Below are 72,089 nucleotides of genomic sequence, written 5' to 3' on the forward strand. Positions count from 1 at the left end.
AGTCAGTTTTCATTTAATTAGGCCCTAAACCAACCTTAGGCTTTAAAATTCTAACATCATTAGGGAACAAGAGCCCGAGTTGTAAAGGGTATTAAATGCAGTGTCTATAGTGACTGAGAGAGATTTGAGAAGGGAGATTGATTAGGGTTTGAGAATAGTTAGGATATACATAGTTAGGGTAGTTAGTAATTTTAATGTATACAGGTTAAGTTCAAGTTTGGGGCAAGTATGCATAATACTCACAACCGACCCAAACCCGCTATGGGTTAGTTTATTAAAATCCAAAATTGTCCCTAATGTTTCATGGGTTGGGTAACACCAGTCCCATTAGGGTCGGGTTGGGTTGTGTCGGGTCGGGTCGGGTAAAAATTGCCATTATTAATTCTAACTAGTATGAGTAGGCTATGACCAAGGAAGAAGGCTGATGTTTTTTATTCCATGACAATAACTTACAATTTCGATATCGAATTCGGACGTTGCAGGTTTTATGAATGTTGTGATTCGTTTAGAGTATTTAGGTGTTTGGGATTTTGGTTTGGTAAAGTAATAAATGTATTTTGTTTTAGAAAAAAAAAACATTTTAATTGATTATTTGTAAAATTAGTTATTTTTTAAATTTTGTTTAAAACTCATAATTTGTAGGTTTCTTTGTAGGTTTTTTTACAGTTATTTTGTGTGGTATGAGCCATATCGATAAAATAAAAATTGATAATGATTTCAAAGTGTTTTCCTTTTTTTTTTTTTTAAAGCATACAGAAACTCAACTAAACACAATTAAATTTTGATAAATAGATGTGTTTTTAGCCAATTTCTCTTTGTTTAATCATGTTTTTTTTAATGTTAATACCTACAAACGATTTCCTTAATTTTATCAAGATAATGAATTGAGTTTTTGAGATTGAGATCTCCATATTTTGTTGTAAGAATAGAGTGGTTGAGGAAGTATTTGATAGGTTTTTTAAATTTATATAATTTTGGGATATAAAAGTATTTTATACTTTAAATTTTTATTTATATATTTCAAAATCATTTAATCAGTTTAAAAAATAAATTTTACTTTTAACAGTAAATATTATAATATGTTATAGTCTAATAGTGTTATACAATATTTTTTTTATATATATAAAATATGAATTAAAAAAATCGAGTTTCAAAGTATTCAATAATATTTTAGGCAAATATAAATATTATATAACAAAATAAGAATTATATAAGTCTTAATATATATAAAAATGATTTCAAATGAAATTATAAAATATCAACGGATCGGGCAGGACATCATCTAGCGTTTTTAATTGCAGGTTATCCTGAAAGTCGGTTAGAAATTACATAAGGTATTTCAAACAAGTATTTTTCTAATCCTTCACCATCTAACGTGAATGTAAAAATTGTATTTTAAACAATTGTTGAAGTTGTAGACAAAGAATGATAAATGAATGATTTAATTATGTAAATTATTAATTTGAATAATGGCTAATTATAAGTAGGACTAGATGCATGATAAAGTGATTATACTATTTTCTTTTTCTTTTTTCTTAATTTTAGAGATTTAAGTATTTAATAATGTAATTTTTTTAGATCTCAAACTCAAAAACTTGACCTGAACTCGAGTTTGAACTTGATATTAAGCTTGAATTTAGCTTGACTAATTAATCAAGCTAAGCCAAGCCAAGCCAAGCTCAAGCTTTTTGGCTTTCTCACGAGCTCGATCTTAAGCTCAAACACTATTTTTAGACTTGTCACAAGCTTAAGCCAAGCTCAAGCTTTTAATTTTTCGCCAAACTTGAACATGCACTACTTGACAAAGCTCGGCTTGTTTGCAGCCCTAGTAGAAGTTGGTAAACAGATTCAAGGGAAAGTTGTACTCACACAGAATGCAGACGTGTATCATGTGAGTCATTCACAACCATAGAGACGTAACAATTCACTCTAATTCCTATGTTGGTATCCTACCAAATAACAAACTGTCCCTTAACTCAGAGGGACAGAAGACCAGCTAACAAAGGTCAAATGCATGCATGCATTCGTATTTCAAGGAGCCCCACAGTGGTGCACAAAATATAATTGTACTAGAATGACATGCACTTCAGTTTTTCTGCCTACTTAATAAAAGAATGGCCATCACTTTGCAATCAAGAAACCAGCCTTTACAGTATCTTGGGTGAGCGTTTAGACTGCACCCTTTGAATATAATCTAGCACTATCATAGTGAACCAGTAATAAACAAAAAACTACCCCCTGTGAGCCCCATATCGGCATGGAACTTCTTCCCCTTCTATAAGCCTCTCCACAGCATCGGAAGGAAGGCCAACCATCTCTAATGTCTTCTCCCAGACTTGGAATGAAGTCTCAAGGTTGTGTGCTTCTTCCGAAGGATTTGTTGGGCGGCAATCTTGAGAGAGGTAAGCACAAACAGGCCACTCATCTGCTTTCAACAACTCACAGTACTCTGGAACCTGAGGATCTGTGGCTGCGAAAAGAGCACTCCTTGAACCTGCAACAGAAGTGATTCATGACAGGCTTAGTTTGAATTCTCCTTTTCTTTTTTTCCCTCTCTATCTCTCTCCAAAAGTACCAAATTTCTTTTAAGATTTGTATGCAGTCCATGCAGATTGTTGGACAGCAATGGCAAACCAACAAACCTTTGGTTGTTACAATGATATATCATGTGCTTGTGGGAACTATAAACAAAATACCATGTTCTGTGATTGCTGCTACCTAATTTATTAGAGTACGATGTGCTGCCATCCACTTTGGAAGAGATCTCAAGCATTTGGCGGCTGGTTTTTGTTAGCAAACTCTTCGGATTCAGACTTGAACCTTCAAGTAGTGATCGTAAATTGGTTTAGGGATAGTTTGGGTGCATTTAAATTTATTATTTCTTTCTTGTCTTGGTGGTACAAAGATTATTCTGGCTAATTGGAAATCCCCTATGTTGCAACAGTGGGATTTCTTTATATGGTTGATGGTGGTGGATGGGTATTTACAACTTAAGTGAGGTGGAAAACCCCTTAAAGGTATAATCTATGGAAGGTTACTATGGAATATGTGTAGCATATATTGCAAACTACCCTATCAAAAACAAAGCCTTAGTCCCAAAACTGTAGGGCCAGCTATGGATCCTCAACAGTCATTCAGGACTGTTCAAATGTATTGCAAACTGCCCTATCATGAACGATAATTGATAAAAGTTATTTCTAGTTATTAACCCTAATAAAAATAACTTTTATTAACCCTAATTAGCATGTATTTGGAAAGAAAAGGTTGAGGGCATTTATTTAGCATATATTTTTTAATTAGCATGTTGATAAGGGCATTTTTGTAATCATGTTATTAACCCTAATAAAAATATATGCTAAATAAATGCCCTCAACCTTTTCTTTCTTTATCTGTCTCTCTATTCTTCTCTTCCTCATTATTCTCACTCAAGCCTAAACCTTTATATCTTGCTACTCAACAATAAAAGATTTTATGGAAAAATATGGGATGTCCTGGATAATGTCCAGTCTGCATGACAATTAGTTGATAAATGGAGCTACAAAGTTTGTTCCTATAAGGGTGTTCATTGTGAACTCTTCTACTGCACTGGTCTATTTGGAAACAGAGATTACACAAGATGTGATATACAAAACAAGGTAAGCTTGAGTCCCAAACTTTTTGATATTCAATCTCACTATTATTTATTTGCATTCAAATGAATGCGAAAAGAGACTAAAAAAATGTTAAACCAGCCAAGTGGCTTTTGTTACACATGCAAGGTGCAATTTAAAGCTCACTCCACTGCCAATGAGCTGTTAGCTCAAATGACACTTTCTCCTTCCATAACAATATATAGAGGGTGAAATTGTAGATTCAAAATACTAATCGAAACATTTATTAAAACCAAAAAAAAAAAAGGCACGCTCCACCATCAAGTATTCCTGAACATTTACGCAATTAGATATACGGAACCAACTTAAATCCACCATGCATGCCTCTTCCCATGTGTGGCTATGTGAGAAATATTAAGGTCATCACTGGCACCTGTCCATATGTCTAAGTGACACAGGGAATGTGATGGGTTGTTTGTGTATGGTTTAGAAACAATGAAAGGACTGAGTTGCTTAGAACACATTGATAGGTGAATAAGTACCTCAGCAAGAACACATATTTCCAGATAGCACACAAAGGCTAACGATCATTAAATTTCCAAAACTGATTTACAAAGAGCTTACATTCTCCTACTTATACTAGTTGTTTGGCATTGGCAGCCTCTAGATGGTTGAGAAGTGTCTAAATCCTATCAGCTAATGCTTAAGAAATTGTCTAACTAACTAACTAATTAAAGGCTCTAAAAGCTGATTTAAAAAAGTAAAACAAGGAGGAGTTTGGTTATTTGGCTTTTATAAAGAAGAATTTGTTGACTGAATTAATGGGTTTAGCTATTGGGTCTATCAAATGAGGATCAAAATCGTTGTATTAAAATCAAAGGAGACATAGAATAGGTGGCTTCTCTAGAGGGGATTTTCTCGAGACAAAAGTCTCGTGCCTTGTATGTGAAGGAGGAAAACAAAAATACTCGTTTCTTTCATAGGTTAGCAAACTCTCATAGAAATGCTAACCAAATTAAGAGGATCGAGGTGGATGGTGTTCTTTATGAGGATGAGTTTGATGTGCACTCTCAGTTAGTTCATTTCTATTAGGGGTTGTATGAGAAAACTGAGGTGAGACGCCTTGCTATGGATGGGTTAGAATTTGCATGTATTGAGGAGGATGAGAGGTTGTCCTTAGAGAGAGAGTTCACGAAGGAGGAAGTCATCTAGGTCCTGAGGGAGATGGAGGGTGGCAAAGACCCTGGTCCTGATGGTTTCACCATGACTTTTTTTCACAAATGTTGGAGTGTTGTGGAAAAGGATGTCATGGATTTTTTTGAACACTTTCATCAACACTCAATGTTTGAACAGTCTATGAATGCTTCTTTTCTCACTTTAATTCTTAAGAAGTGTAATGCGGTTAATATTATATGTTTTCTCCCTATCAGTTTGGTGGGTAGTGTATACAAGCTGTTGTCCAAGGTGTTGGCTAACAAATTGAGGGCAGTGTTGGATAATCTCATCTCTAAGTCTCAATATTCCTTTGTTGGCAGATCGCAAATTCTGGATTCAGTGCTCATTGCAAATGAATGCCTGGATAGTAAGTTGAAGAGCCGGTTACAAGGTGTGGTCTGCAAGCTTGACATTGAAAAAGCATATGACTATGTGAATTAGGATGCCTTGTTTTATCTGTTGGGTTGGATGGGTTTTGGGGTGAATTGGAGGAGGTGGGTTAAGGTTTGCGTCACTTCTATCCGTTTTTCAGTCCTAGTAAATGGATCCCCCGAAGGTTTTTTTCGAAGCTCTCATGGTTTGAGACAAGACAACCCCTCTTTTGTTTCTTCTGATAATGGAGGTTTTGAGCAAAATTTTGAGGAAGACAGAATGGTAATCTTATTCAAGTTTTTCATGTGGAAGCAGTGAATTCTATTGGTGTGCGTATTTCCTATTTGTTGTTTGCTGATGACACTATCTTATTTTGTGATGCTTCTAGGGAACAACTACTTTCCATAAGATTGACTTTGTCTTGTTTTCAAGCTTTTATGGGGTTGAAGGTTAATGTTGGGAAAAGTGAGATTAACTTATTGGGGAGGTGAATAATTTAGATGTCTTGGCTAATATTCTTCATTGTAGAGTGTGCAGTTTGTCTATGAAATATTTGGGGATGTTGTTGGGAAATTCGTTTAAGACATCTTCTATTTGGAATCTTATTTTGGAGAAGAAATTATCAAGGTGGAAGCATCTCTCTTTATCTAAGGTTGGTAGGCTTGTGTTACCGAAGAGTACTCTCACTAGTCTCCCAACGTGGTTTTTTTTTTTTTTAATTTTAATCTCTTTTTACTATCCTTAAAGCTGTGGCTGCTAGATTGTAAAGTATTCAGAGGAATTTCTTTAGGGGTCTTCAGAGGGGTGTTTCAAATACCCATTAATGGCTTGGGAAAAGGTGTGTTTACCCCATTGAATTGGGCGGTTTGGGGATAAGAAGTGTTGTGTCTTTTAATTAAGCTTTATGAGGAAAATGGTTGTAGAGGTATGGTCATGAAGTTACCCATCTTTGGCAGAGAGTTATTTCCACAAAATATGGTGAGGGTCAAGGGGGGGTGGAGTACTAAAGTATGCAGGAGGGCTCATGGATGTGGTCTTTGGCGAAGTATTCATGAAGAGTGGGAGAGCTTTTCTAAACATTTGTCTTTTGTAGTGGGTGAAGGTACTCATGTTCGTTTTTGACATGATAGGTGAATTGGTGATAATACCATTAAATTTCTCTATCTTGAGCTCTACATGTGTTTAGCTGATAAGGACGCTTGTATTTCTGAGGTTTTGTGGCTTCTGGAGGGGGGTATTGTTAGAGTTTGGGATTTAAGGTTTTATAGAGAATTTCAAGACTGGGAGCTAGCTGCATCTTATTCTCTTCTTGAGTTTATCCAATCTTGTATTCCTCGGGATGTAAGGAGTGATGCTCTTTGTACGCGTCTCAAGGGAGATGGTAAGTTTGACACCCGGTCTTTCTACCATGTGATTCAGGATGCCCAGAATTCTCTGTTTCCTTGGAAGGGTGTTTGGAAACCGAAGGTTCCTAAGTGAGTGGCTTTCTTTTGGTGGACAGCTGCTCATGGTTGGATTCCTTGGATAATCTCATGCTTAGGGGTCACTCTTTGACAAATTGGTGTTGTATGTGTCGATGTGATAGGGAGTCGGTGGAACACCTCCTTTTTTTTGATAAGTAATAAATTATATTGATATAAAAAAGAAACACCCTAGTACACAAAGAGTGAACAAGGGTTAAGAAATCAAATACAAAATTGCAAGAGTCTAGGAAATCAATAAAAGAAGGGAATGATTGTTTTTGCAAAGCAAACAACCAATCCATTAAAGTTCTAAAAAAGAGTAGCTTGAGGTTCGGAATAGATCTCTCAATATTTTCAAAACATCTACTATTTCTCTCCCTCCAAAGACACCACATTAAGCAATGAGGAATGATGGACCAAATATAACCCTTTCGATGACGACCAAAGCTGCCTTGCCAACACCCTAACAGCCCCAAAACAGTGTGCGGCATAACCCTAGTTACTCCAAATAGACCCAAAACCATAGACCATAGATCCATAGCAAAAGGACAATGAAGGAATAGATGGTCAACCGACTCACCATTTCTCTTACACATGTAGCACCAATCCAAAATCCACACATTCATTTTTCATAAATTATCAATCGTCAAGCATGAACTAAGGCAGTAGCCCAAACAAAGAAAGCTACTCTAGAGGGAATCTTCTGCTTCCAAATACTTTTCCAAGGAAAACCATAGAAAGTGTTGCCAACTAAAATTCTATAATAATCACTAACCATTAAACCCTTATCTATGCTAGGAATCCAACTTTATCCTCACCTAGCCCCCTTATAGGAGAACCATATATGGTTTCCATGAAGTCTAATATAGCCTCTAGATCCCGAGCATGCACACCCCTAAAGAATCTCACATCCCAAAAGAGGACACCATTGGAGGACTTCATAAGCTCAGCCACACTGGCATCCTTATTCCTGCAAAATCTGAACAAGTCAGGATATCTAACAGCAAGAGATGTCTCTCCACACCACTGGTCTTGCCAAAACTTCACTCTAGACCCATCACCAATATCATACAGAGAATGGCATAAGAACACCATAAGGGCCATTCACAGATTTGGTACACCAACCCTCCCACACACATCCATATTTCATCTCTATCACTTGTCTCCAAAGGGCATCTTTCTCAATCCTAAATCTCCATAGCTACTTCCCAAGTAAAGCTTCATTGAAAAGTCTTATCTTCCTTATCCCTAAGCCACCCGAAGAAATAAGAGCACAAACAGTAGCCCATTTAACCAAATAAATTTTAGGATTGTCTCCAAAACTGCCCCATAAGAAATTCCGCTGGAGCCCCTCAATTCGGTTAGCCACACTAGCAGGTATAGGAAATAAATATAGAAAATAAGTGGGTAAATTAGATAGGGTGCTTTTGATTAGGGTGACTCTACCTCCCTTGGATAAATATAAGCGTTTCCAACCCGCCAATCTCCTCTCCATTTTCTCTAGGATTGGATTTCATATAGTCTTATCCTTTAATTTAGCACCCAAAGGAAGACCCAAATATTTCATTGGAAGAGAACCCTGCATGCAGCCAAGAACAACCAGCAAAAGGTCAATATTATGGACTACCCCAACCGGAACCAATTCTGACTTGCCTAGGTTTATCTTTAGACCAGACACCGCCTCAAACCAGATAAGAATCATACGAAGAATCAAAATATGTTCTAAATCAGCCTCACAAAAAATTAGCGTGTCATCCACAAAAAGGAGATGAGACACCGCCAAGGATCTTCCCTCCAAGTTACCCACACTAAAACCTAACATGCGTTCTTCATGAACTGCTTTATCCAACATTCTTCCAAGAGCTTCCATCACCAAAACAAATAACAATGGAGACAATGGATCACCTTGCCTCAAACCTCTAGTGCTACCAAAGAATCCACAAGGAGAGCCATTAATCAAGATGGAGAAACGGGCTGTAGATAGACAAAAGAAGATCCGTCGTCTCCATTTGGCAGAGAACCCACTTCTTTCTAACATCTATAGCAGAAAACTCCAGTTTACATGGTCAAAAGTCTTCTCAACATCCAGCTTACAAATCAGCCCCGGCACCCCAGACTTCAATCTACTCTCAAGACATCCATTCGCAATAAGAGCAGGGTCAAGGATCTACTTGTCCCTCACAAAAGCATTTTGAGATGCTGAGATTATATCCCCCATCACCGTGCGGAGTCGATTAATGGGCCGAAAATCCCTAATAATAAAAGTTGCTACATGTTTTAAAGGAATGAGAATAATAAAAGTTGTGTTTAAACTTTTCTCAAACTGACCATTAGCAAAAAAATGATGAAATACGGCCATAAGATTAGGTTTAACAATCCCCTAGCAATCCTCCTTCATTGTCCTGTTACACATACCTTATGGACTTTTGGCGGGATTGTTATTTTACTGGCATCAATGGCTTGGGAATCAAACTTCAAATATTTGGAATATGATTCCAGGTTGTTTAATGTGTTTGATGTGGATTGCTTGGTTGGAACGAAATTGTCGTTCCTTTGAGGACATTGAGAAGACAATGGAAGAGTTAAAGGTTTTCTGTCAGTGCAATCTTTTTGAGTGGTCTCATTGTTGGGATTTTATTGATTGTTCCTCCCTTTCTAAGTTAAATTTTTTTTTTTGATAGGTAAGAAACATTTATATTCAAAAAACTGCTAAATGCAAAAAAGCACTAGCACAACAAAAGTACAAAAAGGAAGGAAATGCTAAGACATAACAAGAGCACTAAGTTAATGTTTTCTCTTAGACTAGTTTCTTGATTTCCCTCTTTTTTGTTGTTTGTTTTATCCTTTTCTTGTTGTTCATCATCATAAATAACTTGTATTTTTCCTTACTATTTTCTTCAATAATATTTCTCTGAATATCTATATATATAAAAAAAATGTAGCATTAAGACAAAATTAGGATACAAACAAAAAACAATATATTCCAACATAACAAATTAGGATTGACTAGGACATGACAATGAATAATTACATATTATTATTAGATTATGTGACAAACATCAAAAGTTTATTGTGTCTAAGACAAAAGTAAGTGACACAAAATAATTGGTAATCCAGGAAAGATGAAGATTTGAAATCAATCTCTCCCTATACTTGCTAGTAGTTAAAATTTTCCTATAGTGCTCCTTGCTAATATGATACAAGAGAATTCAATTGCAAATCAACTTCCATGTATCTAAGAGAAAAGTTTGTAACTCAAAATAATTGGAAGTCAAGAAAAAATGATGATTTGAAATCAATCTCTCCCTATTCTTGCTAGTAGTGAGAATTGTCTAATAGTGCTCCTCACTAAGATTATACAAATGAATTCAGCTGTAAATCAACTGAACTGGATTCTATGAAATGGATTAATTTAAAGTTTATCATGATTTAGTGGTTAGACAATAGACCACTATTACATTATGCAGTGGCAAGCATGCTGTAGCTGCTAGTGTTATCATTATAAGGGGACGCTGGTTGATGATACCTAGGACATTTGGTGGACGTTCTGGCAGGGTGTAGAGAGAGGTTTGGTTGTCGTGAGATTGATTTGGGGTGCAATTCTGCCTCTTATTCTGTTACAATCTTCATGCTCTAAGCAGCATCCACTATGATTCTTTCTTGGATTGTACTGCTGTTTTAAACTTTTGACCACAGAGCATAAACTGATTCAGACATTGAAGATTGATTTGTTACTACTTAGCAAATTTTTCTATTCAAGATTTATTTTACGGGGCCATGGGTGAAGTTCAATTGAAGTGAAAGTTGTATGGTTTTAAAGATCTATTTATGTGTCCTAAGGTTAAATTTTTTTTTTTAATTTTGATTTTTATTTAACAAATTAGGGTCAATTTCGTAGTTAGGGGCAAAACTATAATTTTTGTAATCCCCAATTATTATGAGTATTTTGGTAGTTTGGTTGAGTCTAGAATTTCTAGAAGATCACAAGTATCATAGGCTTTATTTTCTTCGAGTTCAAGTTAATTTTTTTATTAGGTTTGGAGTTTATTTGTCAAACTAACAGAACAGTACCTTTTTTTTTTAATGAGTAATGCAATTCTTATTTATTTCAAAATATAGGGTCACCCAAGTATACAAGGAGTATACAACTGGGGAACAAACAATCATTCAAGCAAATTATATGATCCCTATCCAATCAAAAACAGAACATAAAGGCTGGCTATGCAAGGCTGACATCCAATCCAACAATGTTCTAAAGAAAAAAATTTTGAGCTCAGGCATAGTTCTCTGTGTCCTCAAAATTCTGATTGTTTGTCTCTCTAAACCACATCAAACAATGTGATCCATAAATGACCATTCCAATGATGACCAAAAAGGCCTGGCCAAAAAACTAACAACTCAACAACAGTCTTGGGCATCACCCAACAAACTCCAAATAAACACCAATCTAAAAGCCAAACATTCGTTTTTCATAAATTGTCAAGATTTTCCCCAAAGATGCAGTCCAAATAAAGAAAGCAACTGTAGAGGAAATCTCTGTGCTCTTCCAAGGGAATGATAACAATTGCTGCCAGTAGAACCTTGTAGCAGCCGCTAACTGTATGTGCCTTGTTCTTATCTTGTTTACATAACAGTTTATCCTCCCCCTACCTTTTACTGATGCACCATAAATCTTATCCATGCACCATAAATCATTTGTAAATTGCATGAGATCTACCACACTTGCCTCATGGAAAATCCTGAAAAACTTAAGAAAGCATATAGCTAGAGAATTATCCCCGCACCATCGATTCAAACAAAACGTCACTCTAGAACCATCCCCTATCTCAAACTCAAGATAGATCGACAAAGTAGGCCAACCCCGTCTAATATACTTCCACAAACTCACCCCATAAGAACCAAACACTGAATTAGTGCACCAACGCCCCCCCACCCCACCCCACCCCACTCCAATTGCAACCATACTTCACTTCAATCACTCATCTCCATAGTGCAACCATCTCAAGCCCAAACTTCCACAGCCACTTCCCTAATAATGCTTCATTAAAGCGCCTCAAACTCCTAATAGCCAGACCACCAGAGGAAAGAAGATCACAAACCTTAGCTCAATCCATCAGTTGAAAGTTGGGCACATCCCCCAACCCATCCCATAAGAAATTTCACTAAAGTTGTTCAATCCAATTAGCCACATCAACAGGAAAAGGGAATAAAGAGAGAAAATGTTAGGTACTTGGTGGTTCCTAAGGGGGATGGATGGGAATTGTATGTGAATTGACTTTATTTGAGATAGTCACCCTCCTTAGAGAAATATTAAGAGAGAGGAAATGCACTAAGCAAGAAATTGGTTTATTCTTCAATATTTAATGTTGAATTACAATCATGTATTTATAGGAGAATAGCTCTAATTTCAATGGCCCACATGGCCCAAAATAATTGGCTAGTTAATTCAGCATGTGCACTATAAATTAAGTCATGTGTTAAATGAGCTACATGTGCTCAAATACTAATTAACTCGTCATAATCTCAACTAACTAGCAAAAGGGATTACAAAAATTATTTCAAGATTCATATCTATACCCAAATGTGAGGTTCCTAACATTTCCCTCCCTTCAAAACACCTTGACCATAATATATTGTCATTGGCATCTTCATGAGGGGAGGCCGTCCACTAAACCAATATTCCAATGACATTTTGACCAATCTAGATTTTCTCTTTGATTCAACGGATACAATGTGTTAATACTTAGTCAAGAGATTCTTCTAAGTTGACAAATCAAGCTTTTTGCATACATTGAGTTGGGAAGTTTTGTCAAGTTCTAGATTAGCACTAACATTCTCTACCTTCAATTAAATTTTAATAAATGGATCAAGATCACCTGTTTACTATGCCTTTCCCTATATGTTGTGGTATCAATAGGCCTAGAAAGTCCAAGCCATCCCAAACATTAAAGTGTACACTAGCTTCATTGATGAGATCATAAACCTACTGATATTGGGAACTCTGTTAGAATTATGATTAAGTGATTAAATTCACCATTTCCTAACAACTTAAGCTTTTGGGACAATCAGTAATATAACATGGTATCAGAGCAGGAGATCCTGAGTTCGATCCTTGACTTTACTTTACGTCCCATTTATAATATTAAATTCCCACTTGTTGGGCCCCCACTTATTTAAGGCAAATTTAGGCCCACAAGTGAGGGGGAGTGTTAGAATTATGGTTAAGTGATTAAATTCATCATTTCCTAACAGCTTAAGCTTTTAGGACAATCGGTAATATAACAAAGTCAATTGGATGAAAACTGTGTTGTAACTTTTGAAATTCAACATTAATGCATGAGAATAACTAATGTAATATCTTGGCTTGGGCAGGAAAACAAGAAATGGGCTCCCAATATACACCACAAGCCTTTGTAGTTGCTGATCAATTTGATCAGCTGAAAGCTTTTAAGCTGAAACTTCCCTGTAGGGCCTCAGTGGTGCTTGTTGACATGAAAGCACCCAATCATAGGGCTGGTTAACAACCCTAGGATCCCAATTCCCACCCAAGTCCTTAAAAAAATAATGATCAGCCTGACTATGGAACCCAGTATTTATCCTACAGCTGTCACCAAGAACTCGTTCTCTTTCACTTAGGACACTATCTGTTGACATGGAGGCTTGGAGTGGAGAGACATAGTGTCAGTGTCCATGAGTGTGGCCAAGAAGCCTTGGAACATAAATTTGGGATTGCCATCAAGAAGTGGCCAAGTTTGAAACTGATCTTGTAGGGCGCCATGATATCCGCCCAATTCGTGGATAAGCCCCAAGCCAAAGAGGTAATGGAAACCATGAGGTGTGGTGGAGAGTCAAGAGCAAAGAATTCATAGACCTCGAGAAGTCACCAAAAAGGATCTCCACCTCTGAATTTTGTCAACTCCATGGAATTTTGATGCGATGCAATGGATTCAGTCATCTCAAGACCGATGGCTCTGATACCACCTCTTAGGAACTCAATGGTTCATATAGGGGATGGGCGGTAAGTGTATGGAAATGGATAGGAGTTGTATGTGAATTGACTTAATTTGAGACAATTACCCTCCATAGAGAAATATTAAGAGAGAAAGGAAATGCACTAGGCAAAGAATTGGTTTATTCTCCAATATCTAATATTGGATTACAATTATGTATTCATAGGAGACTTGCTCTAATCTCATTAGCTCACATGACTCAAGATAATTGGCTATTTAAATCAACATGTGCTCTATGAATTAATTTGTGTTAAATGAGCTACATGTGTTCAAATCCTAGCTAATTCTTCCTAATCTCAACTAACTAACTAATAAATTACAACAATTATTTCAAGACTCATATCTATACCCAAATGTGGGGTTCCTAACAGAAAATAGGTAGGCAAGTGGGAGGATTCTTTTTTTGTTCAATAAGATTTTTATTACTAATCAAAATATATATCTATATATATATATATATATATATATATATGGTGCGTCTACCTCCCTTAGACAAGTAGATATATTTCTAGTCTGCCAATCTCTTTTCCACCTTCTCCATAATTAGATTCCATATCGACTTCTCCTTGAATTTTGCACCTAAAGGAAGGCCGAAATATCTCATTGGAAGTGAACCCAGCTTACAGCCTAAAACGTCCACCAATAGCTCAATACTATAAACCTGTCCTACATGTACCAATTCAGACTTGCCCAGATTTATTTTAAATCCAGACACCGCCTCAAACCAGAGAAGCACCAAACAAATAATCAAAAGCTGATCAAGATCAGTGTCAGAGAAAATCAGAGTATCGTCAACAAATAGCAGATGAAACACCATCAATGAATTCCCCCTCCAAATTACTCACCCTAAAACCTGACATACACTCTTCATCTACAAAAAAGAGTCTGGGAAAGAAAGAGCTTTGTATAGATCTGCGCTCAATGTACTCAAAAGGAGTTGGCATTGATTAATAAATAATTGAATGCTTTGAGCATTGAGGAATGTTGGCCTTTCTATGTTTTCCCCATTTCTTGTCTTTTCTTTTTCTCTGTCCTTATGGTAATTTTTAAACAGCCGCTAAATGCATATGTTTCTCTTTTCCCTTCTTCCTTACAACCCTAAATCAAGCCCTTCCGCTTTCCTATCAAAGCCCTAAATCCACCACAACCACAAATAAAGAAATTCTCCAATTTGTTCTATGTCATAAACCTTATTTGTATTTGTTATTATCAGTTTCAATAAAAATTCTTCTGACTCACCAAAAATTCATGATAAAGTTGTAAAAGTGGCAATAATTAAACTTCACTTTTTACATAGAATTGTTCCCCACTTCTTGCTAGAAAATAAAGAAACTCTTTTCATCCAACACATCAAAAAAAATTTATGCCATGTCTAAGGTTGCCCCCTAGGCCCTAGGTGTCTGTAAAGACTTCGTATCCATTTGGCTTCAGCTTATTTGGCTTTTTGCTAGTTGATTTTTGTTGAAAGTGGGCTAAAGTATACTATTTTGAAAATTTGTACATAAAAAAAAAGAAAAATTAAAAAAAGAAAAGAAAAGAAGAAGCTAAAAGCTATCAAAAAAACTCGTGGTAAATGGATAATTGGATTTGATACTTAAATGTATCCAAGTTGCAAAAAAAGCAATTACATCCCCTTCAAAAACTTCTATGCTTCTTATAAATTATCAAGGACGACCTCATACGTTCGTTTGTAGATGAGTTAAATAGAGCCCCTAGGATATGATGAGGAGAAGAAACATAAAGGGAAGATGATATGCAGAATGAGTTCACATAAATTATGTCATTACCCCCAAGTCTGACTACATTATTTACAAGAAAGGCATTGTAAGATATTAATGTCTCAATAATATTAAAATGAAAGTGCTTAAGGATGTCTCAATTAACCCATACAACTGAGAAGGTAAAACAGATGTACTAGGATTTGGAGCACTTACCTTCTTGAGCATTAAACATAAAATAGGGTACCAGATGATAAGCAGCTTGAACAATTTTGGGAAGATCCCTTGCCTGTTATTAAATAGTGAAAAGCATAAGAAAAATGAATGGATGTAACTCAGAAAATTTTTGAGATTAACCACCCAAGTAAATCATAATTATAAACTTTCTCATCACCACCATTATAACATTGAAAACTTTCAATTTAAAACAAAGTCATTTTTTTACAAGAAATGTACACCAAGAAGGTGTAAAACGAAGTGAAATTGATATTTAATCTATAAAAGAATGATATGCAAAACTATAATAAAATTTAGTTAAATTGGCATAATTTACCATAATTTTAAAATTGAGTGATATAGCTATCGTGATAGAACCTCCATCAAGAATAAATACATTCCGATAATATGCACATGATGATAAAAAATAGTACTGAAAGATATATAAAAAATTAAAAAAATAAAATAAAATACACACACAGGCACAGGCACACACAAGCACACACGCACCAAAAAAAAAAAGACAATCAATACTCTTTTGACTATGGACAAGTAAAACTTTAAGGAAAAAAAAACACCCAATAAAAGGCACATGCATTTAATTTTTTCCCTGTTGGCTAAGAAAACTTAAACTGAACTTAAACAAGAATGACATAATCTACAATCATTACCAAACAAACATAAAGTTGAGATTTAATGAATATATATATATATATATATATATATCTACAACCTCTAAGTGCATATTTCATTTTTCTTTTTCTCTTATAAATATGTAAAGACATTAAAGCTTAATAAGATGATGCCACCAATAATACTCAAATATTTTACGATCTACTGTGGGATCTATTAAGGCATCACATAATGATTGTTCTAATTTTCAAGGTTTCCTTTTCCATCAATATTCCCTATCTTTCAGTTCAGCATTATACATCATTTGGTTATAACCAAACTATTTTAAGGCTGTAAACTACAATGTGTTGTACAGGTATATCAAGCAGCTTTTTAATGTTAAAAGCACCGACTCCTATCAAAATGAAAAGCAAAACTTTACTAAATATGCAAGAAAAGCCCTTTGAGAATGGAAGCAAAAAGAGTCACCGCTGCCTCTTCTGATAAAGATTGAGCTGAAATGATTGACAATGGGAAACTATGGAAATAGATTGCTTCACCTTGGTCGTGACTAATTGGGTTATTATGAGCAATATGCACTTTGGGCAATCTCATGTCAGATCTTTGTCAACCAAAAATCTATATATATAAATATAATAAGAAGAACTAGGTGCAAATGTCAAGCATGCAATGTAGACAAGTACATGAAACTACTGTTATAAATATCAAAGAGTCCTGAATGAACTGGTTTGTTATCATATTGTAAAATTCATAAGTTTGGCATATACAAACGAACACATACCTAACACATTCCCAAGTCCATGTAAAATATGCCCTTGTGATACGAAGATGAAAATATCCATGATTAAAGAAACCATTTTCTTTTAAAAATAGAAAGTATCAAACTGCAAATAGTATTGTGAATTGATCTTGAAAATTTTTCTATCATGTAACATAAGATACACAAGCAAGTGTGAAAGTTTATATGTGCAAGTGCAGAAGATCCCCTCTAGAGTAGCTTTCCTTGTTTGGACCGCAGCTTTGGGGAAATGTCTGACTGTAGACAATTTAAGAAAAAGAAAGATTTGCATCCTGGATTGGTGTTATATGTGCAAGTGCAATTGTGAAAGTGTTGACCATCTCTTTCTTCACTGCCCGGTTGCCATGGAATTGTGGGACATGGTCTTCGGTTTATTTGGAGTTTACTGGGTTATGCCAAGGTCTGTTGTGGGGCTTTTGGCTTGCTGGCAAGGTCGTTTTGGTCGCCATCGTAATGGAGATATTTGGAAGGCCGTTCCTCATTGCTTGTTGTGGTGTATTTGGAAGGAGAGAAATAGTAGATGTTTTGAAGACATCGAGAGTTCCATGCCTGTTCTTAAGTCTCTTTTTTTCCGAACCTTACTAGATTGGTTCTCCGTGTGGAGAAGCCTTCCTTTTCTTTCTATTTTGGATTTTCTTGATTTTTGTAATGTTCGTCTTTGATTTGTTCTCCCTTGTATACTTCCTGTGTACTTGGGTGACTCTCTTTTTTCAATAAATTTCTTTATTACTTATCAAAAAAAAAATATAATTATTATTATTATTAATTTAAAATTATATTATTACTCAATATGTTTACAAATATAAAACACATATGTGATGCAAAATGAAGGCAGAAATCATTCCTTAGATTTTTATTTAAAGATATTAGAGGCATGACTATAAGTTAAAGCTCTCACTTGTGATATACAAGTTAAAAGACACACGACAAGATTAAGGTTTGAACCCTTGCGCTCGAATTATAATAAAAGTACGATACAAGATAAAGTTTTCTTTTTAAACTTTCCAAACATTGAATAAAATTTTATTACAAAACCCTCCATGATCCGTGGTATAATAGTAGACAAATTATATACTTCTTAAAGCAAATTTGAAAAAGCAATCTATCTTCAAACTCATGCCAACACCAGCCTCATTATCTTATAAGTTTTCAAAGTTGAGGGAGCTCTAAGAGCTACTGTTTGTGGATTAACAAAAGTATGTCTATTCCAAAAAATAAAAAAAACAGTTTACTTTAAATTCTCAAAAGTTGACATTTTTGACATTCAACTTCGTCTAGATTCTACTCAGATCCATACAAAACCTAATAAATTACTGATTCACAAAAGCTTAAACTATTAGGAAATAGTGAATCAACATTGAACCATAGCTATAATTTTCTAGTACTCCCCCTCCTGTCTAGGTCCATACTCCCCCTTTATAAATGGGGCCCCACCCCACATGTGAGATTTTTAGCTTTTAAATGGGAGGTAAAGTGGAGACAAGCTTCAAGCTCAAGACTACCCGTTTTGATACCCTGATAATTTACTAATTCTCCCGAAAGCTTAACCTATTAAAAAATGGTTAATTTAATCATTTAACTATAATTCTAAGTTTTGTTTCTCTAATTTAGAATTTCTTGATTTTTGTAAGTTTAGAGCTATACCATGATGTTCTGTTAAGTATACTGCCAGCGTATTCTCAGCTTTTTTTCTTACTAAAGTTTTTAATTCCTACTAAAAAAAATTCTATGTTTCTAACAAAACCCATTGGTGTAGAATAGGAATTGTCTGATACAGTGATATAACACAATATATACAGTATCACATAAGACGCCCTTTTGATTGCATGATGCCTGTGCCCAAAATGATACACAAGCACGAAACATACTGTATTGCATAATAAACCCCTTTTATCACTTGATACCTGTGCCCAAAAAAATACAAGGGCACAATACATTTCTTTTTGGCTCTAACATAATATATATCACATAAAATGTTTGTGTATCATGCGATACTAACAACTATAAATATTTTGCAATTAAGTTTTAAAAAGTAACTCTATTTATTATATGGATAATTTTGTAACATGTTGGGAAATTGCCTCAAATTCAAATTGTGACTGGGAAAGTTAATTGAGTTTCCTAGTTGAAGAAGAAAAAACTAATTTTTGTTTACTTGGAGTGGAAAAAAAGGCTATTACTTGGAGTGGAAGAAGAGCCTATTACTTGTTAAATGGTTAATGTATTCCTTGTCCAAGAGTTAATAGGAAAAAAGTCTTATAAATAGATGCTACTACAAAGAATCTAATGGTTTTGGCCCAAGGGTCCTTCCTATGGAGAGGGAAAAATAGAACGTGAAACCAAAAGAGAAAATGGGATTTTCGCTTGGGAGGTAATGCAAGAAGAGAGATAACAAGGTTTGCATTTTGTCGACAACATTTTTTTGTAAAGCACACAAATCAAGCAGAATTTATGAAACTTTGTTTGATGCTGCAAAGTGAAGTAAGAAGAAGAGCCACAGAGAACAACCATGAGAGAGAGCTGTGCATGGTGGGAAAAATGGAGAGAAGAGTGCAAAGTATTGCCACCTGTGAGATAAATAATTAGTGTGTGTGAGAGCAAAAAAATAAGAAAATTTTATTTAGCCATGGACATAAATAAGAGGATTTATTATGGTATGGTGTGGATCTCAAATTAGGCTTAAACTTGAGAGAATTATTGTAATTCATTAAGTAAAAGTCAAATAATTCGGAATTTGTCCATGGTTTTTCCCTTCAAGGAGAAAGGGCTTTCCATGTAAATATTTGTATTCTTGTGTGTAATTGATATTTTGTTTTAATAATTTTGATGATAATATGTTTTGGGACCTAACAAGTGGTATCAAAGCTTGGTTGATTTAGTTGGTGGATTCTTTGTGTGAACTAAGACAAATGACTTTACTATGATTAAGGTGGAGATATGTAAAGAGGAAAGAAGACTACTTGATTAAGGTGGAGCTATCTTAAGAGAAAAGAAGACTACTGAATGGAATTTGAGTCTAAGGTGGAGACTATTGGGACATTGCCTCAAATTTCAATTTGACTTGGAAAGTTAATTGGGTTTCCTAGTTGAAGAAGGAAAAATTAATTTGGGTTTACTTTGTGTGGAAGAAAAGGCTACTCCTTGGAGCGGAAGGAAAGCCTATTACTTGTTAAAGAGGTAATATATTTCTTGTTCAAGAGGAACAATTAAACAAAGGAGAACAATTATCCATATATGTCCATTTCGATGACGACCAAACTAACCTTGCAAGGAAGCTAGGAGCCCAGCAATTGACTTAGGCATAACCCAACTTACTCTAAATAATCCAAAAAAACCATAGACCACAGATCCATAGCCACCAAACAATGAAGGAAAAAATGGTCAACCGATTCACCATTTTATTTAACACATATAACACCAATCCAAAATCTAAACCTTCCTTTTTCACAGACCAGTCTTCAATCTACTATCAAGACATTCATTAGCAATAAGAACAAAATCAAGAATGATGCAGTTCATTTTTTAAGCTAGCTGTTACTAGTGCTTATGTTGTATGATAAGTAGTTCCTTTTACTTTTTTTTTTTGATAAGTAATCAGAAAGCTTATATAAATGAGATAAAGAAAGTCATACAAGAAGTTCATGATGATGAACAACCAGAGAATGAGAAAAGCTACTAGGGAACAAAGCTAAGAGAGGACATAAACACAGAGAGAGAAGAACAATTAGTAAACCCCCAACACCGAGACCACTCTAATAGACTACGCTGGCATAAAAGATTTAGCTCAAACAAGGTCTTCTCTTTGTCCTCAAAGGAACGGCGATTCCGCTCCAACCACACAGTCCACATTAAGCACCCTGGAATCAAATTCCAAATGTCCGACTTATCCTTTCCATGCCCGATGCCGGCAAGAGATCAAATCCGCCAGATCACGGCATAACCCAAGGAGTCCCAAAGGCTGAAGCATCGAAGACCATAGAGAGTGGGTAACCAGGACTGCGGGAGAAGTGGTTAACCGACTCCCCATCCATGCAACACAAACAACACCTATTAACCAAAGGCCTACCCTTAAGCATGAGGTTATCCGGGGTGAGAATCGACTATGAGCGAGCGGACCACGAAAGAACGCCACCCGCTTAGGGATCTTAGGTTTCCAAACCCCTTCCAAGGAAGCCAAGAATCCGATGCACCCGGATCGCGAGGTAATAAGACCGAGCATCAAACATACCATCCCCTTTAAGCCTCCAATAAAGGATGTCTCTCCTACTACCACGAGGGATACGAGCTTGGATAAGCTTCTGAGAAGAGAATACGAAGCCGCCAACTCCCAATCCTCAAAAGCTCTATAAAACGTTATATTCCACACTCACAACAGTACCCCTCTGGAATCCACAAAACTTCGAGATACGAGGCATCCTTGGCCAGATGAACACTCAAAAAGCTCGGGATAGAGAACTTTTAGAGTAGCACCACCAACCCACCTGCCATGCCAAAAACGGATACGAGAGCCTTCCCCACTACAAATGAAAGATGCTTAGAAAAGTTCTCCCAACCTTCGTTAATGCTTCTCCAAAGGCCGCACCCATGGGACCTCTGCAAGCCCTAGTCCTCCACCCACCTAGCCCCTCGCCATATTTACAAGAAATAACACGACGCCACAGGTGGGTATCTTCGTGGCCATATCTCCACAACCACTTCCCTAATAAACCCTGATTAAACGACACCACCTTTCTTAACCCCAATCCACCCTTCTCGACGGGAATACACACCTTATCCCAGTGCCACCAAAGGATATTTGAATCCCCCTCCGACGACCCCCAAAGGAACTTCCTCGGAATATATTCCAATCTAGCCGGCTTTAGGAATAGTAAAGAGAGATAGAAAGTAAGTCGGGAGACATGAGAGAGTACTCTTAATTAACATGAGCCTCCCACCCTTAGATAAATAGAGACGCTTCCACCCAGCGAGCCTCTTCTCCATCTTTTCCAAAATAGGATTCCGGATAAGGGGGACTTAAAAGAAGAACCCAAAGGCATCCCCAGAAATGCTTCATAGGCAATTTGCCTACTCTACATTGGCACATTAGCCAAAGCATCAAGATTATTCACCTCCCCCACGGGACAATCTCGCTTTTCCCACATTGACCTTCAAACCCGTGAACACACGAAAACAAGACAACACCGGCCTTAATTGGCAGAGTTCGCTCCACAGAGGCCTATAAAAAATGATGGTGTCATCCACAAATAAAAGATGGGAAATACTCACCCCGGCGAATTCACGGCTCCCACACGGAAACCCCCGAATAAGATTACACTCCTCTGTCTTCTCAGGCCTACTTAAAACCTCCATTATCAAAAGAAATAACAACGGAGATGACGGATCCCCTTGTCTCAACCCACGAGAGCTACCAAAAAAACCCTCGGGGGAACCATTTACAAGGATCGAGAGAATCGAACAGACGTAACGCAAGTTTTAATCCATCTCCTCCATTTCTCCCCAAAACCCATCGGCCCAACAAATAAAACAAGGCCTCACAGTTTACGTGATCATAAGCTTTCTCAATATCCGACACAAACCACACCGGAATTTTGCTCTTCAACACATATCCAAACATTCATTGGCATAAGCACGGGAATCAGAATGCCTTCCGCCAACAAACGAATTCGAGTCTCGAAATGAGATTATCCAAAACCTCCTCATCCTATTGGCCGGCACCTTAGACAACGGCTTATAAACACTACCCACCAAACTAATAGGGCGAAAGTCTTTAATGTTAACGGCCATTGCACTTCTTAGGAATTAAAGTGAGGAACGAAGCATTTAAAGACCTTTCAAACGAAGCATGCCGATGAAAATCTTCAAAAAAATCCATTACATCCCTTTCCACGACACTCCAACAATTCGAAAAAAGGCCATGGTAAAGCCGTCAGGACGAGGGCTTTATCCCCCTCCATCTCCTTAAGAACATGGAAGACTTCCTCCTTTGTAAACTCCTTCTCTAAAGACACCCGATCCCTGCTTCAATACGGGCAAATTCTAACCCATCCATAGAAGGACGCCCACCTCAGTTTCCTTATACAACTCTTGGTAAAAGAGGACTATTTGAGAGCGAACATCATTCTCATCCTCATAAAGGATACCGTTCACCTCCATCCTTTTAATTTGATTAGCATTTCTATGGGAGTTTGCTAATCTATGGAAAAACCGAGTATTATTATCTCCCTCTTTCACGAATAAGGCTCTCGACTTTTGCCTCCAGGAAGTCTCCTCAAGAATAGCCAAGTGCTCGAATGTCCCCTTTGAGTTGAGACGCCGAACTGATCCTCGCTAGAAAGACCCACTAGCTCCTCTCTCGAGATCTAACCCCATCAACTCGATTGACAAGTTCTTCTTTCTAAAAGCCAAATCACCAAACTCCTCTCTTGTTCCACTTTTTTAAGTACGCTTTAGAGCCTTCAACTTTTGGGCCAAGATGAAGCTTGAAGAGCCCTCAAAACTGTAGCTACCCCACCACTGCTTAACTCTATCAACAAAGCCCTCTTCCTTTAACCACATGTTCTCAAATTTAAAGGCACTTCGTCCACGCCGAACAACACCAGCTTCCGGCGAGAGGGCGATGGTCGAAAGAATACGGGGAAGCACCCGTTGGGATACATTCTCGAAGTGCTCCTCCCAATCGAGGAGACCAAGGCCCTGTCGATTCTTGACATAGAGGGAAGACCGGAATCTCTAAACCAAGTGAACGAAGCCCCCTCTAAAGGTAAATCAACTAAGGAATTATTCTCTATGAAATCTGAGAATGCGTGCATAGCGGGGCTGAAAGTCTCACAGCCAAGTCTCTCACTTGGATATCTGATAATAGTTTTTATAACTTGTAATAGAAAGTTAATTAGCTGATAGGTTGTTAGTGATAAGTGCAATAGCCTATTAGTTAGTTAGGCTTTGGCCAATCACATGGCAACCACATGGTGGGTTCTTGTAAGTAACTCAGCAGCTTGCTTATGTAACTATAAATAAGCAAGGCTACCCTCATTGTAACTAGTTGAATTTGAATCCAAGAAATCTCTACCTATGAGGTATTATTCCAATAGTGTCTCTTGAAGAGCTAGTTTATTCTTTCTTTTCTTTAAGCGCTTTCTAAAGTAGTTTTCCTTTTCACCATTTTCCTCCATCATAATTTGGTATCAAAGCTTGAGATCCATTTGGGAATTCAAGTTCTTTCTTGTCCTTTCTATTCTACAGCATAGCCTATTCAAGATTCAGCTCTTGCACTCATTTTCTTATCCTCTACTAGAGAGTAGTATTTTTGTAGATGACACCAATAGTATACAATAGAAGGAACAAGAAAGCTTCTATAACACATGAACCTGAGGTGTAGGTTTATCCTAGGCAGTAGTCAACGAAACCAAGAAGGAGAACCTCAAGTGACATCGGAGTAGACTGTGGAGCTACTAAGGGGGCAACTTGCTCCCTTGACTGAGGAAGTGAGAAGAAACCAGTGTCCTCATCCTAGAAATGATGATGAATCTGTTGAAGATGTTGAAACTGATAGTCACATCAACTTCAGTAACCCAATTGGTTATAGCCTAGAGGAGGTGTTCCAAGGTAAGTGCCTGTTCCTCCAAGGGGAGAACCAAAATGGGAATCAAAGTTCAAGATCGAGTTATCTAAGTTCAATCGTAGCTTGAATCATGAAGAATTTGTGGATTGGCTTAACCAAGTGGAAAGAATCATCGATTTCCATGAGGTACCAGATTTCAAGAAGGTGAAATTAATCTCTATCAAGCTGAGAGGGAGAGCTTCAGCCTCGTGGGAACAACTTCAAGTTCAAATAGTTAGGAGAGGTAAAAGAAAGATCCAAGATTAGTCCAAGATGAAGCATAAAACGAGAAACCAGTTTCCGCCTTTCAATTGTATGCAGTCCTTGTACAAACAACTGCATAATTTGAAGCAACACGGTAGTGTGGAAGAGTACACAGAGGCATTTTATCAACTGGTAGCTTAAGTAGAACTGAATGAGAGTAGAGATATGTGGTTGCAAGGTTCTTGAGTTGTCTTAAACCACCAATTCAAGGTGCCTTATCTTTACAACAATTGTGGTCTGTCTTTGAAACTTACAATAGAGCCTTGATGTTTGAGAAGCAACTTGCAAGAAAGCTTTTTCTGTAGTTTCACGCTTATGGTGGTAACAAAAGTACCCAAGTCAGCACTCAAGGAAGGCTAACTACTAACAGTGTGTGCCTTTCAAGATTGATAGTGTAGGTTTGCCTTCAACTTCTGGTGTAACAAAACCAATCCCTAAAGCAGCACAGAGTTTTACATTTAAGTGCTACAAGTGTGGAGAAGCTGGCACAAGGCCCCAAATTGTAAGAAGGGGGAGTTAATGCTCAAGGCAAGGGTAAAACTTTGTTGATTGAAGGTTGTGAAGACCAGGAAGATGAAGAATTCCCAATGAATGAAGAAGCAATTGTTATAGGGGACTCAGATAAGGAAGAAGGCCTAGCTTTGGTCATGGAGAAAACCCTGTTAGTATCAAAACAAAAGGAGTAGGAGGATTGGTTAAGGAGCAAAATTTTTCACACAACTTGCAATATTGGTGGCAGGATTTGCAGCTTAGTTATTGAAAAGGAAAGCTACTTTAGAAAGCTAAGTTGCTTAGAGAAAAGAAAGAATGAACTAGCTCTTCAAGAGACCCTCTTGAAATAATACCTCATAGGTAGAGATTTCTTGGATTCAAATTCAACTAGTTACAATGAGGGTAGCCTTGCTTATTTATATTTACATAAGCAAGCTGGTGAATTAGATACAAGAACCCACCATGTGGCTGCCATGTGATTGGCCAAAGCCTAACAAACTTCTCTAATTAACTAATAGGCTATTGCACTTATCACTAACAACCTATCAGCTAACGAACTTTCCATAACAAGTGATAAAGGCTATCAAAAGTAAAAGGAACTACCTATCACTAGTAACAGCTAGCTTTAAAAATGAACTGCATGAGAGAATCTGCCTATTCAAAACAAAAGCATTTTGTGAAGCTGAAATGATATCTCCCATGACCATGCAAAGTGAAGTAAACCCCCCCCCCCCTCCCCAACAAGACTGATATGGTGAAATAGACGGTGCTACAACCAAGAGAGAAAAAATGGAATTTTTTGCTTGAGAGGCAATGCAAGGAGAGAGACAACAAGATTTGGGTTTTGTTGACAACGTTTTTTGTAAAGCACACAAATCAAGAAGAATTTCTGAATTTTTGTTTGATATTGCAAAGTGAAGAAAGAACACGAGTCAAAAAGAACAGCTAAAAGAGAGAGTTGTGCATAAAGGAAAAAATGGAGAGGGGAGTGCAAAGTATTGCCGCATGTGAGATAAATAACCAATGTGTGTGAGAGCATAAGGAGATTTTCTTTAGCCACGAGACACACAAGGATTCATTATTGTACGGTGTGGATCTCAAGTTATGCTTAAACTTGAGAGAATTATTGTAATTGATTTGATAATAGTAAAATAATTTGGAGTTTATCCCGTTGTTTTTCCCTTCAACGAGAAAGGGTTTTCCACATCAATATTTGTGCACTTGTGTGTGATTAATATTTTGGTTTAGTAATTTTTTTGATAATATTTTTTTGGACCTAACATAATGTTGGTAACACTAATGATGGGTTTTGAAGGCCTTGTGGAGGGAACTTCCTTTAGAGTATGTATGATTGATAAGTTTATTTAGATTTTAGTCTGCTCACATAAGATCTCAAAAAAAAAAAAAAAAACCCGTCTTGATATTACTTAATTAGAAGACAAAGATGTACCATATTAGAGTTCAGCCTGTGCTTTCTAGAGAAGTTTACAGAGGGGCGATGATATCAAAAAGAAAACTACTCTTTTTTCCAACGATGTTTAGGTCTTGTCCATAATTTTATAGCAAAATGTCACACAATAACCCCTTGTATCACACGATACCTCTGTGCCCAAAATGATACATGGGCACAAACAATACATTTCTTTTCAGCTCCAATATGATACATATTGCATGTTACATCTTGTGTAGAATGTGATACTAACGACTAGGTAACTCTCTATATTATAAGAATAATTTAGTAATTTGGTAAGATTAATTATGGGTTTTTAAGGCCTTGTCAAGGTAACTTACTTAAGAGTAAGTATGATTGATAAGTTCATTTAGATTTTGAACTACTCACCTAGGAGCTCAAAAAAATCCCCAATATTTTTTTAGGCACGATAGAATTTCAACATATGGCATTCACTTCATAATGATTGCTCTTATCATCATGCTAAGAGCATAAGACACTAATAAGTTTTTTGTGTAGGCAAGGTACAAGTCCCAGATCTCTTATTCAACGAAAAAAAGATTTACCAATTAGGCTAACTATAGCTCACATAAAAAATAAATAAATAAAACCTAATATTACTTAGAACTAGGAGCTTAAAAAAATTCCTAATATTTTTTTTAAGCATGATAGAATTTCAACTTATGGCATTCACTCCATAATGATTTCCCTTATCATCATGCTAAGAGCATAAGACCAATCAATTTTCTGTATAGGCAGGGTTCAAATCCCAGATCTCTTATTCAACGGGAAAATAAAAAAAAAAACCAATTAGGTTAACTATAACCCACATAAAAAATAAATAAATAAAACCCTAATTTTACTTAGAAGACAAAGGTGTATTAAATTAGAGTTCAGCCTGCACTTTCTATAGATGTTTACCCAAGGTATTTTAGGTCTTGTCCACCACTTTACAGAAAACTGTTTTATTTTTATATCCCTTTTCACCTCTCTCTCTCTCTCATTGGGACTCAAAAAAATCCTTCATTTTACTCAGAAGACAAAGTTGTATATAATTGGAGTTCAGCATGTACTTCATATAGATGTTTAAAGATGGGCATACAATATCCAAAAGAAAACTACTCTTTTTGCAAAAGTTTTTTCAGCCTTGTCCACCATTATAGAGAAGTGTTTTTTTTTTTCACCTCTCTCTCTCTCTCTCATTATGTTAAGGAAAATGAGAAAGTATATACAAATGCGTACATTTCCTTTTCAAGATAAGAGATTCAAATACAAGAGACTTACAACATTTGTTTGAACAATTCCAGGAGATGCACATAATACACAAATGCCAGATTCAGCAGGTAGCCGCTTATGGAGGACACTGCTAAACATAACCTGCAATCCAAAAGCAACCATTTAAACATAACCTCCCTATTCTTTTTGGGGAGGGTGGAAAGAGAACGAGGTGTAGTTCAGATAAATTTCATTGCCGATAAACAAGACAAATTGACCAAACCCCCAAAAGCTGGTCGGCGGCAATATAGGTTAAGATTAGGTTTTCTAGTGTCATTGATGCAAGAGCACATCTAGAATTATTTTGGAATTTATTATTTTAGATTTTCTTTATCTCATGTTTTGGTCACCTGCTGTGTACTAAGATTTTCTTTATCTCATGTTTTGGTCACCTGCTGTGTACTAAGATTTTCTTTATCTCATGAGGGTATTATCTTTATCTTTTGGAATAGACTTTGAGTTCAATTAGGATTAGTTTTCACGGATTTTATCTTTATCTCTTTATTTCTTGGAAGCTCTATAAAAGCTCCAGATGGTTTATTATATATTCAAACTATCTTGATTGATAAATTTTATTCATGACCCGGTGGTCTCATCAAATTAAACAAAACAACCCAACCCATAAAGCCCATACTTCTTGACCCGGGGGTCTCAACCTAACCCACCCATACCTCCAATCATTCACAAACCCACCCAAAATTAACATACCGAACCTTTCTCAACTCTCTCACCCTAATTCTCAATCCACACTATCACAACCACCATCCAAACATCCTACACTTGTCAATTCTCTCTCTGTCAAGGTGGTATCAATGTCGGCCCAAACCGATGGTCTTCAACAAGCTGACCAAGAAGCATGCGACATCGATGTCATGGTGGATAAGGGCTAGGACGAGGCAGATCAGGTCTCTCAACCTCTCTCTTGCTTGCCTGCGTCCGAGAGTTCCAATCGTGTCCTTCAAATGTGTCCTCTTGTTGAACCTTTGTCATTGGTATCTCACACCGTCCCTGACTGGGTGATGGAGGAGGTAGTGGTTTCCAAATAATTAAGGAAGACTCAATCTAAGCTATTGCTTAAAGAAAATTTATCCAAAATAGTGAGGACTCTTACCCTTCAATAGGTCAGATGCTTCGTAATTTGCATAAGACATGGGATAACTCCCATGACTAGGTTCTTGAGCTACGGGATGGAAGGCAAGTGGTAATTACACTGTCTCTGTATCGATCACCAGAGGAATCGACCAATTCCAAGGCTATGGAAGCTAGTTTAATGGAAGATGGCAAGGTAAGGAATTGTTGATTCAACAAGAATCACTGTGGGTAGATGTGGGTGAAGATGTCGTTGACATGGATGCCTTATCTGTTGATGTGGGGCTGGAGGAGGATTTGTGGGATAGTGATGGAGGGTTGGGGTGTTGGAAAATGAATGAGGAGCCATTGTTCATAGTTCCTTTGGCTATAGAAAATCCTTTAGAGGTTTCAAACACCTTGGTGGAGGAACTTGGGACTTGAGACAAGGGAGATAATAATCAGCTATCTCAATGGGTTACTAGAAGGATAAAAGCACTCAAAAAATCAATGGGTACTTCTCTGGAGGGCCTTGGGGAGCAGTTTACAGGCTCATTTTAGCTATAGAGGCAAGGAAGAAAATGAAGATGCAAGATGAAAATGTTCAGAGGCAATTGATAAGTTGAGAAACTTGGCGAGTTCTTGGAGTTATGAGAATGGTTCTTCAACATCAAGGTGTGTTATTAGGGAGAGTTGTAGGTGTGTTATTAGGGAGAGTTGTAGAAGTGCATCAATGAATATTAAAACTGTTTCTTGGAATGTTAGTTTGTTGAATAACAATGACAAAACACCCTAGATGAGGACTCTTATCAGGACTTGGAAAGCTGATATTGTTTGTTTGCAAGAAACAAAACTGGATTTAATTATTAGAGGGGTGATATGAAGTGTATGGGGTTGCCAGGATTTGGATTAGTTGTATTTAGGTTCTGTTGGTTCATCTAAGGGCATTTTGGTGATGTGGGATAGAAGGGTAGTGGATAAAGTTGATGAAGCAGTGGGTCCTCTTTCTATTTCATGTGAGTTTTAAAAAGTGATCGATAATTTTCAGTGGGCTTTTAGTGTAGTATATGGACCTAACTCTTTTAGAGACGGACAACTTTATGGGAGGAGCTGACTGGCCTAAGCAGCTGGTGGAATGTTCCATGGTGTGCAGGAGGTGACTTCAACTTGGTCCAATTCTCGAGAGGTTGCTTCAAGGTCTAGGCTGGACAGATTCCTCGTCTCTAGATTGGGAGGAACAGTTTCTAACTGTTTATCAACAGAGGCTGCCTAGGCTATCAAATCACTTTCCAATTTTATTAGAGGGGGGTGACTTCCAAAGAGGCTAGAGGCCATTTAGATTTGAAAACATGTGGTTAAAGGATGAGAGATTTGCAGAGAAGGTACGTTCTTGGTGGGACTCTTATCATTTTCAAGGAACTCCAATTTAAATTATGTCATATAAATTAAAGGCTTTGAATTTTGATGTGAAGGTTGGAATGAGGAGGAATTTGGAATGTAGAGGAGAGGGGGTAATCAGTTGTGGAAGGATCTTAGTGAGCTAGATGCAGCTGAGGAAAGCTGTGGGTTAACAATTGAGGAAAAATTGGAAAAAGATAAAGTTCGAGGAAAATTAGAAAAGACAAACCACTTGGAAGAAATTTGTTGGAGGCAGAAATCAAGAGTTCTATGCATTAAGGAATAGAACTCATCATTTTTTTTTTTTTTTGATTTTTTGATAATAAGTTTCAAATTTAAAGTGTGAGAATTCTTTTTGTGATAAAAATAAACTCTTAATTTAAGAGATAAAAGGGGGGTATTTTATGTTGTAAGGTTGGCTATTTGCCCATATCTTATTTGGGTATGCCCTTGGCGGCTCATTATAAGGATTCTTCAATTTGGAACCCTATTATTGAAAGGATGGAGAAAAAGCTTTCAGGTTGGAAGTAGTTATATTTGTCAAAAGGGGGTATACTTACTTTATTGAAGAGTAATTTATCAAGCCTTCCCACTTATTATTTATCTTTGTTTACCATTTCACAACATGTGGCGAATAGATTAGAGAGGATTCAAAGGAATTTCCTTTGGGGGAGATCTACTGATGTCTTTAAATTTTTACTTGTTGCTTGGGAAAAGGCTGTGTGGCCAGTGGAGGCAGGTGGTTTGGGGATTTGGAAGATTAGGTTGTTTAACCAAGCTTTGCTTGGGAAATGACTTTGGCATTCTGGGAAGGAGGTCACACGTTTATGGCAGTAGGTTATAGCCTCCAAATATGGGGAGGCCAGTGATGGATGGTGTACTAGAGTTGTTAGAGGGATGCATAGATGTGGTATGTCAAAGAACATTAGGAAGGGGGTTGAGAGTTTCTTTAGTCATGTGTTGTATGCGGTGGGTGAGGGTGTTTGTATTCAATTCTGGCATGAACCTTGGAGTAGCCCTACTTCTTTGAAAGATTTATATCCAGAAATGTTTGCTTGTGCTGTGGTTGATACTGCACCTAATGGGGGTGGTAGAAGCTAGAACTTACAAGACGACGATATTTTATGATTTCTTTTCGCATATCTCATCCAAATTACCTTCTAGGGGGGGGGGGGGGGGTGATGATACCATGATATGGCAATTGAATTGTAGTGGTGTTTAAGCTATGCACTCTTTCTATTATTCATTGCTGGAAGCTCCATCAGTGTGTTCCCCTTGGAAGAACATCTGGTGTGTTAAGGTACTTATAAGGGTGGTTTTTTTCTTATGGACAGCTACTAGGGGTGGGATTCTCAAATAGATAACCTTGTTAAGAATAATTTGCCTCTTGTTAATTGGTGTTGCCTATATCGATGTGAAAAGGAAACTGTGGATCATTTATTACTCCATTGTAAGTTTGCCCATACCTTGTGGAGTGAAGTCTTTCTTGTGTTTGGGGTTCAATGGGTGATGTCGAAGACTGTTGTTTCTCTTCTATCTGCATGGTGGAATTGGTTGGGGATTCATTCTTCAAATGTTTGGAATATAGTACCCACGTGTCTTATGTGGTTAACCTAGAAGGAATGCAGTGCTCGAACATTTGAGGAAATTGAGAGACCTGTAGATCGGTTTAAGTCTCTGCTACTTAGGACTTTCTTTGAGTGGTCTCGTATTTGGAGTTTTACACATTGTATTTCTTTGTTTGATTTCCTTAATTCTGTTAGCTTTTCTATTTTTATTTTTTTGTATTCATTTCTGTGCAGTGAGTTTACTATCGTAAACTCATTGTACTTTTCTTGTCAATAAAGATGTTATTACCTATCAAAAAAAAAAAAAGGAGGGGGAGACAACCTACAATCTACAATATCAAAAGCAAGGTATGATTGATTTTTTCAAGAAGCCTAATAACTGTCTCATATCATTAAGGAACACATATTACAAGAGATTCTGGAAGCAGCACTTTAAAGGTTCTTGATTGTCAGGACAAGTGCCTTAGCCTTCAGGAAGATAAGGGTTAAGGATTAAAAGGAATGTCAAGTTACTTTCAAGCAGAATAAGGTTTTGGTGTAAAAGGTCTTCAGGCTTACTAGTCAATTTAGGAGTACTACTGCTAGCAGTAAAAGGAAGAGAAACTCTCTGTATAACTCAATGTACTCAAATTCAGACTTGATTTATTTTTTTTCTGATAGGTGATTAATCAAGTCTGAATTCTTTGAGTACTTGAGTTATACAGAGACTCTCTCTCTCTCTCTCTCCCCCCTTGTTGGCACACCATTCATAATACTGTCCAAACAACCCTTGAACAGCCACTAATTTCTCCGTTTTCTTCTCCAGTTCAACCCTAAACCATACTCCTGTTACATTAATTAAGACCCAAAAACCTCATATACTTTCCCTAGCCAATCACTACCAAATGACAGCTCAAAACACCACTAAAACCCTAATTCTGCTATGACCTAAAAAACCCTGCAACCTGTTTTCTTCAAGAATAGATCTTTTAACCTTCAAACTTAAAATTGGATCAATCAGTAAACATTCTACAAGGCCTAAAGCCTTTCAATATATTACAAAAGCTAAATTTGTAACTTTTCTTATCCAGAAGTTTCACAACAAATCACACATAGAAAGATTCTCTAAATCTGTCATACATCACAGACACACCTCAAAGCATGTTTCACAAGTTACTTAAATTTATGGTCACTAATCTTTTTATATTAATTCATTAAAAGTACAAAAGGGGCACAACCCATGTACATAAGAAAAATTATGGTCACCATACATTTGAACATTATTTATCCAGGGGGAAAGGAACCCAAAAAAAAAAAAAGTGCCGAATGGCACAAAAGCAACAAATACTTCTTTTTTATTTTTTATAAATTCAATAGCAATGAATACTTAAGTTCACCTGAAATCATAAATTAAATAGCAAGGGATACTTAAATTCACACAAAAGAATAATAATAATAATAATAATAATAATAATAAAACAAGACTAATAATTTTATTCACATTATGCATGAAGGGTAAAAATGCCACAATCAAGCGCAAGGAATTTTCTGGGCCATCAAAAGGTTAAAGGTTTAAATATTGGTTTCAAAGTGTACCTGTGCTAGCTTGCTGCTTGAGTATCCAACTAGGCTTGTAAATTTCCTTTTCCCAGAAACAACATTCATATCTTCTGTGTCAACAAAGCCAACATAATGCATCTACAGAAAAAAAAAGGACAGGCCACTCTCAGACTTAAAGTTATAACTTGACAGTAAAATGATGGAAAGGATTCACATTTCATATAATATATTAACTACTTTAGTATTCTAATACTCCTGAAGAATCATTAAGCAGCCTATAATTGGAACCTAAAGCAGCATGTAAGTTAATTTGGATATCTACAAAATAGGTATTTGATGTCCAATCCAAGTTTGCTATTGGTTATTAATGGGCAACCATTGCAAGGCTGCAACTTTTTTTTTTTTTTGACACTCAATGCATTATGCATTTAAAGAAATAAAGCAATTTGAACTCCTGCATTGCCCTATCTTAGAGAATTCTTGTAGCTGATTCCCAATGTAAGTTCATATATCTGCTTGTTTTGTTGCCTCCATGTCTTTATCAGTTATATAAAATTTAATAAATATTAAAAAATCATGTAGGGGAGGACCCAGGATCATTACTTTTGGGAGCCTTAGAAGAACAGAAAAAGATAAGAGAGAGAGAGAGAGAGAGAGAGGGAGAGAGAGTTTGATTAACAGTGAGTTAAGAATTAGGAGAATCTATGGATGCGTTTAGAATTTTTGAAAACAAAAGGGCTATGAGATTGTGATCAGAATTAAAAGGTGGTTCAATGAGTTATTCGATGGCTATTTGATAGAAGAAAGTTTTGGGAATTTAGAGGGTTGTAAGGAAGAAAGAGAAAAGAGAATTTTATCTTGTTCAGGAGATGCATGAACAGTACCTATGAAGAGTACCACAAGAAAGAGAAGACGAGAAAAGAAAACACAAAAACCAAATAGCATCAATGCTCAAAATGCTCAACAATCTTATATTTATCAAAACCATCTCTACTGATTACATTAAGCACAAAAAATATAAATAAAAACTCTTGTACTAGTAGTATTAGGGCTCCTAGTTTAAGTAGTAAACTAAAGCCTAATAAAAGACTAACTTGGACTTAAAGAAAATAAAACCTAAGATACTTAGAATCTCCAAGAAAATTCTAGACTCAATTAAACTACCAAATACCCTTATTTTGTAGAAATCTTAAAAATTACATATTTGCTCCTGACTACAAAAATAACCATCACTAATAAAATAAAAACTCAATTACAAAACCATTTTAACCCTACAATGGACTTCATGCAAATTTTACCTCAATGGACTTCATAGGTGGACCCCATAAAATCATTGTTCAATACGCAAATTTGAAAAGTGATAACACATCAATCTTTTATGGCTTCATCACTATTGTCAAAAAGAAGATTGCTGATAAAGATTGCGTCTATTGTATGTATCAATCATTCAACAAGGTCCAAAGGGTCCTTTTACATTTATTCAATTAATAGTAATGCAACATGCATTTGTATTTATATGAACAATGACTGTGGAACTTACAACAGAATTCACATTAATAATTCGACTTGGAGAGCCTCTGATAAGAGATGGCAAAAGCAATACTGAAAGCAAAGCTGGAGCCAAATGATTTACTTGCATGTGTTCTTCGTACCCATCTTTCGAAAATTTTTGAGGCTCTGGATGCAAAATAGACAATGAGAATCATGTATTGAATGAAACAAAAATGATAAACATATTCAACTTCAATAGCTAGTATTAAAATGTTTTTACTGGACCACTCAATGCTAAAGCACCCAATGAAATGCCAGATGCTAGAAAACTTATACAGATACAACAATTTCCTCTTGCCAGAGCAACATATCAAAGCAGGAAATGAGTAACAACATAAGATCCCAATCATACGCATTGAGGGAAATGGCAAGGCAATTTCACGTAATGAGAAACAAAGCCAGAATTTCTCAAATAGTTGGGAGGCTACAACAAGGTGGAAAAGAAATTCTAGGAATCTGCAGAGCTTTAGACCTGCTATCCAAGGAATTTCTTTTTTATTATTTCTTTCAAAGATTGTTATTTCCAGAGGGAGGGGCAAAAAAGATGTAGTGACCTAACTCATCTAAGATTATTTTTTAGTCTTGATTCATCATAAGTTTTTTTTTAAAGTCAAAATATGAAAACAACACCTGTTATACAGGAAGTGCACAAGCAGTGCGTCAAAATTAAAGAAAAGTACGGCATCATAAGTTACTGGGGGCAGTTTATTTTTTCTAATAATTCAATACAACAAGTGGAGGTGGGGGGACTTGAACTTTGGTTAAAGGACACAAGATAGTGCCATTGAGCTACAAGGCTCTTAGCAAGTTAATGAGAGCTTACCCAACTTTAAAAATCTTCTAAAGATGTATCATGTATGGACTTATTAGTGTAGTTGAGGGCACTAGACAAGCTATTGAGCTACCTTCAAGTTTTTTCATTTTTATCAACTTTAAAATGGAGTGAAATATAAAACAAAATAGATCCAGAGGTCCAACAAGACTCCACATAAGACATAGAAGTATGGCATTACATATGAAACCTTAGAAATTCAACATAAAATATAACCAACTTTACAACTTTTTGTGCCCAATAAAGGTTTCCCTTCAAAAACCAATCTAAAATAAGCACCACATGCAATAGAATATACGAGATTTCACTCAACTAAGTTTCATAACAACCAAGACACCTTCCCTAACCTTTTTTTTTCTTGGATAATTAACAAAATTGCACTACCAGTAAAGATATGACTTATGAAAATTGTGGGATAGGGATATGATTAATTTTACATGATCAAAAACATATACATTCTCCAAAGATTAGGAAGACATTCATCAGGTGTTATTTAAAAGAGGAGAAGGTCAATCACAATCCCAAAAATAGAAAGATTAACAAATTCCTTATAGCTGGCCAATTTGGTAAGGAGAGGAAAAGATGCAGAGTTATCCATGTGTTGGTTTGCAGACTTGTATAGAGTGCAAGAGAGGAGAAACACCCTATCCACCAGAAACCAAGACGTTTATAGATGATTTTTAGGAACTGATTAGTAACCAGTTGTTCACACTGCAGCATCTTGAACAGTACCAAAACTAGTAGCATGAAAACTAACCAGTAATCCTTTGTTTTTTTACACCTTTGTTAGTCTGGCATCAATAGGTTCTTATCACCAAAAAGGTCTGGTGCAACTATATTAACTGGCCTGTAGTACAGTCCACGTTACAAACTGCCCTGTAGTACAGTCCACATTATAAACTGCCCTGTATTACAGTCAGAAGGGATCACAACAATGCAACTTAAATTGTACTGTTCTATATTTAGGGTAGATTTAGGACAGGGGACTAGGAATTCAGAGCCCAATCAAGTCTTGGACAAATTTTGAGTCAATGGATCAGGTTCTTTAAGTTAGAGGAAAGATAGGATTCGTTCTGAGTAAATCCACTTAGTGGAGGAATACCAAAAATAACATAAATAGAAGTAGTTAAAAAATGACATGTCAATTAAGGAAGTACAAGAGAGTACAACTTTGAATATAATAGAATGACAGAAAAGACGTGGTAAACCCGACTAGTGTATTTACTTTTGGGACTAAGTTTTGGTTTTTGTTATTGGATCATGTTCCTCAACCATCCCCACTGCCTAGAGTTATAAAAAAATGCTGCACCATCACTAAAAATTGAATTTAACATTTTTATAGCAGGCTCCTCTCTATGTTGCACACAATCTATAGATAATACTCAAGCTCTTTGAATGACCGGCACTCTCTATAAGGTTTCCCACCCCATAGAGAAGTTAGATATCTTGTTGCAATGACTAGCACTTGGTTGCTTCAAGCTTAACTCTCAAACTCAAGTTGAGTTTAGGTTACCAATGTTCAGTGAGCTCAGCTTGAATTAACCATGTTTGAACTTTGGGCTTTTTCATCCAAAGTGTGTCAACAACAAACTTGAGTACCCAATTCATGGATCACAGTCATCTCTCTCTCTCTCTCTCTCACACACACACACACACACTTGTAATTACCAAGGAATAAATCAACATCTTTATCAAACTATGAAATCAAAGCCCCTAAAATACTGAATTACAAATAATTCAGCAGTTTTATTGCCTAGAAATTATGTTGATGGTCTAGAATTACCAAACCGGCAAAACTAAACACTGTCAGCTTACTAGGATTCAAAGTAATTTAGTCAAAGTAATCATAGATTTCATGCGTTCCAAAATAACTAAAATAGTGCTGTAAAAAGAGGGGGATTGACATTTAAAAGAAGAAGGTACCTCCGATGGAAAATATTCCGGCATTGTTAATAAGAACATGTAAAGGTCCTAAACGTGCATTCCATGCTTGAGCGAATCTGGCGACGGAATCCAACGAGAGAAGATCAAGTTCCATAACCTTCAAAAATAGAATAAATAAAAAAAGCATAAGAGGATGCAAATTTATGAGAGAGATAGAGAGAGAGAGAGAGAGAGAGTTGAATTGAGCAGGACCTCAATATTGAGAGGGAGAGCCAATCCTCCTCCGGAAAGGGACCATTGGTTTTGCCAATCGAGGATCAATTGGTGAGCGGCCTTGGGGTTCCTGACAGCCATGATGACGTGTGCCCCTGCCTCCGCCAATTGCCTAGCGGTTTCACGGCCAATGCCGCTGGTGGAGCCGGTGACTATGCAGGTGAGATCGTTGAGACCGGGAGGCAAAGGCAGAGGGTTGTGCAAGTGGCTTGCCGAGATCCTCTGGAACAGCATTTCGTATATCAAATACATCCAACCTCTCAACCATTGTATCCATCCCAAACCCTCTTTCTTCTTCTGCTTCCGCTTCGTTGCCATCGAAACTAGAAACTATAACTGAATCTCCCTCTCTCTCTCTCTCTCTCTCTCTCTCTCTGTAGGCTCAGCTCACTGTTGCGTTGACCATTTACCGATAATTTTCAGTTTATGGATACTATTCTAAGACCACATTATTAATGCTAATCGGGTGCAGTGGGAGTGACTAGAGAGTGGTCAGGACTCAGAAAAGACAAAATATTGTAAAATATTGAGTTTATTTGTGATATGGATTATGTTCAAACTTATTTGAGGAAATGAGGCGAGAAGCGAATTTTGATAATAGTATTGTCGAAATTTTGAGAAAAAGTAAGAGAGAGAATAGAGAAATGATGTGATGGATGTGGGAGAGAGAAAAATTAATTTTGGCAATGATATTACCAAAAATAAAAAAAAAATTTAAAAAAAATGAATTTCGGCAATTAAATTGCCGAAATTGAAGGATTAAAAAAAGAAAACTGAATTACGGTAAAAGTAATGTTATGGCCACAAATTATTTTACCATATTTTTACAAACTGTTGTTATGACCAATTTCTTACTGGTTTTCTTCAAGGCCCACCAATAACATCATCTTTTTATTTACCAATAATCACTCATCACATCAACAATTTATGAAAGTTTTTATAAAAAAATTTGTATCTCTAGCATTTTGCTAAAATGGAGGATTTAAAAAAAAAATTTTAAAAAAAAAGCTACAACAACACTTTCGGATGTATAAAATAAAATATCTACGCTACCCAATAAGCTTATAAAAAATACTTGAAACATATGTTGTAAATTAGTTTTGAACTTAGGAAGGATTGGAACCTTGGATGCACTACTTAATTTTGAGGTATAGCGTAGATGTAGGTAGCGCTTTTCCTTGGGTCGTTACATATTGAATTAAACAAATGCTAGCATTCAATAGTCTATGGTGAATCTCAAAATTGTGGATTTTGTAATTTTTGGAGACTACTTCGGCCTTGGAATTTTGTTGAAATTAATAATTGATGGAAAATCAGTTATTGGGGTTAATCTAAATGAATGGACATTGGAATTTTTATTCATAATGAAAGGAACCTAGAGAGCTATTTAGACTAGAGATATGTATATTTTTAAAGAATCTTATATTTTTCGTAATATGGTTGTTCTTAAACTATGGGTGATTGAGTAAGAGATTTTTTAGTGGTATTGTATTAGGCAACAGAAGCATCATGGCTCCATTTGCTTAGGAAATTTTTTTTTTTACACATCTTGGGAAGGAAAAGTCTAAGCATATGTTGTGGAATAGTTTTGAACTATGGTGATGAGTGATAAATTTGTATAGATTGATACAATTGTGGCTTTAGAGTAGCGTAGGGGAAGCGTGATAATTCATTCACCTTGTGATGAATTTAGAGGACTGAATTCTTATAAGTGGGGGAGATTGTAATACCCAGAAAAAAAAAAATTAAAAGGAGGGGTATTTAAGTAAATTTTTGTGGGGCCAATTTTATAATTTACAATTATAAGGGAGTTTTTTCGAAAATGAGATTGAAACCCTAGTTATATACAAGCTTATTAATTCAACGTACATGAAGAGATATTTTGAGAGAGGAGACTACCCAGAGGACTGAAGTAAAGAAGGATTGACTACACCCTTGAGGTAAAAGCCTAAGAATCTCTTTCTTGTCAAATCTAAGCTTTATTTAGAATTGGAGTATTTTTTATATGAAGTATTTTGGCCAATAGTGAGACTATTTAAAAAAAATCCAATGAGTATGATGATGTAAACGAAGAAGGAATTAGATCTGTTTCCCTGTGCTGGTGTTGCGTTAACTATCAGTGTTGCACAGGTTTACCGAATTGAGTTTTGGTGAATAGCAAAAAGTTATGGTGTAGGCCGGTAGTGTGATAAGTTACAGAGATAAAATATATATGTCAAATAGTATTTTTTTTTTTTCCGTAAAAACATGTTAGGAGCTTGATTTTGGTTCGATATGGTGTTTTTCTTAGTTTTGTCCTCATGCCAAAAAAGAACTAGGGTCGGCGGCAGTGGCAGGGAAAAAAAAAGAATATATATATATATATATATGATAAATGGAATTACCACCTTGACAAAGCAACGCCAGCACCTTCCTTTATTGTTGTTGTTTTTTTTATTATTATTATATTTGTTTATTTGATTGGTTGAGGCATATAAGGGAAGTCAGTAGGTCTGACTTAAGTGATCAAATATATATATATATATATGTTAGAATTTAGACCCCTGTAAAACTAGATTGTTTAACCTAATTAATTAACCAAGTGAATACTTAGGTTTATTATTCAGATCTAGGTTAAAATAATAACAATCATATCATGCAAAGCAGCAGAAATAATAAATAACACAATGATATGATGACCCAGGAAAACCAAACCAGTAAAAAATTTGGGGAGGATTTAACCTAGCTATCATCAAGGTAAACTTGAATCGACTATGAAAGAATCGAAGTGTACAATAGCGACTTAGACCACTAACATCTTATTGCTACCCACCAGTAGAACTTACTGACACGACCACGTGCAAGTTCTGAGACCACAGACTCCTTCTTTCTTAGATTCTCCAGAAAGTACAAGCACCCCCGCTTATGTATCTTTAAGCTCTTATGGCAACAACTGAATGATCATCAAGTTCTTGAAGTAATCTCCTTCTTGATAATCCTAAGCTTGTGTGAAGGCAAGCACCTCTCAAATCTCACAAGAGATTCACACAAACAGCAATATGAGTAACCTCAAAAACATGGCTAGGGTTTGCCTTTTATACCTAGGACAAAACATAAAACCCTACACGTTATATGGGCTTAGGGCTGAGTTGGAAAATCTGCAGAAAAACAATCTGCACGACTTTCGATCGGTCGAGTCTAATTCTCGATCGATCGAGTCAGGCAGAAATGCACAGTAACTTCTGCAGTTAACTCGATTTCAATTTTACATAAATCACATACTTTGAGTAAGTCTAAAACACAACTAGACACCTGTTTTGATCATGGTTTGCCAACAACACATATTAGAGTTCTAATACATTAGTTCCTAAGTACTTAGAACCTAACAATATCAACTCACGAATAGAAGATTAAGTGATGTACTTTTGACCCTTTATGCCTATAGGTATGGTATAACTATAGACTTGATTCCTAGGAACTATTAGTGGCAGAAAATGAAGTGAACAAAAATATTGTAATTATGTGGGATTTTGGTGTGTGTTGATAGTGGGCAGTTATTGGTCATTTTTAATAGTCTCTCTTCTGGCTTAGTATTGTTATAAGTTTTTCTTTAATTATTTGATTATTGAGTATAGTGCTTGAAAAGTGTTTAGGTGATATCTAAGGATTTTAGAAGAAGTGTTAGGGAGAAGTTCTTGTTGGTATGGCTTTCGGAGGTAAGTAACCTTATTCTAATTGGTTTTATTTTGCGTATTTTAACTACTGAAAATTGTTTACAGTTGTTACAATTTTATTTCTATTGTATTACTGATTTCAAGTAAAGAATTATTACAAATATATCTGATTACTAAATATATGATGTATTTTATTTATTTATTTTTGGTTATACTGATTCAAAGTAAAGAATAAAGGATTTTCCCAAATATATATGACCATTGAATATAAGATTTATTTTATTTTATTGTATTTTTTAGCTATATTGATTTAAAGTAAAGAATATAGAAATATCACAAATATATTTGAATACTGAATATATGATTATAAATATGTATTTGAATGAGATATGTTTTTTTGGTTTGAACTATGATTTGATATATATGATTTCGAACAATCTCACTATGTTTGACTCTGATACCCAGCCAATGGGGGTATTCATTGGTACTCTGATACTCAACTAATGAGGGTTATTCATTGGTACTTTGATACCCAGTCAATGAGGGTTATTCTTTGGTATTCTGATACCCAAATCAATGGGGGTTATTCATTCGTACTTTGATACCCAGCCAATGGGGGTTATTCATTGGTATTTAGATACCCAAACCAATGGAGGTTATTCATTGGTACTCTGATACTTAGCCAATGGGGGGTTATTTATTGGTACTCTGATGCCCAGTCACGGGGATATAGCGTGACCATAATCATAAGATTGCTAAAAATATGAATTACGTTTGAATATTTGAACTATTTTGAGTCCTTAAAACTACGTATGTGATTTTGGAAATGTTTGAGTATTTGAACTATTTTGAATCACTAAAACTGCTTACGTGTTTTTTGGAACCTATTGTAAGTTATAGCTTTTGATATATGGAAAGCTGACTATTTTTTAAACCATCTATGATATATTTGTAAGATTAAAGTATGTGATCTATGTGCAACTTATTATTTTAAGACTATGAAATTTCTTCAGTTATTTTGAAAACATATAGTATATTATAACTTTTGAAAACACATATGACTTCTTATACTTTACAGATCTATTGGTTGATGGAACTTATTAGGATTTTGGTTACTTATTGAGTTGTCAACTCACCCCCTTTTTCCACTCCATTTTCAGATTGTGAAGAAAAGCAAGTTCTGGAAGTTTTGATGTTGTGTTGTGAGCAGGGAAAGAAGCTTAGTGATTTTGGAATTAAATGGCCTTGTAATAGTTTTATATCTTTTGGTCAATTTGCATTATTTATATGAGGTTTGGATTTTGTTCCTTTTAAATTATTAGAGATCTATTCATAAAGAAAATTTTGAGGTATTTTGAATTTATTTGATGAAAATTTTGAGAATAATTGTTAGTGCTAAGAAGGCCTTGCACACTTTTAGGGTAATTACTTTATAAGCGTGCGGCCGTTGTCACGTGTCTGTCTTTATGGTTAGGTTCGGGGCATATCAACAGGAAGTTGTTATGTTATGCTATATACTAGGCTAAATATCTATTTTGCGGTGGACATGGTAAACGAATATCAATTGAATCTAAGATCACTTAATTTAGTGGGAGTAAAACATATACTCAAATATCTTAAGAGAATGAGAGATTATATGCTTGTCCACCAAAGTGTGGTTTTGATAGTTATTGGTTGTACAAATACTGACTTTTAGTTTGATTGTGATTCGTGAAGTTGGACTTCAAGATATGTGTTCATCCTAAGTGGTGAAGATACACATTAAGCGTAAGTATTATCTCATTGGAGAGATATGAGTACGTGAGATGTAGTAGTAGAAAAGATAATTTATGCAATAAATCTGGTTGAAACTTGTTTCCAAACCTTGCCTTAGAGTGAATATGAATTAGTCTAAAGGGAAATAAGTGTTGGATATATGGTAAATTGTCTTTGAGAGTAAGTGGGAGATTGTTAGGGTTTATGCCCTAAAATCCAATTTATTGGCATATCATAAATAATTAAATTGTTTAATTATATGAGACTATTTGTAAATGAACTAATGAGACATTGTTATAGTTCTTGAGATGCATTGTATGTAATTGATGTGATTTAGTCACAGAAGACATAAATCACAAGTTTTTTGTAAACTCAAAATGTAGTTCGCAGTCGGTGATGAAATTGGGCGTTTCATCTGCGAAGACTATAACACATCAACTAAGATGGTTTGTCTTGATCATGGAAGTGGAGACTTCTAATTGATGTGTTGATGTGTCTTAAGAGTTAAGACATATTGAACTGGAACGCTGTGAGATTAATTATTCAATCAACAACTATCACCTGAATGATTAATCTCACGACTTCTAATTTCATAGACTCTCAATCATGAAAGGATAGTAAACTTGATCATGAAATATAGATTACTTTGATATATCAGGAGTGAGATCTAATATTGACGGTCAAAACTTCAGTATATTGGGTAACCACACGCAGTGTTGAGGAAACACATATTCTCAAGATGGAATCCATAATCTCTTTTAGAGAGACACAAAATATCCTTTTGAGATAAATTTAATGGGAACTGGTTATTCAAGACACCCACTTTAGTAAGGAGTTACTAAAGTTTATATTTATTGAAATCGGATTTCAATAAATATGAATAACTAAAATATTAAACTGGGTACTCAAGGATAAAATAGTTGTTTACAAAGTGACAATTCATTATGACTTTGTTCACAATTGATATTTCATAGAGGGTTAAATAATATCATTAGAGTCTTGGGATATAATTTATTAATAAGACCTAGAGTGCAATTATATTTATATAGTAATATTAAATATAGTTAATGGTAACTTTGGACTTATCAAGAGTTGACAGATAAGCTCAATGCCCATTGGAGCTAGAGTCTTATTTGTTCCCTTTGGTCCCATCTCAAGCTACAAACTAAAACCCAATTGGGAAGACCCAAAAGGTTAACCTAATTAGATAATCAGTTTTTATTTAATAAAAGTTATTAAATAAAGTAACTACCAAGATAGTTTGTATATATGTATGATTAAAAGAAGAGAACAGTTTTTTCTCTACAGAGTCTTTGGAATACATTTTTCCAAAGGAAAATTAACGGTCAAAAGAACTGATTGAGAGACCACTCATCTTGGGCACCATGTGGAATTGAGATGAAGATTGAAGGTATTCTTAAGTCTTGGTTTTGAAATTCACTGCATCAAGGTACACTTTCTATTTTTTATTCTAGAATTCAAGGTTACATGTTATCTCTCATGAATGAAGTAGATCCGTATTTGTTGCTTCCGCTATATGTTTTGTATGAGATGCAAAACCAGATTTTCCAACAACTTAGATGTATGATTAGGGTTTTTGATGTGATGAAGGTCTTAATGCCATGATTAAATGAATGCTAGGGTTTATAATGATATGTTATGCCATAATTAGAAGAATGATATGATGAAGTGACATGCATGCTTAGATGTACGCTAGGGTTCATGATGTGATGAGATCCATGATTAGATGTATGGTAGGCTTTGTTTGTAAGCATGATAGATGTATGGTTAGGGATGTTTGATACCATGTTGATTGCTAGATGTATGCTATTGTGTGTGTGAGTTAGATACAAGTGTTGAGTATGCCTTTAATAGGTTTAAGACATAAGACACAATTGTTGGGAAATTTAGGCCCCGGTTGATAGAAATAACAAGTTTTAAATTCAAGTTGTTAATTAGATTTATTATGAATAAACTTTGTTAAAACAAACAGACACCAATATCATTCAATATTATGCACAGTAGAATAGTAAAAAAGACAAGATATGATAATCTAGGAAAACTAAGAAAACAAACTAGACACAATTATTGAATTATATTGAATGACATCAATATCATTCAATATTATGCACAGTAGAATAGTAAAAAATACAAGATATGATAATCTAGGAAAACCAATGAAACAAACTAGTTTCACAGTAAAAAACATGGGGGGAAACCTTCCCAAAAAGTAATCCACTATAATAAAGAGAAGTTTCAGATCTAGTATAAAATCTTTATCCCTAGACTCTACATACCCAGTAGATGAACTTACAGTAGAAACCTTCTACTACTTCAGAACCTCTGAACTCTCTAGTATATGAACGCCACCTATGATGCATGGATCCCTTGTGATGAATTAACCAATTGATTAGCCAAGTGAATTAATTAGGTTCAATTGCAATGAGCGTTGTAGCACAAACAAAATACCAAATAACTAAATATGCAGCAAAAATTAAATGACACGGTGATTTATTTAAGAATAGGGAAAACCTACACAGCAAAAACTCCACTGGGTGATTTTAAGGTCACCACTCCCGAGAATCCACTATTATCAAAATAAGCGGTTACAAGTAAAGGAATCTCAGTACCTTATACCAACCTACAGTTGAACCCTTACTCCAATACCCAATTGGACTTATTCTACAGTGACAATCTCTCCTTATATTGCACGGCTCCTAGTACTTGACTAACTAATAGATGAGTGGATCCCAGTACGCGACTTGATCACTAACTTGAGAAGGATGTTGGCTACAAAGTTCTTCAGTTCATCACACAATGAAGATCATAAAGTTGCTTGGTCACAAAACCTTACAATGTACAAATACAGCAGCTTCTTCAAGATGAACTAGGGCAACTAAGTTTCCGGTCACACTTTTCTTCACACTTGTGGAATTGTGCTCTTGTGCAATTGTGCTCTATGTGACGGCCCTTAAAACAATCCTTATATATGTTTAGGGTTGTGAGAAAATAAAACCTAAACACATACTTAAGGATTGGATGAAAAACAGTTTTAAAAAACTGAGTTTCATAAACTTCGATAGATAGCCATCTATCGAGATAGCTATTGAGCCACAAGCTTCAGCAGCTTTTAAACCTCAATAGATACTAGCTGCCGAGATTTAAAATCCAGCAAATTCTTACTTGATTCTTGGACAGACTTGCATGGCTTTAACACTTGAACTTGAAACCTTATTCTTTGAAATATTAAACACATCCTAGATCTACCCAATTATAAGTAAAGTGCTTTTTATCAAAGGATTAGCCAATACATAAAATATTGACATATATTCCTAACATCAAATCACATATGTCCTAACAATCTCCCTATTTGGCAATCTGTGATAAAATCACAACAAACAAATGAACATATGAGAAAAGTCATAAATCATTCAACTCATACTCACTTGTTGAATACAATAAAATTTATCCTAACACAAACTCTTGAAAACTTTTGCAAGAAGTGAGTTCATGGCAAGTAGATTTTGACAACCTATAGGTGGGAGAGTATGGATCCATCCTTGTAGTGGTGGACCGATTTTAGAAATATGCCACCTTCATCCCGGCTCCTACATACTGCTCGGCAGAAGAGAACGCCTACTTGTTCCTGAAGTACATCGTCAAGTATTGGGGCGTGCCCCGGAACATTGTTAGTGACCGAGACTCGAGATTCACGGGACGGTTTTGGACCGAACTGGGTCTCCGCTCGATTTCTCGACCACTGGTCATCCCCGGGCAAACGGAGCGTTTTAAACAAAACTCATCAAGGTATCTTAGCGTGAGACAGAAATAAAAGATTGCATACAATAAATAAGAAACATGTGTATAAAGAGAGAAAAGAAACAACACATGGAGAGATAGGTGAAAGAACTGTAATAATAACCTCAAATGTATATATCAACAAGTACAAGGTTTGCTATCACAACATAATCACAAGATCTAAGGTACATGAACAATGTATCTAAAATAAAAAGAAAAGAAATAGATACATAAAAATCCTCACTACATCCCTCAAAATAAGAACACTCCCCCTATCTCCTAAACTAACCTTCCCCTTATGAGTATGACTACTCTCATCTCAAAACTACTTCCCCTTTTTGTCACGAGTGACAAAGGGGTAAGTACATCAAGTAGACATCTCAACATCACTAGGCGAGCCAGCATCATTATTCTCATCAGCATCATCACTGCCGGAGCCATCATCACTCTCATCCTCGGACGTCGGTGGAGATGAAGAAGAAGCAACAGTGAAACCACCCATGACAGCCTATCGTCGTGCGATACGACCAACATGGGTGTTCACCTGACACAACTCATCACTGAGTGTGTCAAGGCGAGCATCCATGCGCACAAGCTATGCCATGATGGCCTCAAAGTCGCACCTCCTGTAAAAGAAGAGGGAGCGGTAGAAGCCGGAGGAGCAACCGTCTCGGTCTGAGTTTGCCTCGAGCAAAGCTGTGCAAAACTCCGTTTAACAGTAGTGGCATCAATGACACATATGAACGTGAAGTGGGGAGACTCAGGATAGTAGATAGAAAAATGGCGAAGGAGTCGCGTGATAGGCAAAGGAAAAATGAGCTTATTACGGGTCACTGTATCCTTATAAACATCTATAAAGGAGAGTATAACGTGAGAAGGTAAATCAATTGAAAGATCCTCAATAAGGGATAAAAAAAAGCGAGCACGAGGCTTTGTGATGGTGTTATAGTGAGACAATGGATGTAAAACGAAAGTCATCACCATGATAATGAACCTCGGACCTTTAGCAAAGGCCGAGCAAGGGGTGTACTAACTGTCACCAAAGAAGAAGGTGTCTCACAGAATAGAGACGAGAGTTCATCTTTGGACACTGTCCTCAAACTCTCACAGCCAGGGTAGTTAGGATGCGCTACCCTAGGAACGTGTAGTACCTCAGATACAGTACCTGGAGTAACTACCATGCATATACCCTGAACGCGAGTGACAAATTGGGGTATAGAATAATCAAATCCATGCATATTAAGGTAGAACTCTTGTATGATCACGGAAGGGCACGTGACCGGGACGCCACATAATGACTTCGAACCCCTACTGTAGATGACAATGGATAGGTCAGTGTTAGAAAAATCTGACAGAATGACTTAGGGTTCCGAATGAATGCCTCGTCATGAACAGTTCTCCAAGAAGTTCGATTTGGCCTTTTCATCACGAAACCGTACGTGAAAAAGAGTGGGGTCAGAAGGAGAAGAAGAAGAAGATGCCCCGGAACAAAGAGGGTTCCAGGACGGAGTGGATTTATGTTTAGGTGCCATAACGCAACTAACGTAAGAGGGAGAGAAAGAGAGGGAGACAATCAGAAAAGTACCAAACAACACATATATCAAAATATATAAAATTAAAGGTACGTATGTATGAGAATGCATGAACATGTGACATGCAAATATAAATTCATCATGGGCTCAGCCTAATCCAAACCTACCGGCACACAACATAGCAACAAAGTAAACACACATCTAAAATGCATGAAACATTGTTACAATGCACATGTGATGCAATGCATGATGATTTAAAAACCATTTAAACAAGACCAATCCCAAAAATTTCAAAAGAACTTCATTAATTTTGAAAAATCCCAAAATTTTTCAAAAACCCAAAAACTTAGGTCAAATGCATGAAATGCATGAAGAATGAAGGATTAAGGACCCTTACCAATGAAGAAAAGCAAGATTAAGGTCGAAGAAAGCTTAGGAATGAAGTTTGAAGAGAGTGAGAGATGTTTGGGAGGTGAAAAGACTCAAAGTAGTCAAGAGAGATTGAGGAGAATAGATCTGAAATCGCGAGAATCCTATTTATAGGAAACTTTTAAACCTCAATCGATCGAGAGCTATCGAGTAGCTATCAAGAAGTTATCAGGGAGACATAAAGTTTCTCGATGGATAGAACTAGCTATCAAGAGCTATCGAGAATGTGATAAAAAAAAGCTGAAGGATCTCGATAGATAGCCTAGCTGTCGAGAGCTATCGAGATTGCTTAAAAACAGTTTTTCAAGGAAGTGAAAAACACAAATATGAATACAATCAAGTATGCTACTCAACCAAAGATCCAATAAATATGTCAAGCTCTCAAAATCATCTCTCAAACAATATAAATGTCATGCATTTAGATCCAAAACACACACACACACACTAAATAAGTCTAACTAATTTTATATTTAAAAACAAGTTAAGACAGTTTAGTGAGCATACATTAACACATGTATTCTTTGTGATGGTCAAATCACATTATATCTGCACATGTAGCAAGAGAAGCAAAGAATATTACGTGTTGTGTGTGAAATCATCGCAAGATTGTATAAGTGTCTCTATGCTATGATGATTTGAGATATGAGAAAATCACTTTAACTCACACACAATCATAACTATTTGATTGAGACTATCACCTTCGAGGTACATCCTATAACTTCCACATCTTCTAGAATACATGCTTGCAATCATATATAAAGCATTTTGATCTTTTTTCTTTTGTTTTTCTTTGCATATTTTTCTTTTATTAAGCATATCATGCATGGGCATATAAGAGAGAGAAAAGAAATACCCAATTATGTTAAGCTTTTTGATATTGCACTTTTGCTATGCCGAAGCATACAAATGTCATTTCATGATTGGCGGGCAACAGTAGTGAGATAGTTATTTATGCCTTTCTCTTAGAATTTTCTAGTCTTTCCCTTCAAAAAGAGTGATACGAGTATTAAGTACAAGAGATCACTTAACCTTACTCATCACAAACACGAGCCACAAAGCTCACTTACTTAGTTGTGCTTAGAGATGCTCATCTAAGCTACAAAAGATACAAAGTTTAAAAAATTTTGTTTCATTGGCCATTCGAGGTACACAAGTACCAATGTACACAAATACCTACTGTTTTTGTATTATTCTTTTTTTTCAATTTTTATTTTTATTTTTATGAATGAAAAATAAAATAAAACAAAACTGAAAAACAACCAAACAAAAACATGTCAAATAAAGCAATGCATGAAAACTAGATTGTCTCAAAATGAGAAAGCAAAATACACAAGTAATGCAAACACAACAAAAAGAGGGAGAGAGAGAAAAAGTGACTAAATCACTTGGAGCCTTTTTCCTTCCATACTTTGAAGGAGCCTTTCCTTTGAGCAAAACCTTGAATCGGTGGTGAGGGGGAAGAATTGAAATCGTGCAAGTTCGAAAGGAACATGAGGGCATTGAGGAGATCTCCAAGAGGAGCAAGGGAGGATGGAAGCTGATTCTGGTTTTTTGACGAAATCATGTTGTTGCTCTATTGAGTGGCTAACCACTTATAGCAATTAGATTGAGTATGTCTAGCTGCACTAGAGTGGTGACAAAGATGCTGCTTCTTCTGTTTAGACCTTTGAGCATTACTCTTCTTAGCCCTGGGGTTTTTGGTTTCTTCCTTAGCAAGCTTAGGGGGTGCTCCTAAGATAGATTTACCCTTGTCTATGTTCTCACTAGCTATCACAGTTTTAGCATCATTATTCTCAGAATTAATATTATTAGTAGGAGAAACAAAAATAGTAGTACTAGAAGAAGTAATATTAGGAAAAGAAAATCATACCCTAAACTGGTTCGATCAGAGGCAGATTTTTGCATGCTGAGTATCTCATTAAGTTTTGCACTTGAGGTCCTCTCCAACTGAGCTCTAACTTGGAACAGTTTCGCCTCAAGTTTCTTGATTTTCTCAGCCAAGTAATTGTTTTCAAACCTCAGTGCTCCAATGGTCTGATTGGCTTTATCAACCTTTGTGGAGAGCTGTTCTCGTTCAAAATCCACATCACTGAGCTTCTTGGTGGCCAACCTATACAGCTTCTTATGTTTTTTCGAGACCTTGTATAACTTTGCATAGGCTGTGTGGATGTCATCTTGCTCATCCATCTTCTCAAATTTTGATTCCACCAAGTTTTCTTCTGTTGGAAAATTTAGACCTCGGTTGATAGAATTAACAAATTTTAAACCCAAGTTATTAATTAGATTTATTATGCATAAAGCTTGTTAAAACAAACAAATATCAATATCATGTCAAAACAAAGGTTTTGTGAAACCAACCAGTTTCACAGTAAAAAACTTGGGGGAAACTTCACGAAAAGCAACTCACTATAGTAAAGAGAAGTTTCAAATCTAGTACAAAACCTTTGTCCCTAGGCTCTACAATCCCCGTAGATGAGCTTACAGCAGAAACCTTCTACCGCTTCAAAACCTCTGAACTCTTCAATATATGAACGCCACCCTTTGATGCACGGATCCCAGTACATGACTAACTCCTTTACACTAATCCCAGTACGTGACTTACTAACTTAAGAAAGAAGAATGTTGGCTGCAAAGTTCTTCACTTCATCAACAATGAAGATCAAGAAGCACTTGGTTACAAAATCCTAAGGCGTAAAGACGTAGTAGCTTCTTTTAGAGAGAATAAGGCTTTGGTCACCTTTTGCATATGTTCTCCTTGTATTCTCTTATGTGACGACCTCTAAAATAAGCCTTATATATGTCTAAGGTTGTGAAAAAAGAAACCCTACACAAATACAAAAGTCGGGCCCAAAAATCAGATTTGAAAATTCTGATTTCCATAACCTCGATAGATACCTCGATAGATAGCAGGTGTTGAGCCTCATTAAACCTCGATAGATAGCTATCTGTCGAGCAGGTGTCGAGCAGCTGTCCACAGGTGTCCAACAGGTGTCCAGCTTTAGTAAACACCTTTTCTTCACTTGTTTCTTGGTCCAATCTTCATGGCTTTAATACTAGACTTGAACAACATGTTCTTTAAAGTATTAAACACATCCTAGATCTACCCAAATACACGTAAAGTGCGTTTTGTCAAAGGATTAGCCAACTACATAAAATATGTCCTTAACATCTTCTTCATCCACATCTTCTACAATCCCTTCAGTAGGATTGACAGTGGCGGTGAAGGCATTTAGAATTCCGTCATCTTCATTATCGGAATCATCCTCAAGTTCGGTGTTGCTCAAGGTAGCAGCAAGTACCTTGCTTTTCCCAATGGACTTGAGATAAGTAGGGCACCCTTGTTTCATGTGACCGAAGCCTTGACACCTGAAACACTTGGGTCCTGAGGGAATAGTGTACTAACTGCCATCTCTAGCATTCTTCTTTCCTTTGTCTTGGCTCTTAGATTAAGAAAAACTTGATTCCTTACGGTCCTTGTCAAAGCCCTTTGCATTGGAATTCTTCATGAACTTCTTGAATTTCCTAGTGATATAGGACTTCATTTTAGAATCTTCATCATTGGAAGACTCATTCGTGTCACTGTTTTTGGCCTTCAATGCCATGCTCTTACCCTTACCCGACTTGCCAATCCTTGTCAAACCTAATTCATAGGTCTGCAGATTTCCAACGAGCTTTGTCAAAGGAATTTTGTCAATATCCTTTGATTCCTCAGTAGCGGTGATCTCGGCTTGGAATCTCTCGGGCAGAGATTTGAGCACCTTTTTCACAATTTTGGGTTTGTGAATGGTTTCGCTAAGATTGAAAGTTGAGTTTACTATGTCGTTAAGCTTGGCATAGAACTCATCATATGACGCATCCTCCTCCATCTTGATTTCTTCGAAGCTAGTAGTGAGCATTTGAAGCTTCGAATCCTTGATAGCCTTGGTTCCTTCATAGGTTTTCTGGAGAATGGTCCACGCCTCATTTGCAGTTTCAGTGGAGAATATCTTCTTGAACTCCTCATTTATGACTGCACTGAATAAAGCATTCAATACCCTGCTGTTGAAGTTTGCCACCTTGATCTTTGCATCATCCCAGTCGACCGGCGCTTCCTTCGGCTCGGTCCAGCCTATCTCCACAGCTTACCACAATTTCTCGTCTAATGACTGCAAGAAAGCTCTCATATGTACTTTCCAGTATGCATAGTTAGTACCATCAAATAAAGGAGGTACAATGAGTGACTGTCCTCTATCCATGACAAACAAGGGTCAATGGATCAAACAACAAAGATTAAAACCTAATCAGAGTGTGCCTACTCTAATACCACTTGATAGGTCAAAAACGTATTGACCCATTGTGATGAATTAACCAATTAATTAGCCAAGTGAATTAATTAGGTTCAATTACATGCAATGAGCATGGTAGCATAAACAAATCACCATATAACTAAATATTCAGCGGAAATTAAATGACACGGTGATTTGTTTACGAATGGAGAAAACTTATACGGCAAAAACCCCACCGAGTGATTTTAAGGTCACCACTCCCAAGAATCCACTATTATCAAAATAAGCGATTACAAGTAAATGAATCACAATACCTTATATAAACCCTTACCCCAATACCCAATTGGACTTGTTCTGTAGTGACAATCTCTCCTTGTATTGCATGGCTCCCAGTATGTGACTAACTAATAGATGCTCGAATCCCAGTACGCGACTTGATCACTAACTTGAGAAGGATGTTAGCTGCAAAGTTTTTCAGTTCATCACACAATGAAAATCATGAAGTTTCTTAGTCATAAAACCCTACGATGTACAAACACAGCAGCTTCTTCAAAATGAATTAGGGCAACTAGGTTTCCGGTCACATTTTTCTTCACACTTGTGGAATTGTGCTCTTGTACAATTGTGCTCTATGTGACGGCCCTTAAAATAATCGTTATATATGTTTAGGGTTGTGCAAAAAGAAAGCCTAAACACATACTCACGAATTGGATGAAAAACAGTTCTGAAAAACTGAGTTTCACAAACCTTGATAGATAGCCATCTATCGAGATAGCTGTCGAGCCACGAGTTTCAACAGCTTTTAAAACTCAATAAATAGTAGCTGTCGATATTTAAGATCCAGCACATTCTTACTTGATTCTTGGACGACTTGCATGATTTTAACACTTGAACTTAAAACATTGTTTCTTGAAGTATTAAACACATCCTAGATCTACCCAATTACAAGCAAAGTGAGTTTTGTTAAAGGATTAGCCAATACATAAAATATTGACATATGTTCCTAACATTAATCACATATGTCCTAGCATGACTAACTCCAGCAACTTGAAGAAGATGTTGTTGGCTGCAAAGTTCTTCATTTCATCAACAATGAATATCAAGAAGTATTTGGTTACAAAACCCTAAGGCGCAAAGATGCAGTAACTTCTTGCAGAGAGAATAAGGTACTAGGTCACTTTCTGCATGTGTTCTCTATATATAACGACCTTTAAAATAAGTCTTATATATGTCTAGGGTTGTGAAAAAAGAAACCCTACACATACATGTCAGCATGAGCCGAAAATCAGATCTAGAAATTTTGATTTTGTAAATCTTGATAGATTCAGCTTCTGTTGAGCTTCGTTCTTAAGTCTCGATAGATATTGTTTCTGCCAAGGTATTTGTCGAGCTTTAATGAACAGCTTTTCTTCACTTGTTTCTTGGTCCAATCTTCATAGCTTTAATACTTGGCTTGAATAACATGTTTCTTGAAGTACTAAACCCACCATAGATATACTTAATTACAAATAAAATGTATTTTGTCAAAAGATTAGCCGATTATATAAAATATGTCCTTAACAACAATGATGGGAAGCCAACTTTAGAGCTGGGCAATTTTGGGTGCCTAACTCCTTCCCAAGATTGTACCTTAATCCATCAAAGAGGGAGGCTTTGGACCCTAAAAATTGTTGTTCTAAGGTTCTGGAAATGAGTGAGCATACGCATGCTCGGGCATGTGTACACATACTAGATTCATGCGTATGCATGCTCCCTAAGAATCTCTAATTTCGATTGCTCAATTGGCCTAACTCTAAACAGTAACAACTTACCCAATATAATTCTAAATCAGGCAAAACTTATGTTCAAATTGAAGCTCGGTCTGATTTTCAATGAAACAAATTGCACTTAAAAATTCCTTGTGGATCAAAATTCATGCTAAAAATAGTAAGCAAATGTTATTTTCAGTATAGTTTTCAAGTGATTTTAGCAATTTTGAATTGTGATTACTTCCAAACCATTAAAATAAATGCAATTACCTTTTGTAAGCATATCAAGTGCATCATAGAGACTGGAGACTATATTGATATATTAAGCATGATATTTTAATTTGTTTCATAATCATTTTAAGTTTTTATCAAAATATATATCAATTATCGAGTTAAAAAATTGAAATCGTAAGAATTTTCTATAATTAATTTCAACGGTAAAATTCTGATGAAGTAAAGATCAGAGAGTCAGACTTTCTTTCTGGTAAAATTGACCTCACCTTCATATGATGAACTGACCAGTAGCCTTTTAAAGCATCCACAGCCCAAAATCTCATCCTATTCTATTTTACTATCCCAAAAAGCTACTTTATCAATTTACACAATACCATTTTACAATACTCCAACATCCCAACTTTTATTTTACAATACAACACATCAAAATAATATAAATTATACAATAAAAAATAAAAAATTATATCCCTCTTTCCTTTACCCCTAATTTCGGTCACTTTTCCTCACTGCCTCTCCCTTCTTCTCAGCCACACCGCCGCCAACAATAGGCAACACCACACCAAAACCCATTATTTAACCACCAACAACCCAGCCAAGATTTTTCTCAAAAGAAAAAAAAGAAAAAAAACCCAACCAAGAACAAAGCAGCAAATCCACCAAAGCACCTAAAAATGATCACTGCCACTTCCATCAATCCATACATAAACACTGCTTAGTGGGTTCGGCCATAGGTGGCTCTGGTGATGGTGTTCATGTGCATGGATTTTGGGTTTGAAGATCTGACCATGGAGGCTGTGGAGCTCGAAGCTCTAGCCATGGAGCTTCGACTCAATGAGTTGGGCGAGATTAGGGGAGAGTTGGGTTTGGTGTAATACCCGAAAAGAAAAAAAAAATTTAAAAGGAGGGGTATTTAAGTAAATTTGTTTATGGGGTCAATTGTTATAATTAAAATTACAAAGGGGTTTTTAGAAAATAAGGTTGAAACCCTAGTTTATATAGTCTAATTTAAGTCAGCATATACTGACAGATGTTTTGAGGGAGGAGACTAGCCAAAATACTCAAGTAGAGAAGGTTTGACTGCACAATTGAGGTAAGAGCCTAAGAATCTCTCTGGTCAAATCTAAGTGTTACTTGGAATTAGAATATATTTTATGTTGGTATTTTGGACACTAGTGAAATTATCAAAAAAATTTATTTGTAAGTGTGAACGGAGAAGGGTTGGAATTTGGGCGATGAATCTTTTTTTTTTTCACTACACGTCTTCTCTGTAATATGCTTTATTTGGGTGCTTTGCTGGTCATGAAATTTCTCTGGGCACATACTATGTTTTGTCGACATTTATTATAAGAAACCAGTGGACTATAGGTTAGACCACCAATAGTCCAATAGCCTTTTAGACTTTAGAGTTTATGGAGATAAGATGTAGAGATTTTTTGTTGAAGTTGAACTCAGCTTTACAGAGCATTCATTACTTATATAGTTATATATATGCTTTGACTTTTCAACCCAAATGATCATGTGAGGAGAGTTATATGTCACAGTGCTTTGGATTATTATTATTATTTTTTTACGTGAAACAAATTTTCAATGCAAATGATAGAATGTGGAATATAGCCATATAGGGGAGTTAATAGTGAGAAATTATTGGGTATTTTAGAAGTTTCTCCTTTGGTCAAATATCTTGCAAGTTATTCTTATTATTTGATTATTAAGTAAATAGTGCTTAAAATTGTTAGGTGATATCTAAGGATTTTAGAGAAAGTGTTAGGGAGAAGTTCTTTGTGGTGAGCTAGCTGAGGTAAGTAATCTTATCCTAATTGGGTTTTATTTTGCTTATGTTAATGTATTTTTAACTACTGAAAATTTGTTTATAATTGTTACAATTTTATTTCTATTGTATCACTAATTTCAAAGTAAGGAATTATCACAAATATATCTAGTTACTGAATATATGATGTGTATTGTTTAATTGTTTTTAGCTATACTGATTCAAAGTAAAGAATAAAGAATTTCCACAAATATATATAAGCATTGAATATAAGATTTATTTTATTTAATTATTTTTTAGCTATATTGATTTAAAGTAAGAAATATAGAAATATCACAAATGTATTGAAGATATTGAATATATGATTATATGTATATGCAATTGAATAAGATATATTTTTGTTAGAAATTATGATTTCATATATATGATTATAGACAGTCTGACTATGAATTGATTCTGATACCCCAACCAATGGGGGTTATTCATTGGTACTCTGATACCCAGCCAATGGGGGTTATTCATTGGTACTCTGATACCCAAACCAATGGGGGTTATTCATTGGTACTCTGATACCCAGCCAATGGGGGTTATTCATTGGTACTCTGATGCCCAGTTACGAGGATATAGTGTAACCATAGTCATAAGATTATTAAGAAATATGAATTGCATTGAATATTTGAATTATTTTGAGTCCTTAAACTACATATATGATTATGGAAATGTTTGAGTATTGGAACTATTTTGAGACACAAACACTGCTTATGAGTTTTGGAACGTATTGTAAGTTATGGCTTCTGGATATATGAGAAACTGACTATTTGTCTAAACCATCTATGATATACTTGTAAGAGTAAAGTATGTGATCTATGTGCAACTTATTATTTTAAGACTATGAAACTTCTTCAGTTAATTTGAAAACACATAGTATATTATAACTTTTGAAATCACATATTACATCTTATACTTTATGGATCTATTACTTGATAGAACTTCATAGGATTTTGGTTACTTATTGAGTTGTCACTCACCCCCCTCTTTCTCCTTTCAGATTTTGATCAGGAAGAGTAGCATATGTTTGGGCTTCCGCTGGGATGTGTGCATGAGTGAAGTTTAGGAAATCAATGGAATAAGATTTGAATTTTTATGTTTAAGATTACCATTTTGTGTGGACCTTTAGATTTAAAGGGTTTAGTTTTTTTTTTTTTTTTTTTTTTTTTGATGTTGGAAGATTATTATTTGAAGATTTTTTGAGAATTGCATTATTGAGGATATTTTCAAACTTATGGACTTGATGAAATTTTCTTTGAGGATAACTCTTTAATTGTTATGAGGGTCTTACATACTTGTAGGGTGTAAACTTTATAAGTGTGTGGCCGTTGTTACATGCCTAGCTCTCACTTGGGTTTGGGGCGTGACAGTTTGGGCTCAGAGGGAGGGATCACCGTGATGAAGCTGAGAAAATTGATGACTGCTTGCCGATCTCCAACCCACCATCGCTGATCTCGTCGATCTAGAAACTCACCACGCCAATCTCCAACTCAACCGCGCCACCATGCCAATCAGAGAGACGAAGAGGATGATGACTGCTTGTGTTCCGTTTCCATTGGGTTGATGAGAGTTTAGCGTAGAGTGAAGGTAATGAAATAATGAGAGAAAAGGAAGAGAGAGCAAGAAGAGAGAGCAAAAAGAAAGAGAGAAATGGAAGAGAGAGAAGAATCAAAGATAATATAATATTATTTTTTAATTATAAAATCTTGCTACAGTATTATCTTGGAAATAGGATAGTACTGTAGTAGTATTGTAAATTTTTTTACAATTTGCATATTTAGCAAGCCGGGTTGGAACAACAATTAATTAAAGGTTCTGATAGTAAAATATATTAGTATATATAATATATTATTTGGGGTGCGGATGCTCTCAGGGGACTATATTTGTAAGCCCATAAAAAAAAAAAATAATAATAATAATAAATAAAATAGTACGGAGCTAGAAAAATCTTAGGTGTAGCTAGAGAAGATTACACGCGCCCTGTAAAACGATGGGTATTTGCTGCTAGCTATAACTAATTCTTCTAATCGCACAAAGTGTAACAAACCACGTAACAATTCTCTCTCTCTCTCTCTCTCTCCAAAAGGCGGGAAAAAACTGATTGCACTGCTCATTCATTCCCCCCCCCCCCCCCCCATATATATATATATATATATATATATATATATATATATATATATATGTATATCGATCAGTCACTTCATATATTTTTCTTTATATATCGATCAGTCACTCCATATATTTTTCTTTAACTGCTCTCTCTCTCTCATTCTTCTTCTTCAACCAATCGTAGCTTGCATAATTTCTCTCTCTCTGAGCAAGAACAAGAATCAGCTATTGTTTTGGTAATATTTGCTTCACCTTTGATTTTTGATAGTTAAAAAGAATCCTTCAATTGGTGATATATTTCAATTCAACGTGTATGTGTGTGTTATATATATATATATGTGCGCGCGCGCGCGCCTCTCTTGAATGTTGAATATATATAACTCGATCTGAATTTGCGTATATATATTATTATGGTTGAGCATGCATGCAGGACGAAAAATAATTTCGGAAGGAAATTATTAGATCAAAATGAGACCAGGATGGGCAGTGAAGGCGATCTTAGTGATAATCATCACATCCATTTTGATCCGTTGCGTCTCCGCAACCAACCACACCGTCGGTGGATCTTCCGGTTGGGATTTGGCTTCCAATCTCCAAGCCTGGTCTTCTGCCACCACCTTTCACGTCGGTGACTTGCTCGGTGCGTATCTAACTACATTTAAGGTTGATTTTCACAATTCTATTATATCTAGATTTGACCATTTAATAAACTGAAAATAAATTCTTTTATGAATCAACAGCAAATCTGGTTTATGAAATTCGTACAAATTAATTTGTCTCTTTTTTTAATTTTCTCGGAAACCAAACGCTAACTACCTTGCTGTATGATTTTCTTGGACGAAAAAGTGCGTTTGAGTCTTAGGCTGTGGTCACTGATCTAATCAAGTAGTCCAAATTTCGCTGCGCTGCATAGCTAGAGGCTTTAAAATAAACATTGGATCTAGTACTTACTAGTGCAAACTCGGCAGTTTGTTTACATATAGAGTAACATCGGAAAAATGTTGACTAACGGAAATTAACTGTAGCTGATGATATCCATTCAACTCAAAGCGCTATCGAAAGTACTCAACAGATTACCATTTGCGTTTACTCTATATTTTATATAAAATAATAAATTACGTAGGTATATATGTATGTATGTATGTAGTGTAATTGAGTAATAGTTGTATTTATTAAAATTTTTTTTTTTGAGAATGGAGTAATAGTTGTAGTTGATGTGCTTGAAATAATAAAAATATAATTATTGGTTGGTTGGTTGGTTGGGTAAATAATAAATATAAGCAGTGTTCACATACACGCCGGTCCACGATGTGTTGGAAGTGGGGAAATCGGATTTCGAAATGTGTCGCGTATCACATCCATTGAATGCGTACCGCGATGGAGAGACGGTGATCTCGCTGAGCTCGGAAGGCAGCAGGTACTTCATTTGCGGGCGACATGGACACTGCGACATGGGCCTCAAACTTCAACTCCAAGTTCTTCCAAGGCTCAACACTACTACTGCTACTAATATTAGTACCATTGCTCCTGCTCCTGTTCCTGCTGCTGGACCATCTGCTCATGAAACTCCTCCTCCTCCTCCTCCTCAACCCAGCTCCAACACCTCAAGCTCATCATCAACCTCGCCTCTGCCGCCTATTAATTCTAATTCTTCTTCTGCTGCGTACCGCTCCCTCGTCAGCTGGTGGTCATGCTTCCCCTTCATTACTACGCTACCGCTGCTGCTGCTGCTGCTGTTGTTGCTGAGTTAATAATGCTGCCTCTATCTCCTACGTTCATGTATGCACGGTCTCATTCACTTTGTCTACTCTTGATCATTTTGGTGACCCTCTCGCTCACTCTCTTAATATCTCTCATCTCATCTCATCTCATCTCATGTGTGCTCTTATTAATACTCTTTTACTTCTACTACTACTACTCTCTTACTTGTACGCTATTTTACTTTGCTACTTATCTCTCTCCCTCTCTCTCTCTCTCTCATAATGTTGCATCTAGTGTTACAAAGTACAGACTGTTTGTCATGACTGGCATGGCATATACACTTGCCAGTTGAAGAAATAATAGTCCCCCACCCCGCCCGAGTGACTCAATCCTTAAAATGATTGCCTTCAACTTCATATTCATTCTGCATATATTCTGCTGTTCTTTCTTTAATTTGTATATGATTGTTTATTCTCTAATCTTTTGTTACTTCCTCCCAACTATCTTTACGCATAAGAATGCAATTAATGATGCCATATTATACTAGTTCTGTCTTAAATTTTTGTTGATCATGATTACCACGTCATGCATTACTTTGACCAGATGATGTAGGCTAATTTGAGACCCAACTGCCGTGTTGATGTTGACATTTTTCTTTGCAACTTTCTGCTCAATTAGGCGTTATTTGGTTCATATTTCGGCTACTTTCGTTAGAGATACACTAATGTTTTGCTACCAGAATCCTTATACGTTTATATTAATCACCTTATTTCATTGAACAATCTCCGTTCCCACCTTTTGGAACAAGAAAGATAGATTGAAGGTTTGTATGTAGTTGGAGCTCTTCCTCTAAAATTTTTGACAGGTGATCTATGTTACTGCGTTAAAATGATAAATAATAATTCATGAAGTAACAATTACTTTTATATGAGCTTATCACCATCATTATTTTAAAACGTACCGTTCAATAAACTGACCTATATAGAATTCTATAGCAATAAAAAGGGAAATCTATCCATAGATTTCCCTTTTTATTGCTATATAATTCTATGGATAGATATTACTTTTTACCTAGACTACCATGTTTGATGTGGTTTACGTACATATATACTTACTTTCGAAATAGTACGATACCGCATAGATTGAAGTTTATTTTAATTTTTTTATATTCACATTTAGTGCATGAAGATGGGATTTTTTTTTTAAATTTTTTTTATTTGTTTATATAAGAGAAAGAAACTGTTTAATTGATTGAAAAAACATGAATATAAAGTCCGTGAAGCCCAATGATACAATTATAGTTTATTGTGTGAAAAGTTAACAATTATGTGTCAAAAGCCTTATAATATAGTTGGCCCCATTCACAAAAATACTAAAAGGTCTCAGGAGAAAATGGTTCAAATTGCGTTAGATGATATCGTAATTAATTAACTTAAAAAAAAGAATAAATTGTGTCCATACTTTTAGGAGAGAAACAAAAAGAAAATAAAATGAGAGGCACTTTTGTGATGTTGTTAAAATTGGACTGTAAGGCCTCTAGGCGACATACAAAGTTAGTTGTACTTCATAACTTTTTAGGCTCTTTAAACTTACAGAATTGCTTTTTTATTTTTGGGTAAAATATAGAATTGTTCTCAACTTCGAGTCTCAGTTGCTCTTCTTTTTAAAAAAGAATAAAATAAAATAAAATAAAAATTTACTAGGGCTCGATTGGTTTCTTGGATTGATGAGAAATGTATGATTTGCCTGATCCAACAAAAAAAAAAAAGTTACAGTTCTTGAGTGAAAGATTGATGATTATGTCATTTATGCGCAAAATATTTGAGGGTCTATGAAGGAAAAGGTTGTAGTTGCAAAATAAGCAGAATATTATAATTATCTCTAAAAAAAAGTATTACAACTGAAAGCGCGATTAGTGTAAAAACACTAATACTTGTTTAGACCCTCCCAAATTTAAATTATAGCTTAATTGCTTTTATTCTAACTTATCGAAGTGCAGAACAAGAGTAAATGAAGCGCAATAAACCGGAACACTACTCTAAAGTAAAAGCAAGTACAATAAACAATAAATGTAAAGCTTAAAGAGTATAGAAAAGAGATGCAAGTACAAGATAACACCAAAACATGTTATCAAAGTGGAAATCGAAGTATTCGGCAAAAAACCTTTCTGCGGTCTTCCAAACCGAAATCGATCCACTAGTTAATAAGTTAGAGTACATGAATATCAAAAAGATCCTCTAAGCGTAATTGTTAGGACATATGTGATTGGATGTTAGGAACATATGTCAACATTTTATGTATTGGCTAATCCTTTGACAAAATGCACTTTACTTGTAATTGGGTAGATTTATGATGTGTTTAATGCTTCAAAAAACAAGGTTTCAAGTTCAAGTGTTAAAGTCATGCAAGTCTGTCCAAGAAACAAGTGAAGAATTGCTGTTCATTAAAGCCCGACAGCTACCATCTATCGAAGTTTCAAAAAGCTGTTTCAGCCTGAGGCTCGACAGTTGCTCAACAACTAAGGTATCTGTCGAGGTTTATGAAATTCAGATTTTCAGTTCTGATTTTCATCCAATCCATGAATGTATGTTTGGGCTTTCTTTTTCCACAACCCTAAACATATATAAGAATTATTTTAAGGGTCGTATCAAGTTGCACAGCCAAGAGCACAATTGCACAAGAGTATAGTTTCTCAAGTGTGACCGGAAACTTAGTTTGCCTTAATTCTTGAAGAAGCTGTTGTGTTTGTACACCGTAGGGTTTTGTGACCAAGCTACTTCGTGATCTTCATGTGTTGAAGAACAGAAGAACTCTACAGCCAACATCCTTCTCAAGTTGGTGATAAAGTTGTGTACTGAGATCCGCACATCTATTGGTTAGTTACGTACTGGGAGCCGTGCAATACAAGGAGAGATTGTTACTATTGAGCAAGTCCAACTAGGTATTGGGGTAAGGGTTCAACTGTAGGTTGGTATAAGGTACTGAGATTCCTTTATTTGTAACCGCTTGTTTTGATAATAGTGAATTCTCGGAAGTGGTGACCTTAAAATTACTCAGTGGGGTTTTTGCCATGTAGGTTTTCCCATACGTAAATAAATCACCGTGTCATTTAATTTCCGCTGTATATTTAGTTAATTGGTGATTTGTTTGTGCTGCCACGTTTGGTGCATGTAATTGAACCTAATTAATTCATTTGATTAATTAATTGGTTAATTTATCATAAGGGGTCAATACATTTTTTGCCTATAAAGTGATATCAGAGCAGACACACTCTGATTAGGGTTTAATCTTTGCTGTGAGATCCATTGACCCTTGTTTGTCATGGATAGAAGACAGTCACTTATTGTACCTCTTTTATTTGATAGAACTAACTACGCATACTGAAAAGTACGCATGAGAGCTTTCTTGTAGTCCTTAGATGAGAAGGTGTGGCAAGTTGTGGAGATAGGATGGACCAAGCCGAAGGAAGCACCTGCTGATTGGGACGATGCAAAGATCGAGGCGGCTAGCTTCAACAGCAGGGTATTGAATGCCTTATTCAGTGTGGTCACAAATGAGGAGTTCAAGAAGATCTTCTCCACTGAAATTGCAAAGGAGGTGTGGACCATTCTCTAGACAACCTATGAAGGAACCAAGGCTGTCAAGGATTCGAAGCTTCAGAGGCTCACTACTAGCTTCGAAGAAATCAAGATGGAGGAGGATGCGTCATTTGATGAGTTCTATGCCAGGCTTAAGGACATAGTGAACTTAGCATTCAATCTTAGGGAAATCATTCTAGAACCCAAGATTATGAGAAAGGTGTTCAGATCTCTACCCAAGAGATTTCATGCTAAGATCACCGCTATTGAAGAATCAAAGGATATTGACAAGATTCCTTTGACAAAGCTTGTTGGAAATCTGTAGACCTATGAGTTGGGTTCGTCTAGGCTCGGGAAGTCAAGCAAAAGTAAGAGTATGGCACTAAAGGCCAAGAGCAGTGACACTAATGAGTCTTTTGATGATGAAGATTCTAAAATGAAGTCCTACATCACCCGGTAGTTCAAGAAGTTAATGAAGAATGCCAATGCAAAGGGCTTCAATAAGGACCGTAGGCAATCAAGTTCTTCATAGTCTCTTCAGTACACTGTTCCTTCAGGGCCCAAGTGATATTGAACCTGATGATGATTTCAAAAATAAGGATGACAGAATCCTAAATGCCTTCACTACCACTGTCAATCCTACTGAAGGGATTGTAGAAGATGTGGATGAAGAAGAAAACTTGGTGGAGTCAAAATTTGAGAAGATGGATGAGCAAGATGACTACACAGCCTATGCAAAGTTATACAAGGTCTCAGAAAAACATGAGAAGTTGTATAGGTTGGCCACCAAGAAGCTCAGTGATGTGGAGCTTGAATGAGAACAACTCTTCACAAAGTTTGATGAAGAAAATCAGACTATTGGAGTACTGAAGTTTGAGAACAATTTCTTAGTTGAAAAGACCAAGAAGCTTGAGGCAGAACTATTCTAAGCGAGAGCTCAGTTGGAGAGGACCTCAAGTGCAAAACTTGATGAGATGCTCAACATGCAAAAATCTGCCTCCGATCCAATCGGTTTAGGGCATGATTTTTCTTCTTCTAATATTGCTTCTTTTAGTACTACTATTTTTGTTTTTTTTTTTCTGCTAAAAATATTGATTCTGAGAATAATGATACTAAAACTGTGACAGCTAATGAAAACATAGATAAGGGTAAATCTATCTTATGAGCACCCCCTAAGCTTGCTAAGAAAGAAACCAAAAACCCTAGGGATAAGAAGAATAATGCTCAAAAGTCCAAAGAGAAGAAGCAACATCTCTGTCATCACTGTGGCACAGCTGGACATACTCGACCTAACTGCTATAAGTGGTTAGCCACTCAACAGAGTAACAACATGATTTCGTTGGAAAGCTAGAATCAACTTTCTTCCTTTCTTGTTCCTCTTGGAGATCTCCTCAAAGCCCTTATGTTCCTTTCAAACTTAAACGGTTGCAATTCTTTTCCCTTACCACCGGTTTAAGGGTTTGTTCAAAGGAAAGGTTCTTCCAAGGTGTGGAAGGAAAAGGGCTCCAAGTGATTTAGTCACTTTTTCTCTCTCTCCCTTTTTTTGTTATGTTTGCATTACTTGTGTTTTTTTTTTTGAGACAGTCTAGTTTTTATACGTTGCTTTAATTGACATGTTTTTGTTTAGTTGTTTTTCAATTTTGTTTTTTTTTTTTCATTCATAAAAAAAAATTGAAAAAATAAATACAAAAATAGTGTGTGTTTGTGTACATTGGTACTTGTGTACCTTGAATGGCCAATGAAACAAAATTTTCTAAACTTTGTATCTTTTGTAGCTTAGATTAGTATCTCTATGCACAACTAAACAAGTGAGCTTTGTGGCTCGTGTTTGTGATGAGTAAGGTTAAGTGATCTCTTGTATTTAACACTTGTATCATTTTTTTTGATGGGAAAGACTAAAAAATCCTAAGAAAAAGGTATAAATAATCATCTCACCACTGTTTCCCACCAATCATGAAATGCCATTGGTATGCTTTATCATAGCAAAAGTGCAATGTCAAAAAGCTTAACATAATTGGGTATTTCTTTTCTCTCTCTTATATACCCATGCATGATATACTTAATAAAAGAAAAATATGCAAAGAAAAATTAAAAGCAAAAAGATTAAAATGCTTTAAAACATGATTGCATGCGTGTATTCAAGGAGATGTGGAAGTTATAGGATGTACTTGGAAGGTGATAGTCCCCATCAAATAGTTATGATCGTGTATGAGTTAAATTGATCTACTTATATCTTAAATTGTCATAACATAGAGACACTTATGCAATCTTGTGATGTTTTCACACACAACACGCAATATTCTTTGTACTTTTGATACATGTGCAGGTACAATGTGTTTTGGCCATCACAAGATTTACATGCGCTAATGCATGCTCACTAAAATGTCTTAACTTGTTTTTTAAATATAAAATTGGTTAGACTTGTTTAGTATGTGTGTGTGTGTGTGTGTGTGTGTGTGTGTTTTGGATCTAAATGCATGACATTTTTCTTCTGGAGAGATGTTTTTGAGAGGTCAAAATGTTGTTTGGATCCTTGGTTGAGTTGCATGTTTAATTGCATTTATGTCTGTGTTTTTCTCTTCTTGAAAAACTGTTTTTAAATAATCTCGACAGCTCCTCGACACCTCTTGACAGCTAGGCTATCTATCGAGCTCTTCAGCTTTTTCTTATCGCAATCTCGATAGCTCCTCGATCTATTGAGAAAGTTTTTGTCTCTTCAATAGCTGCTCGATCCATCAAGCTCATTCTTACTGTGGACACCTTTAGACAGCTGCTTGATAGCTGTTTCTCTCCAAGCTTTTAAAGCTCGACACCTCTTGATCTGTCCAGAATTATGAGACTTCTATATATACGAGATTCACGATTTCTGTCTCATTTCTCTTCGGTCTCTCTCAATAAACAGACTTCTATCACACTCATAAACTCTTCTCACTCAACCTCTTTATCTTCCCTACTCATTCTTTGGTCTATTCATTGCATATTTCACAGGTATGATCTCTTTTCTAACCTTTAATCATACATTTCATGCATTCTAACCTAGATTTTGGGATTTGTTGAAAATTTAGGGGTTTTTCAAAATCAAAGAGGTTTTTACAAAATTTTTGGGATGGGTTTTATATATTTGATCTTAAAACATCATGCATTGCATCACATGTGCATAATAACAATGTTTCATGCATTTTAGAGGTGTGTTTACATTGTGGAACTAATTATGTGCTGGTAGGTTTGGATTGGGCTGAGCCCATGATATTTATACTATTGCATTTCACATACTCAACATTTTCATGCATACGTACCTTACATCCTCTATATTCTTATATATTGATTGTTTTTGGTGCTTTTCTGCATGTTTCTCTTTCTCTCCCTCTCTCTCTTGTTTACGTTATTTGCGTCATGGCACCTAAACGTAAGTCTACTTCATCTTAGAACCCTCTTCATTCTGGGGCATCTACCTCTTCTGATCCTACCCCTTCTCATATTCGGTTCCATGATGATAAAGCCCACAAGGACTTTTCAGAGAAATTTTCTAGATGAGGCATTCATTCAGAATGCCAAATTATTTTGTCAGACTTTTCTGACACTGACCTACCCACTGTCATTCACAATAGGGGTTGGGAGTCACTGTATGATGTCCCAATCACCTGTCTATCCGTGCTTATCCAAGAGTTCTACTCCAACATGCATGGATTTGATTATTTAGTACCTCTCTTTGTCACTCGTGTTTGAGGTTCGCGCATCGTGGTCACTCTGGATATTGTATTCGAGGTGCTTCCTGTCCCTAGGGTAGCGCATTTTGACTACCCTAGTTGTGAACGTCTTAAGACCGTTTCTAAAGATGAGTTTATATCCCTTTTTTGTGAGCGTCCTTCTGATTGGGGTGATCGTCAGTTCACTTCTTGTTTGACCTTTACTAAAGGTCCTCAGTTCATTAACATGGTTATGACCTTTGTTTTGCATCCTCTCTCTTATTATAACTCCATTACAGAGCCTCGTGCTCAGTTTTTGTTATCCCTTATTGAGCATCTTACCATTGACTTTCCCTTTTATTTCATTCTTTCCTTTACAGATGTGTATAAGGATACAGCGACCTGTGATAAGCTTATCTTCCTTTCTACTATCACAAGGATTTTACGCCATTTTTCTGTTCCCTTTCTCGTTTCTGACCACTTCCATGTCATATGTGCCATAGACGCCGCTACCGTTAAACGGAGCGAGGCGTAGCTACGTTCGAGGCGGTCCGGGTCGATAGCTCTTCCCACTCCTTTAGCTCCATCCACCTCTGCTCCTTCTTCTACTGTAGGTGGTGTGACTCTTGATGCGATCATGGCGCAGCTTCAGCGCATTAATGCTCGTCTTGACACTCTCAATGATGAGTTGTGTTAGGTGAATACCCGTGTCAACTGTATTGCCAGATAGCAGGCTCGCCTTGGTGGCTTTGTAGACTTTCCCTTTCCTCTTCTCGAGGCATCCGAGGATGATGATGACTCCGACGACAACGATGATGATGGGGATGGAGATGCTAGCTCTTTCGGTGATGACAAGATGTCTACTTGATACTTTTACCCTTTGTCACTTGTGACAAAAAGGGGGAGTAATTTTGGGATGAGAGTAGTCATACTTATAGGGGGAGGGTTAGTATAGGAGATTTTTGTTAGGGGGAGTGCTCATGTTTTTGAGGGATTTAGTGAGGATTTTGATGTATCTTTTTCTTTTGTTTCTAGTTTAGATACATTCTTCTTGTACATGGGTCTTGTGACCATTTGACATACTTTGTACTTATATTTGGTTTATATATATGTTGATGTATGTTATTTCACCTATCTCTCCATGTGTTGTTTATTTTCTCTGCTTATACATATGTTTCTTATTTATTTGTATGCAATTTTTTATTTCTGTTTCACACAAAGATGCCTTAATAAGTTTTTTTTAAATGTTTCAAAAATACAAGTTGTCAAAGTCTTCCTTGTTATGAACTCTTTTCTTGCAAAGTTTTTCAAGAGTTTGTGTTAGGATAGATTTTATTGTACTTAACAAGTGAGTATGAGTTGAGTGATTTATGACTCCTTTCATATGTTCATTTGTTTATTGTGGTTTTGTCATAGATTGCCAAAGGGGGAAATTGTTAGGACATATGTGATTAGATGTTAGGAACATATGTCAACATTTTATGTATTGGCTAATCATTTGACAAAACACACTTCACTTGTAATTGGGTAGATCTATGATATGTTTAATGCTTTAAGAAACAAGGTTTCAAATTCAAGTGTTAAAGTCATGCAAGTTTGTCCAAGAAACAAGTGAAGAAGAAGAGGGAGCGGAGCTGGATGGAGCAAAGTCACAAAAAATCACTTCCAAAAACAAATAAAATACTTAAAAATCTTTTTGGGTTTGATCATCGAGCAATTGAGCATACACACATCACATTTGAACACGTACAATCACACAAATGAAATAAATATTCATTGAACATTAGACTTGTGTGTTGTGTGTGGGTATCAAGTATGAATTGATCCATAGTCTAGCAAGATGTTTTAATGATCAATTCAATCAAGTCATACATAAATAGCATAAAGTCAAGTGACCTATCTCACTAGTAGAAATGAACATATATGATTCCTCACCAAAGTGTTTACAAGGATTGAAAACTTTTCATTTGACTTCCATTTTTCATACTTTTGATAATACAACTCAATTTTTGAGCAATGACGCCATGAAAATTTTGATATTTCTTTGAAGAATAGGCCTTTGGCATTGGCATCATAGATTTTGAACACATTGTTGCTCCACCTTTTCCTAGTCAAACTAGTTTTCAAAGTAAGACCTTTTCAACTCTTTCTCCTTTTTGAGATTGACGTTTGAAGAGCTTTTTGACCCAAAAAAAAAATGTGAGGAGATATATAGGATCAAGTCTATGCATGTATCAAGATCAATCAAGACCATTGGCTAGACATTCATGACAAGCTTGAAGATATATTTACAACAATCAAACATATATTTCTAGATTTCACTCACACTTAATATGTGCATACATAACAAGCTAAGCTCGTAAATACACTATGTCATTAGTAGGAGGTACTAGGCCAAACTTAACAAGTGATATGGCACAACACAAGTGAAAAAACTTTTTGGTATTTTTTACTTTTTATGAGTTTTTGGATTTTTACTCACTCAAAACAAAAACAATAAAGTGAGATCAACAAACAAAGCAACCAATTAAACAAAAAGAATTAAAATAAACATCATAATGAAATGAGTGACCCTTTCTACATGAATGAACTAATGATAGAAATGTGAGGGTTACACCAAAGAGATGAGTCAAGGAATGATACCGACACCGATGGTCTTTCTAAGAGACTCAAACTGAGGACCATCAATGGGTTTAGTGAAGATGTTAGCCTTTTGATTTTTGGTGTTGATGAATTCCAGATATACCACTTTCTCCTCCACCAAGTCACGAATGAAGTGATATCGAATTTTGATATGTTTTGACTTTGAGTGTTGAACATGATGCTTGGATAGATTAATGGCGCTTGTATTATCACAGAAAACGCATATGGTGTCTTTAGAAATCCCATAATCATGAAGAAGTTTCTTCATCCATAAGAGTTGGGCACAACAATTACACATAGCAATGTACACAGCTTTAGTAGTTGATAATGACACTGCGTTTTGCTTCTTGCTCATCCTTGACACCAAATTGTTTCCGAGATAAAAAATCCTCCCGAGGTGCTTTTTCTATCATTAACTCATCCGGCCCAATTTGCATCCGAATAACTGGCTAGGCAATCATTTGAATATCTTGAGTAGCAAATACCATAGTCGGATGTTCCATTGACATATCAAATGATTCTTTTAATCACTATTATATGAGACTCCTTTAGTGCTGCTTGAAATCGTGCACAGACTCCAACATTGAAGGATATGTTTGGTTTACTTGCAGTGAGATACAAGAGATTACCAATAATGCTCCTATATAGGGTTGGATCAACTTCCACACCAGCTGGATCTGAGCTAAGTTAAGAGCTTATTAGAGTGGATGCATGTTTCTTTGAGTCCGATCCAAATCTCTTGACTTGATTTTGGCATACTTCTCTTCAGATATGAGAATCCCATCTTTTCGTTGCTTCACTTGAAGACCAAGGAAATAGTTTAGCTCCCCCACCATGCTCATTTCAAATTCTTTCTTCATTTCTTCTTAAAATTCCTGAGTGAGTGCATCAATTGGTGAACCAATCACAATTCCATCAACATAAACTTAAAC

General features: G+C 36.0%; 1 protein-coding gene across 1 annotated transcript; it reads right to left on the bottom strand.

Moving 5' to 3' along the window:
- Window positions 1-2,001: 2,001 nt before the first annotated feature.
- On the bottom strand, window positions 2,002-38,645 carry LOC142632246 (dehydrogenase/reductase SDR family member FEY-like). Its single transcript, XM_075806673.1, has 7 exons — window positions 38,190-38,645; window positions 37,977-38,094; window positions 35,211-35,347; window positions 33,707-33,808; window positions 28,107-28,199; window positions 15,585-15,657; window positions 2,002-2,494 (listed from the first exon to the last, which is right to left on the bottom strand). The coding sequence occupies exons 1-7, from the start codon at window positions 38,526-38,528 to the stop codon at window positions 2,232-2,234; spliced, it is 1,125 nt and encodes a 374-aa protein (XP_075662788.1). The 5' UTR covers window positions 38,529-38,645; the 3' UTR covers window positions 2,002-2,231.
- Window positions 38,646-72,089: the final 33,444 nt, after the last annotated feature.

The sequence above is a fragment of the Castanea sativa genome, chromosome 4 (assembly GCF_040712315.1).
Source record: "Castanea sativa cultivar Marrone di Chiusa Pesio chromosome 4, ASM4071231v1".
In the NCBI taxonomy this organism is placed as follows: Eukaryota; Viridiplantae; Streptophyta; class Magnoliopsida; order Fagales; family Fagaceae; genus Castanea; species Castanea sativa.

Bases quoted from the DNA above. Each gene is read 5' to 3' on its own strand.
- LOC142632246 (XM_075806673.1), bottom strand. From the start codon at position 38,528: ATGGCAACGAAGCGGAAGCAGAAGAAGAAAGAGGGTTTGGGATGGATA. The intron at 38,095-38,189 runs GTCCTGCTCAAT...CTATTTTTGAAG, and splicing joins CTCTCCCTCTCAATATTGAG to GTTATGGAACTTGATCTTCT. The intron at 35,348-37,976 runs GTACCTTCTTCT...TTTTGCATCCAG, and splicing joins CGGAATATTTTCCATCGGAG to AGCCTCAAAAATTTTCGAAA.